Source organism: Humulus lupulus, chromosome X, assembly GCF_963169125.1.
Source record: "Humulus lupulus chromosome X, drHumLupu1.1, whole genome shotgun sequence".
Taxonomy (NCBI): Eukaryota; Viridiplantae; Streptophyta; class Magnoliopsida; order Rosales; family Cannabaceae; genus Humulus; species Humulus lupulus.
The window spans coordinates 225691136-225763224 of NC_084802.1; the positions used below are offsets into that span (position 1 = coordinate 225691136).

The 72089-nt window shown below is 40.7% G+C and overlaps 1 protein-coding gene across 1 annotated transcript; it reads left to right on the forward strand.

Moving 5' to 3' along the window:
• Positions 1–43496: 43496 nt before the first annotated feature.
• On the forward strand, positions 43497–47025 carry LOC133803356 (probable alkaline/neutral invertase F). The gene is made up of 4 exons (XM_062241365.1): positions 43497–43916; positions 45306–45737; positions 45855–46413; positions 46618–47025. Exons 1-4 carry the CDS (start codon positions 43497–43499, stop codon positions 46908–46910), a joined length of 1704 nt encoding a protein of 567 aa, XP_062097349.1. The 3' UTR covers positions 46911–47025.
• Positions 47026–72089: the final 25064 nt, after the last annotated feature.

A 72089-nucleotide genomic window follows, 5' to 3' on the forward strand; every position in this document is an offset into this window, starting at 1 on the left:
TCAGGGTACACCTGACAGACAAGTGCATGGAGAATAAATCATATTAATTCCATGGAAATGTTAATTAAAACTTAATTTATTTGACCAATAACATCAATAAATATGCATTTTTTTTTACTACTAATCAACCACAACCTGTAAAAGTCTGCCAAAAAGGCATAAAATATTCATTGAACTTGAACAGAAATCAAGACTTACCCTCGTGGAAGCGTGGCGGCTGGTTGCCACCAGCGCCACTTCGTTTTCACCGCCGCAATGGGCAACACTTCTGACAGACATCTAGCACAAGGACGCTGCTATTCCTTGCATGAGCTCTATCCCGAGTGGTTAGGCCCTGTCTCCTATTCTCCCAGTGAGGAGAGGTTCCAGCTCTTCACGATGAGGAGGAATGATGCGTTCCTTCGGCCAGTCCTCACGCAAGTATTCGGCCAGTAGTCGGTCATTCTTGTTGCCCTCACTGTAACGAGCGTTGTAGTACTCGGTGACCTCCCTATGCAGATCCGAGCCATCGTCTTCATAATACTCTGGGAAGATGACCAACTGGGGAACCTTTGCTTGAGGGGGGTTGCAAGGGATTTCTTTGCCTTTCCCAGAGAATCCCTCATCTCGAGGAGAGGAGGTCTCGAGGTCAATGACCTCATCAGTAACTGTTGCGCTCGGGGTAAGGGCCGTTGGAGCAGTGGCAGAAGGTGTTGGAGCAGTCGATGAGGGCGTGGGCACCGCTGTTGGGGCTGTTAGGGTGTCAATCTCAGAAGACCCTGACACGCTTTTGTTAGGAAAACTTATACAAGATCTTTATTTATTTTCATGTATATCTAACATTAAACAAATTAATATGAGATAACCTAAAATATGTTTCTAAAACTGAATTCAAAGAGAAACAATGAGTATAATACTTACAGTATACGCAGCGGAATTAAAGAGTCCTTCCTTCAGTTTCTCTAACTCTTGAATCCTTTCTGTCGCAAAGTATTATCAAGAAGCTGAACCGTTCTTCTAATTTCTTCACAGTCTTCCAATGTAACCTTAGAATCACCTAGACTAGTGTGTGTAATTCTCAACACATGAGATGAATACAGAGAGAAGAAGAGAAATTAATCAAGAGGCTTAGAAAAGGACTTGTGTTTAGAGAGAATCTAAAACTATCAGAAAATCTGACTTGTGACTTTATAAACTTATGTTTTGACTTCTCTCTAAGCACTCCTTTTATAGACTCAATTTGGACATTTAATTTAATTAAAAAATCAATAAAATAATAGCCATTTTAAAGCCCTAGGTCGAAATTATCATGGGCTTTAGGCTCGTGAAGTTTCTCATTTGATTATAAGCCCATTGGACAATCAAGGCCTGTATTATTTTCTATTGATTTAATTAATTAAATCCTTTATCAAATTAATTATTTATAATTTGAACCTTGATTTAAACTTATTTATTAATTTAGATACCAATTTATTTTAATTAATAAATCTGCCATAATTTCTCTTTTCTTCTCTAAATTACATAACTCTGTGAAACTATCCGAAATTGACCTGGTCAATTTTGATAATTCTAATTGATGATTAAATCAATTAATTGAGACTATCTAGATAATTTTATCCAAGGTACAATGGGGACCATGGGCCTATGAAATCAAGCTCCAATAAGTTATCATAAATCTAACAAATAAATTTACTAACTTATTAATTCCTCGTGACTCCACTATAGACTCGGAATTGCACTCTTGATTTCATAGAACGTTCTATAACAAATATAGATACACTATTAATTATCCATTGTTACAACCATAATTGTCACTCAATCCTCTATAGATGGTCTACAATGAGATAGGACTAAAATATTGTTTTACCCCTCATTGTATTTTATCCTTAAAACACTTAGTTCCTTGTAAATGATATTTCAGTAAACTAATTTAATTACTGAAATGAGATCTCTATCATTTAACACCTTGAACCAAACTAAAAGGAAACCATCATTTCACTTTTTCATCAGAAGCTATAGATGTTCATATCTATGATTAACACTCCCACTCAATTATACTACCGAGTTCTCAAGATGTAAGTATGGGCTAGTCCGTAGGGTAAGCTGGTAATGAACAAGTCAAAGAACTCAAATAATACAATCAGTTAGAATACTAACCACTCAGAATTGAGATTGACTTGACCTATGGTCAACTATATGATATGACTAGAATAGATAATAACAGTATGTTTACTTATCTTATCAACTGTCAATATCGGTCCAGTCCGATGTAACAAATACATCCAATCTTATCTACTTTGCTAATGTTCTGGAAAGAACATAACACTGTAATGTGTAAGTAGATCATATCATAGATTGGTAAGTCAGTGTAAATCATGTGCACTGACTAATCTTAGGACTAACTTATTTTGAACATATAATCATATTTATATTCCACTGTAATTACGTCACTATAAATAAGATTAGCTATACGCTCGAGATTTAATAGAAGTTTATATAAAACAAATAATCATGAAAATAAAACATGTGAGCAAAGTGATTGACCAAGTCAAAAAATGATTTCTATTCTTTTATTGATAATAAAATGAGATTACAAAGAATTTGGGTTTTAATTAGGGCATAAAACCCCAACAGCTTTGACGTTTTGAACGCACCAAGTCTGCAAGGCCCATACTGTTTGCACAAAGAAAACACCCTGGTTAGTCCCGATAAATGAAAGGAAAACCACAACAGGAAAAAACACGTGCGGAAAAGAAAGATAAAACTCCTTGGGAGCCTACCACATTAGGCTCCTCAAAATGTAGGAAGGTATTAGCAAATTCGCGTACAAGACACCCCATCTCCTGCGTTAAGTTGGTTTCGTACTGACAAAACCAAGAGGCATGCATGGCCATCGACTCATCAAGAGGCACGAAGCCTTGAGGGTGCCTCTTCCTCCTTGGGTTGCAGAGGAACACGTCGATCAGATCCAGGTAATCTTGGTACTCCTTCGCGGACCAGCAATGCTCCAAAACTTGGCCACATTCAATAAGGGAGGGAGAAAATAATATATGATTGGGACTAGTTCCCTACACGCCTAGCAAGTGAAGACTGATAAGAGATTTACCTTGAGGCATGGAAGACAATTCGATCCCCGCTTCCAGCTTCGCCTCAAGCTCTTCGTCTTCTTTTGCCTCTGCAACTGCTTTGATGGCAAGGATGTTCTCTGCGTGCTCCTCGCGAAGACATTGCTGGTATTGTTGTTGTGCCTTGGTCGCCATGTACTCCGTATGTAGCCTCGCCTCAATCTGAGATTTCTTTGAGTCCTGAAACTTGGTTTGGACTACCAAATTTATTCTTTGCCTTGCTTGCAACAACCCATACTATCGAAGATGGGCATCGGTAACGAGGAGGGGGAGTTCTACTTCCTCATCGCGGAGAGAGCCTATCACCCGAAGCCTTTCGTCGAATGAGTCAACAAAAAGGGTACGGCCATACAGACCTGAGTAGGACGACATGAATAGAGATAAATCGCGAGCTAAATACTATCATACTAACTTACGCAAGAGCAATACTTACCCACGATGGTGAAGTCCAGAAGTAGAGTGGGATTGGACCTCATTGGGAAACCGTCCGCCCAAAAGAATTGGTCTTTATAAGCACGAGCGTTGTTCTTGTTACCGCACGTGGATTTATAGCCTCTCCCTGGACTCGTGTGCTTCATTAGGGTATATCGCCTATTCTCCCCCTTCTTTGAGCATTGCTGAAAACTGTAGATATACAATATTTCAGCGAGAGACGGAGTGGGCCAGTTCTTGATTTTGTACAGAATTTAGAGCCTGGCTAGTGACCGATAGCCATTCGGAGACAGTTGGAATGGGGTTATGCTGACAAATTTAAGGAAGTCGACATAGTATTGGTGTAGTGGCAGGGCTACACCCACTTGGAGATGTGAAGCGCTCCCGGCCCAGAGCCCATGAATACTTTTGTGTGCCATCTCATCCTCCCGAGCCAGGAGTACTAATATTTCACTGTCATCTACCCCATAGTTGGTGAGTATTTTAGCGAGGTGCCATAACTTACTCAAAATGTCTTCTACTTCAAATCCTATGGCAGGATATGGGGTGTCTGATGGTGTCGGACAAGCATTGGCCTCTTCCTCCGAGAGGCCAGCTCTGCAAGGCCTCACCGCTTCTGGCTCTGAGCTCTCCCTTACGGCAAGAGCCTGGTTGCTACCATCCACTTATTTCCCCTTCTCGGGGCATTGTTCTGCCTCTCAGGCCATCTGGAGGATTTTGTTGTCAAAGGCATAGAACCCCTGTTGGTGGAGTTGATGAAGCTCCTCGGACATCTGAAAACAAACACCAAGCAGTTAGCGCCTTGACCCGAAGAAAGTTGGGCCAAAACGAGAACCCCTAAGACAACTGCTCGGGGAAGGAGAAAGAAATAGACTAATGACACTGGGGTGTCCTCGGAGCCAAGCACTTGGTACCAAAGACACCACCGAAAAAGATGAACACCACCAGAAAAGATGAACACCATCGGAGATGATTGAGTTGGTGTTTTTGTTGGCCATTTAACTCTAACAAATATTGTAATGGTTTATGTACTTTGTGTAGTTATTAATTGCAATCTTGTAATTCACCTATTCTCAAACATTGAAACCATATACCTAGTAATGCTTTTTATAATGCCCTGAAATCCCTAATGCGGTTTAATGGCCGGATTAGTAGGCCGGGAGGGCCATAACTGTTTAATTATGCCATTAAATGAATATATGCATGTTTATGTGAATTATATTATAATGTGATGTTAAATGCATGCATGTGGGTCCACATTTCATGACAGGGGTATTTTCGTAATTTGGCCTGTTGAGGGCGTAATTGTATATTTGTATGGATGTCGGTGATATATTGTTGAGGCCACACTATAATGTTGATTTGTTCAAGCTATTCGGCATGAGACAATCTTTGAATATTAAGTAGCGGTTTAGTCGTAACGGGATTAAGTTCGAGGCTCGGGGCGAGTCTTGGGATGTTTTAAAGATTAGAGCGTTGCTGGGAATAAAAGGGTAACGGGATATGAATTATTGGTATTTGGTAATATTGAGGATAGTGGGAATTTGAGAGCGTTAATTATGATTAACGAAATAGGTGAAAGATGACGATTTTACCCTTGGGAGACTTTGGAAGCTTTTCTTTGACCTAGGGGCATTAAGGTCATTTGGCTTGGGATATGTATGACTTAGTTGGTTGTAGAAACATTCAAAACTAAAAATAGAGCAAGGTTTCTTCTTCACGTACATCATCTTCCCTCTATCTTCCTTTGAAGCTTTTGGTCCCAAATTGAAGAATCAAGCTAGGAAATCAAAGCTTGGAGGTTATAGACTTAGTTCATCCATTGAGGAGGATTCAAAACCAGCTTGAGGTAAGAAATCATCCATGAATTTTAAGTTATACTCTGTTTTTCTTTTAGTTTTCAGCCTATAGATTTTGATGTGGATAGTTGGAATTAATGGGAGTTTTTGTGTAAGATTAATTGGGTTTTGATGTGGGTGTGATGTAGATGAGGTTTAGGGGTTGAATTGGATGTTTTGGCAAGGTTTGGGATTGGTTTGGAAGGTTGGTTTCAAGGGGAATCGCAAGGAGGGAAAATCAGAGGTGTTGTTGGCCTGAAGTTGGCGCCCCAGTGCTATGCAGGGCAGAGAATGGCCCTCTTTGTTTCTGGGGCAGCGCCTCAGCGCTAGTTTGTAGTGCTTAGGCGCTAGGTCAATTTCAGGGGATGTTATTTTTAGGTCTCGGGATGGTTTTTAAGGCTCGGGGGTTGGTTCCTTTACCCCTTTTGAGTATATTGGGAGTCCCGAGAGTGAGGGATTGATCCCGGGAGTGTGGTTTAGATTGTGAACCATTCATGGATTTACTTTATTAATGGTTTCCAATTGGTTTTGACTAGGTGACCGCTAAGGAATCTAAAGGTTGATCGTTCTCAAGGGTCGTTCTTATATTATTTCTCGCTCGAACCTGAGGTAAGAAAGCTGCACCCTGTGTATATGACATGCATGATTGTTGTTGAGGTATGTTGGTTGATAAATGTGGACATTGATTGCATATTAAATGCTAGCAAATATTGTTTACTTGTATATGGTACTGACCTAAGAGTCAGAAATGGCATAAGCGTCCTGAACGCAGGGCCGAATGAAGATTAGATCTAATCGATATCAGTGTTGAATGACTCTAAGGCATTAACGCTGCATCGACCCTAAGGTCGATGAATCTTATAAGCGCTTGGCTAGTCTAGGACTAGTTACTCAGAGCAAGGGCCTATGGCCTAGGTGACTGCTTGTCACATGGCTAGGGAACAGTGTTCCATAGTTATGACTCTAGAGTCATGAGGAAGGTTATGTTGGTGACTAGTCATCATGCACCTATCCTGTTTAAGCTAGTGAAAGGTTCACTTATCTGTTAAGCCCCGGTGACCCTATCGTTACACGGCTAAAGGAAGTTGTACCCATCTTAGTGACTTTTGCGACTGTCACTTACTTGTTTTGGACTGATAGTCCTGAATGATTATTACGATCATTGTTGATATTATATCATGCTATATTGTGTTTTCTTGTTAGGCCTTGGCTCATGGGTGCTATGTGGTGCAGGTAAAGGGAAAGAAAAGCTCACCCAGCCTTGAGTGGAGAGCTTAGGTGGTGATGTGTACATATGCGGCCGCTTGACCACCACGGCCAAGGAGTTCTCAGAGGAACTAGGGGGTTTACCCTATTTTTGCCGCTTAGGTCAGCGGGTTTGTAAATTTGAAACAGTAATGACCATTTTGAGTTGTAGCGAGTCAAATTTCTGGTTCACCGTTCACCATAACTGTTCTGGGGTAACTAGGGTGTTACAACTTGGTATCAGAGCATGCCAAGGTTAGGGTTCCTATAGATTGGTTGGGCATGTACACACATCACTGAAGTCAAGCTCGACTCATGGTTTGGTAACTATTTATGTAGTTATATGTATAATTGCTTAAATATAGTATATACATGTATGCATGAGACATCATGTTAAACCTGTGCCCTAAAATATTATATCTTTAGCAAATGTGTGATAATTAGTACTGAGATTGCTGGAACATACTTATTAGCATTGTTGTTTGTGAATTATTATGTGATACATGCTAAGTACTAGATGCTATAAACATGTATCTACCTGTATATTGTATGACTGTGAAATATGATAATTGTCTGCTTGTTCTTGGACCGTAAGGCGGCAAGAGGTTTAGTTATTACTACCTGACTGGCCGTATTGATCATTATTTCAGCAAGGTATCAATAATAAGAATGAATCCAAGGCAGACAGATACTTCAGCTGGCTAGAGTGATCAAGGCTAGAATAATAACAGTAAGGGTCAGGAAAATGACCAGTCACAGATTCCACAGCCAGCTCCTGTAAACTGGCAGCAGATAATCAGTGATTTGCAGGCAACAGTGTTGAGACAGGGAGAAGAGCTTTGTCTCCTGAAACAACAGCAAGCACCTGTAGTGGCTAGTATATTAGAGGCACCTCCTATGCCAGTGCCAGCAGCTGGGCAGCTGCCTGAAGTTGGAAATAATTGGGAGCCTCTTTATGAAAGGTTCAGGAACAACAACCTCTAGTATTTGAGGGTAATGCAGATCCTGCCAAGGCAGTGCAAAGGATGAGTATGATTACCACCATCTTAGATTTCATGAGGGTGGCTGGTAACGAGAGGGTGGCCTGTGCCACTTATATGTTTCGGGAGGATGGCCGGATCTGGTGGGAGGTTATTACCCAGACTAGAAATGTAAATGCCCTGAGTTGGGAGGAGTTTCAAACTCTGTTCAATGAGAAATACTACAATGATGCTATCAGGGCAACAAAGGTTGAGGAGTTTATTAGGCTACTTCAGGGAAGTTTGTCCGTCACTGAGTACGCCTTAAAGTTTGATCATTTGGCTAAATTCGCCATGGAGCTGGTGCCCACTGATGGGACCAGGAGAGAGAGGTTTCATCAGGGGCTATAGCCCAGATTAGCCCGTGATGTACGTATCACCACTGTGGCTGGGGTTACTACCTATGCACAGGTGGTTGAGAAGGCACTCATAACTGAGAGTGCAGAGAATAGGATCTGGCATGACAGTGCAGTCAAAAAGGATTTCAGGAGGACAGGTCCTCCATTTGTGGGTTCTGGTAGGGGTGTAAGCCCCAGTGAGCAGAAGAGGAAGGTTCATGATACCTTCCCAGTTCCAGGTCCTGATAGGCGACCCTATGGTATCTCTGTGGATCGTCCAGGTGGTAGTGAAGTCTGGAAGTCTTATCCTGAATGCCCTAGATGCAGAAGGCATCATTTGGGAGAGTGTAGAGCAAGGGCCTGCTTCTCATGTGGAGCAGTGGGTCATCTTAAAAAGGATTGCCCTAAGGCAAGAAAAGAAGAACCCAGGAAAGCGGACAGCTTGGCCCCAGTTCGAGTGTCCGCATTGACACAAGCAGAAGCAGAGGCTTCTCCCTCAGTTATTACAGGTCAGCTTCTTAGTGCTGGAACCCCTTATAATGTATTGATTGATTCTGGTGCTACACATTCTTTTGTTGCTAGTAGTATTATTGAGAGACTGTGTAGACCTTGTGATTTTTATGCTGTGGGGTTGGGAACTTTGTTACCCCCTGGAGAGTTAGTGGTATCCATGAGATGGGTCAGATCTTTGCCAGTGACAGTAGAGGGCAGAGAGTTATCAGTGGATTTGATACAGTTGGTTATGACTGACTTCGACATGATATTGGGTATGGACTGGTTGGCAAAGTATGGGGCAACCATTGATTGCAAAAGAAAGATGGTCACCTTTGAGCCCGAAGGTGAGGATCATTTTGTGTTTGTTGGTACTGTGCATGGACCTCGCGTACCTATGATTTCTGTATTGAGGGCTAGGGATTTATTGCGAGGAGGTTGCATTGGATTCTTAGCCAGTGTGGTTGATACCACCCAGGTCGTGCCAGTGAGACCAAAAGATACCAGACTTGTTTGTGAATTCTTGGACGTGTTTCCAGAAGATTTGACAGGGTTTCCAACACATAGAGAAATTGAGTTCATTATAGGATTGGCACCAGGGACGGAGCCAGTGTCTAGAGCACCTTACAGAATGGCCCCAGCTAAGTTGAAAGAATTAAAGGTATAGTTGCAAGAACTGTTGGATTTGGGGTTTATCAAACCTAGTTTCTCACCTTGGGGTGCGCCAGTTCTGTTTGTAAAGAAGAATGATGGTTCTCTGAGGATGTGTATTGATTACAGAGAACTGAATAAGCTAACAATCAAGAATAAGTATCCTTTGCCAAGGATAGATGATCTGTTTGATCAGTTGCAAGGTAAGAAGGTATTCTCAAGGATCGATCTTCGTTATGTTATCATCAGTTGAGGGTCAAGAAGGGAGACATACTGAAGACTGCTTTTCGTACCACGTATGGGAATTATGCATTCCTAGTTATGTCTTTTGGATTGGCTAATGCCCCTGCTGCTTTTATGGATCTGATGAACAGAGTGTTCAAGGATTATCTGGACCAGTTTGTGATCGTCTTCATCGATGATATTCTGGTATTTTCTCAAACTGAGTCAGAGCATGATCAGCATCTGAGGTTGGTTCTACAGAGACTGGGGGAACACAGACTGTTTGCTAAGTTCAAGAAATGTGAGTTCTGGTTATCTCAGGTATTGTAACGCCCTACTACCTTAGAGCCGTTACTTAGTGAGTTTAAAATAGAAATCGTGCTTTTGACTGACTCTTCGTGGTTTCTAAAACCAAAAGTGTAAATAAACCAGAAATTCAAGGCTATACTCTTTGAAAATGTTTAGTTTCATTGAAAACGTTAAGTATCAAACATCTGGGATCCCAAAATAAGGTTTACAAAATATTTACAACTCAAAAATAGATTTACACCAGGTTAACTATCAAAAGAATGAGTTAATACAAACATATAAAAAATGCCCCCAACCAAAGCAGTCGGGCAGGCCGAACATGTACGCGCCGCCCCCACGCTCTCCATACTCATGGCCGGTTGACTGACTCCTTGCTTTTACCTGCCACACAGAGCACCCGTGAGCCGAAGCCCAGCAAGAAAACCCGAATAGTACATAACATATGCATAGTATATAGCTGACATAATCCACTGATAAATAGGAAAACCATCAGACTAAACAAGCACGGCCATGCCGCCCCAGAGGCCTTACCAAAGCCTGGGGTCTCGGTCCTCACCGTCAGGATAACTCATGTATCCCTTGGGTCCCACCCTGGCTATGAGCACCCCATGTGCTGAGTGTTACTTCCGGCCCCAAGGCCGTACCCGGCCTTTGCCGCTCTCGGCCTTAGCCGTTCATTTCATTATAATTGCACGCATAATACATTTCGAAATAATCATTCAAACATATAATAATTCATTCAAGGTCATACATTTGCAAGTAAAATAATCTAGGGCCATGCCCTGCAGTAACACTGTGGGCCCATGCCCTAATCCCGGGTGTTACGGTTTTCTTACCTTTAAATTCGATGGCCTTGATCAACCTGACTCCTTGAGCACGATCCTACTCGAGCCCTAGCGCTTACCTAAGCAAAATCCATAAGTCAAAGTCATTACCAAACTTCAAGTCCAAAACCTAGCCTCGGGACCAATCCCGAGCCCCCAGGAAGTCCTAGATCCCCAAAACAAAGTGGCGGAATCGAGCCCCGAACCCTAGGTCAAAATCCCTTCACAAAAGCCCAAAAATCCCCTCTGTGAACAGTACAGCGCTACAGCGCTCTAAAGAGGGCGCTGTAGCGCTACAAGCAGAACCACCCCATCAGAAACAGGGGCTAGCGCTACAGCGCCCCCTGACTAGCGCTGTAGCGCTAGTTGCAGACCAGCCAAACCCAAAAATCGCTTCTTGCGATTTTCTTCTACCATTTCAACCCCAAACTTGTCCAAATCTTTCCCAAGCCCAAAAACACACTTAGCAACACCTCACACTCATCCCAAGCATCCCAAGAACTCATACCCCAAGCTCAAGCAACCCAAAACTCAAAATCTAACACAATCAACCCAAAAACCAGAATTTCACTCAAACAACAAAGATAAGGTCTTAGAAATCATACCGTGGATAGAAATTCGACCTTGAGTTGAACCCTAGACCTCATTAGCTTGCACCTTCACAACTTTGACCTGATTTCCCCAAAAATCCCATCCATTAAGCTCAAAAACACAGTTCAAACCAGTCAAGCCCTAAAACAGAAATCCCCAAGAACTTATCTCAAATTTCAGATGTGATCTTGCTAATCCCTTGCCAATCCTCAAGTCTAGCTTAGGGTCCTTGATGCTCAGCCTACCCTAGCTCTCCACTGAGCTTAACTCCAAGAAAAAATGAAGGAAATTGGTTGGGAGAGCCACAAACCGTTCTTTGGAACAAACCCTTCAGCTTTTCTCTCTTTTCCTTTCTCTTCCTTCTTTCTTTCTTTTCAGCCTATAACTCTTTTTCTACAAAATCCACTAAGTATAAAGCCCCCCTTTAACTCATCTCTTACAAGCCTAAAGACCAAAATGCCCTCCCTTAATAATTCTAAACCTTTATGTCCATAAAGGGGCATTTTAGTCATATTACCCAAATTCCCACTAATTCCTCAAGTGTTCTTAATAATTCCCGCTCGCTACCCAATACCTGATTAATCATCAAATATACATTCCTCATCATCAAGATTAACCTCAATATATTTCCCAAATTCTCATTTAAACTCCCCAGGCTTAACCCAAGCCGGGTATAGATTCCCGCTTTGACTTTTCCGCTAACCCGCTCATTCTAGGATCGTCTTGAGTCATAGATCACAGATATCAACATGGTCATGCCCAAAATGGCCAAATTACAAATATGCTCAATCAGGTCTACATGCATACTAATTCACATAGTCATGCATCACAAATAATCAAATAGTCATATAACGTGCATTAAATCATAATCATGCATTAAACTCATTAAAGTCACACACAGAATCCCATTATGCCCTCCAGGTACACTACTCAAGGCCCTTAAGCCTTAATAGCGAATTTGGGTCGTTACAGGTATCCTTTCTTGGGCATATTGTCAGTAAGGAGGGGATTAAGGTAGATCCAGTGAAGATTGAGGCAATCAGAGATTGGCCAAGGCCAAAGAATGCTTCTAAGGTTAGAAGTTTCCTTAGATTGGCAGGTTATTATAGGCATTTCGTGGAAGGGTTCTCAAAGATTGCTACTGCTAAAGGAAGCTGTACCCATCTTAGTGACTTTTACGACTGCTAATTACCTATTTTGGACTGATAGTCCTGAATGATTATTACGATCATTGTTGATACTATATCATGCTATATTGTGTTTTCTTGCTGGGCCTTGGCTCATGGGTGCTATGTGGTGCAGGTAAAGGGAAATAAAAACTCACCCAGCCTTGAGTGGAGAGCTTAGGTGGTGATGTGTACATATGCGGCCGCTTGACCACCACGGCCAAGGAGTTCTCAGAGGAACTAGGGGGTTTACCCTATTTTTGCCGCTTAGGTCGGCGGGTTTGTAAATTTGAAACAGTAATGACCATTTTGAGTTGTAAATAATTTATAAATGTTTGATGGGCCCATGAACAGTTTTATGTACTTAATAAAATATATCCTTTCCTTTTTATTGGTTTTCCACCTTAGCCTGTTAATAACACTTAGAAGCACGATTTTAACCAAAGGACTCGGGTAGCGAGTCAAATTTCTGGTTCACCGTAACTGTTCTGGGGTAACCAGGGCGTTACACTTTTCTTCCTTATTTTTATTTTCATACATGCATTGAGGCCAAAACCAGAACTAGCTCGTTAACAAAGGCAGCATGATAGCCACGATATTAAGAAATTCACAGTCCCAGGTTGATTGAAACTAGGCAAGTCCAACTATTATTATATTGTCTTTTTTAAGTTAAAAAGTTAAAATGTTTTTACTTTAATTTCCTAGATCATTAAACTATTATCATGCCATGTCCCTCACTACATATAAAATAGATTGTAAATGTTTTCAAGTCCATGTTTGAAGTCCAAAAATTAATTGCAAATAGGACAATAGTTATTTTAATAAATTAAGAAACTTCTACATTTCCTTTATTCTGACTTGTACCTTTTGCATGCCCATTGATAAGAATTGTTTACCCTTTCCCTATTAAAAAAATAATTTACCAATTTAGTGTTTAAAAGAAACAAACAGTACTACTTGTTGAGAATCAACAAAATTCAAAGTAGGGGTTTTGGGGAGGGTAGACCTAAGGCTATTTACTCACACGACTGTACCTTATAACAAGAGGCAATGTTATCTCTACTAAAGGTTATTCAAAACTCAAATGGTCTTCAAACTAAGTGTATCTTTCGAAGACATGTCGAACCACAACCATGAAAAGCTTGCTGAGGAGGTCCCTATGCCTAAAAGGAAACAAGATTTTAACTGCCAAAAAAAAAAAGAGGATGCAATGAAGAAGCTCCATGAGATTGGAGAAGTTTGTGAGGCCAAATTGACCAAAGTTTTAACACTGTGCACTGAGCTAATACAGAGCTTAAAGAGGCACAAAAACAGTTAGAGGCCATGTAATCCTACTTGTTTCATCATGGTCACCCATGAAACAACTAAAAATGAGTCTTGTGATTCCACATATATTATAACTTTGTTCATAGTAATGGTTCATTTTTTCAGATTTTAGTAATAATCTATTTGGCCAACCTTTTACTTTGTGTGCTGGCGGTATATAAAAATCCACTTAGTTGTACTATCATGCTACACGTATGAAAGTATAAACCATGTGAGAAATTGAATTCTACTACTGTATAGGTAGATTTGCATGCAAGTGTGATTCTCTTTTTTGTGAAACCATTTTTTTAACTAAATACTTAAATCTAAGTAAGACCACTATAAAGTGTGCTTCACTACCAATGCCTAAGACCACTATTTGTGACTGTATAATATTAAATCATTATTTTAAAAAGTCATCATAGATCACAAATCATGTATTTTAAGATAACAACTTTTTTAATACTACATAAATCCAAATGTGATTATATGCATTGAATTGATAAAAAAAAATTGATTTACATTTGTGTATCATTTTTTATTGTTTTGTTTCATGCAGTTGTGACAATGACTGACGTAGATCCTTTTTACCCGAGTGGCCAGTAATACTCGAAGCCTTAGGGATACAAACAAAGGTTGCAAAGATTACTACAAACGATATAGTTGGAAAAAAATTGCAATCATTGGATCGTGGGAATATTTTTATAGAATGTATGCCAAGTATATGGGCGTCAGTATCTGAAAAGATGTCGTATAGCGTGTGAAAGACATCATCATGGTGAGGAGGTGGGTTTTCTCGAATGAAGGGCTTAGGAGAGAAAATTTTATTGATATGCCTGAAAGACAAAGAACAGCTAGGCTTGTTACAAGAACAGGTTGTCAAGTGGCCTTGAGAGCATTGCGTTCAAGGGACGGGACATGCTTTGTTGCAAAATAATTTGTGACACAACACAACCATGAAACTGCAACCATTTAATAAATGAATTTTTTGAGGTCGAATCGTGTTGTCCCAGATGAAATGGTTGCCCAAGTGAGAACTATGAATAAAGTGGGCATTAAGACTTCTAACATAATGGCACATGTTGCACTACAAGCTGGAGGATATGAAAACATTCCTTATCAATTGAAAGATGTTTACAATGCTGTTGCAAAACAAAGGACATAGAAGGCATGGAAACAGACGCAGAAGGAGCTCTTGGCTATCTCAATTGTGCAATCAGGAAGGGCCTGCATTAGTTTGTAGATTATCAGCGTGATGAAGAAAATAGATTGTCAAATTTATTTTGGGCCGATGGACACTCTAGCTGAGATTACGAAGCTTTCAGGGAAGTACTTGCTTTTGACACCACCTACAAAACTAACAAGTAGAACAAGCCTCTTATTATATTACTTGGTGTTAACAATCACTTTGGCAATTGCGTATTCAGGCTAGGTATATTACTTGATGAAAGTGTCCCAACATATTGTTGGATGTTGACAAAGTTCCTAAAGTGTATGAATAACAAGATGCACTCAGTTGTGATAACAGATGGTGATCTAGCCATGAAGAGTGTTATAGATATGATCCTTCTAGGAGCAATCCATTGTTCGTGTAGTTTGCATAAATGTAACAATGTCTTCAAACATGTCCATGATCATGGTTTCAAGAAAAAATTCACCAAGCTAATGTACAAGTACATGCCTGAAGAGGAATTTGAAATGGGATGGAAAGATCTGATGGACGAGTATGATATACACCAACAAGAATGGTGTGTGAAGACATATAACGATAGACACGCATGGGGAACGAGTCAATGAACTCAGCCTTGAAGAAGTTCCTCCTAGCTTGCTATCCTCTACAAGAATTCTTCTCGTGCATTGATCTGGCTATCATGAAGTTGCACCATACTGAAGCTTAAAAGACCTACATAAGCATGCACACCTCCTCAGCTGCGACTGCAATCAGATCCAGTGAGGCCTTACTTCAAAAATGCAGCTAAAATATACACGAGAGACATATACCTAAAAGTTGTCGAACAGTTAGAAAAAGAGAGTGCATGTGTAGTTTTCAACCGAGATGACCATGGCGACTACCTTCTTCTCAGCCTTGCTAAGTTTCAACATGGCAAAATATGTTATAAGGTCCAATACTACAAGATTAACAACCACTTCAATTGCGATTGCTTACTGTTCGAGACAGACAGTTATCCATGCAAGCATATATGGGCATCCATGAAACACATGAACATAATGAAACTACCCCCCTCGTTAATTTTGAAGTGGTGGACTAATGAAGCGAAGATTACAGTGGTGACTACGATTGTCGAATCAACCTCTAATGACCAAGATGACCTCATACAAATGGCAAGGTACGGCGCTTTCAATTCAGACACCAACATGTTGCATTTTTATGCTTCCAAGCTTGAAAGCTCATTTTCATATGTAAAGAGCGAGATAGAACGCCTCACTGCATACTGCAAGGATGCTTTCAATCAAAGCTCAAATCAAGATGGAACACAATCATCTCGGGGACATCAAGAAAACCCAAACATTGTGAACGATCGAGTCATTGTGAAAACGAAAGGCATGAGAGGTCATCAAGGTGGCCCAAGTGACTCAATCAATAACACAGAACAAGGCAAGAAAGAAACAAAGTTCAGGATATGTAGGGATACGGGACATAATTATCGCTCTTGCCCATTAAAACCAGCCTTGCCACAACAAAAACCGATTGCATCGTCTAGCCGAGGTGCTTCACACTTAAGCCAAAGTGGGTCCATTGAGCATACCCAATCGAGTAGCTTCATGTATGATGATTCAACCCAAGATTCTTTGCACTCCTTCAACTCAGATATGTAGTGTTCATATTTTGATTGCTTATTACTAATGTTCGAAAATTACACATCTAAGACATGCTTTGTTCCAGGTAGATTACATTTGATATATATTGTATTATCCCTATTTCTCCCCAAGTGTACGGATCCACATTCTAAGTTTATGGGCCGCCTTCCAGGGACTTAAAGCCTAGATCAGGCCCAATAGACGAAGACGGAACGAACATTGGCGGCCCAAGTCTCGGTAAAGCCCAAAGGGCATCCTAGAATATAAGCCAAGACCATCACCTTGGAGCGTTGCATACGCCCGAGACCGCGTCCTGGGATGTTTCCCAGGATGCAGTGAAGAGGTCATGGCTCCCAAGTCTGAGATTAGACCAGGGCGACTGTGGTTGAACCCGGGTCCTGGTAAATGAACCGGGACCTTAGTAAATGAAGAGGGATGTTGGTAAATGGACCGGGACCCTAGTAAATGAAGAGGGATGTTGGTAAATGAACCTGGACCCGGTGGCCAGGTTGAGCGTGATAAAGTATCCCTGATACTGACATCACCCCAAGAAGTGTGGAGTTATGTCCCCATAGTTAACCTGCAGAAGAGGTTGCATCGAAAATGTACGCCATCTGTTCAGAACTGTACTGCCACTACACTGACAGATCCTGTCCCCCAAATCTCCCTCGAAGCCCACAACACCCAGACTGACGCAGCATTCTGTCGTGAGCCTTTTTAGTATGGTTATGTCTGGGCAGGCCCAATGGGTCGTGGTTATTGTACTGTTTATATTTCAATCCTTTGTATTATGCCTCCATTAGAGAGCAAATAATATTTACACCCTTATTGGGCCTGGATTTAATCCAGCCCAAGCCCAGTGCACTCACTTGCCTATAAATATGAACAGTGGTGCACTGGGGAAAATGATCGAATTCTCTTCGAAGAAGCAGACACTCTGCTCAAATTCAGAGAGTTCATTACTTAAGCTCAAAAAAGCTATAATACAATTGACTCATGGACTAAGGCTCTTTAACGCCCCAACCACGTAAAACTCCTAGTTCGATAATCTTTATTTATTACTTTCTAAGCTCTCTTTTCTTTGATAATTCTAGTTTCTGAAAAATTTGGTAAACATTTTGGTGCTAACATTTTGGTGCTTTCATTGAGAGCTGAAGAAAGCTTGAGTTGATCTCAAACATCTATAACAATGGTGAACACAAGACACACCACTTTCGACCCTAGTAACCAAGAACAAGGAAATGGAGAGCCACTGCCCAGCCAACCTCTTCCTCAGAACCAACCTGAGGACGCACCTTATCAGATGCCCCAGCTTGACGAGTCACAGAACTATGAAGGTGGGGAAGATTATGAGGAAGATTACTACGAGGAAGAGGAGGGGAATGAAGGGGAATACCATGATCTCGAAGCTGAGGATCCAGCGATCCCAGAAGAAGTAGACCCCGACCAGGTGAACCCGGAGGTGACAAAACTAAGACAACAAGTCCTGGACCAAGAGGCCAAGATTGCTGAACAAAAAGAAGCCACTCGACGGATGCAAGAATCCCTCCTGGCCCTGCAAGCTTTCATTGCCGCCCAAGGGTTGGCGGCCAGTCCTCCAGTTGTTTTGCCTCCAGGAACACAATCGCCTGCTCTACGGGCTAGGAATAATGTGCCCGAAAATGTGAGGCCAATTCCTCCTCCGGGACAAGCTCCCGAACAGGGCCCGACTCAAGAGAAAGGGAAGGCCAAAGCGGCCAACCCCAAGGGAAAAGAAAACCCCCAGAGGAAAACTCCTCCCGTCCAAAAAACAGGGGTCAACCCCCAGCCGCTCCCTAGGAAAAAGAAGGTGCGTCTCGTCCCAGGACATGATCACCCGATCAATCCGCAAGGGATGCGCCCGCAAGGTACTAGACCCCAGGCTACCCCTAGGCAGACTGGACAGGAACGACCTTTCTGCCCAAGTGCCCCCGTGAATAAAGATCACCGAGGATGCCAACATGAACATCGTGTAGACGTGTCGACACGTCCCAGGTAGACCTGCGCGACGGGCTGAATGCTCGAAAGGAGCGGGCCCGCAAGAAAAAGATCTACCCCCGAGTAGGCAATTTGAGAAACAATCTCAACGACAAAAGGAACGAAAGGGTTCCCCTAGATGATAGTACGGCCAGACAGTTCATGGAACAGCTGGCCGCCTTAAAGAAGGTCACAGACCGCCTGGTCCGCAAGCAGGAGGGGGGAGATTCCGACTCCGAAGAAGAGGAAAAGGAACCCTGTACCAAGAACATCCTGGATGTGGTGCTCCTCAAAGGGTTCAAAATGCCAAATCTACCCGCTTACACTGGGAACACCAACCCCAGAGACCATCTATCGTGCTATAATCGATTAATGACCGTAGCCCACGGCTGTGACAACGGCAAGTGCCTCTGCTTTTTGATTACTCTAGATGGACTTGCGGAGGAATGGTGGAAGAGGCTCAAGCCAGGATCCATCCAGTCTTGGTCCGGCCTACAGTAGACATTCCGCAAACAATTTGTGGCCACCATGAGGATGGATATGCAAATCAGCGCCCTCGTTAGCATCAAGCAGCTCCCCACGAAGACTCGGAGGGCCTATATCTAGCGTTTCACAGAGGAAGCCTCAAAAACCAAGGTGGGCGATGGGCAGCGCTTGCTATCCCTACAATCCGGGATCCAGGTCGGGTCTCCCCTCTGGGACAACATGTAGCGTAGTAAGGTGGCCACCCTTAAAGAATTCATAAGGAGGGCACAAGGCTTTATCAACTGGGAGGAGGCCCAGATCCGGGCATTCGGATGGCAGCCAGCTCCCCAGCCAAGTGGCAAAACCTTTCCGGGTACGGGGTGCATTATCCGGCCCCATAGTACATAACTCCCCCAATAGCGCCAGGATCGGTAGGTACGCCTGGAATGACTTTTGTCGCGCCTACGGTCTACGGTCCTGCATCTTCCGGATACGCCCCAGCCCAGTCTACCCCCTTGCCCGGGTACGGGGTGGCGCCAGTTGGATACAGTGCTGCTCCCGGCGGGGCCCAACCATCCCAGATGGGGGGAACGGAGGCAAGTGTGAACCCCTCCCGGGGAAAGAGATCCGGGAAAGGACAAAACTGGTCCGAGCCCTCTAAGAAAGGCAAGAGGGGCTACGAGCCCCAATATTTGGAATACACCAATTTAGTGGATACCAGGGAAAATATATACCTGGCCACAGAAAGGACGGTTCATTACCGGAAGCCCGCCCCCATGTTCAAAGGGGGAAAGAATCGAAGGGATACCAGCAAAAGGTGCGCATGCCATAAGGAGGTGGGCCACACAACAGAAGAATGTCGGTAGCTGAAGGACGAAATTGAAAATTTGATCAAGCTAGGACATCTCCACCAGTGGGTTAGGATGCCCGTGGGTGTTCCGGGACTGCTAGTAGTCCTCAGACAATCCACGATCCCGGGTGCACCTGGAGCATACCCACCTCCCTAAGGAGGATATGTGACGGGCTTGGGAGCACAGGCCACTCAGGGGGCCCCCGCTGTGCAGGCACCCAGACCTGGAATGCTCTACCCTGCCAGGACAGTGCCCCTCGAGTAGATGGTCACGTAGCCACCATCTCGGGCGAGCCCCATCTGGGAGGACCGTCCCGGAATGATCAAAAGCGCTACCTCAGCGAGCTTGACCACGACCAATAGGTATGCACCTTGGTCCAAGCACCAGCTCAATGCCCGAAGTTGATGAACCTCCCCATCACCTTCACGGAAGACGACGCCCGCAACGTCCATTTCCCGCATCATGGTCCTCTGGTCATTGATGCCCAAATAGCTAACAAGATGGTGTCCCGAGTATTGGTGGACGATGGAAGCGCCATCAACATCTTGTTCAAGCCAACCTTCATCGTGATTGGCTTGACTGAGGCAGATCTGGCCTCATGCCTAACCCAGATCTATGGTTTCAATGGAGATTTGATACTCCCGATGGGAAAAATCCAGTTGCCCGTAACACTGGGGAACGAGATCTAAGGCTCGTTCAAATTTTTTACGTTCATAGTGGTGGACTGCCCCACCACGTATAACATCATCTTCGGTCGGCCTGCATTGGTCGAGTTTGGGGCTATCACCTCCATCCGCCACCTCTGCATGAAGTTCCCATGTGACAACGGAGGAGTATGAACAATCCAGGGAGATCAGAAGAGCGCTCGGAAATGTTACCACGTATCTGCTCGACCCATTTATATGGTCCGCGAAGAACCTCTTGAGGAGGAAAACGGTGATCCAGTCCCGCCTCCTCCCCCGGCAAGACGGATTGTCCAGGAAGAAGATGAGCTAGACCTGCGGATAAGGGAGGACCGCTTACTGAAGCCCATGGAGGAGATTGAAGAGGTGTGCATCAGCGACACTGACTCGACCAAGGTAATCCAAGTCGGGAAGAACCTGAATGTAGAGGTCCAGGACGCCATCGTTGCCCGGGTAAGCAAGAACCAGGATGTCCTGGCCTGGTCTCATTCGGATATGACCGGGATCGACCGCAATATTATCTGCCACGCCTTGAATATCAACAAGGATGCGACCCCGGTCCGGCAGAAACGGAGACCCCTAGGGGCAGAAAAGGGCGGAAGCTCTCAAACTGGAAGTTGAAAAGTTATACTCGATTGAATTCATCCGAGAAGCATTATATCTCATGTGGCTAGCCAATCCAGTGTTGGTGCCTAAGCCGAATGGGACTTGGAGAACATGCATCGACTTCACGGATCTCAACAAAGCTTGCCCTAAAGATTGTTTCTCGCTCCCCCGTATCGATCAGATGGTGGACGCAACATCCAGCTATGAAATCTTGAGCTTCATGGATGCCTACTCAGGCTACAACCAGATCTCTATGCATGTAGCGGACCAGGAACATACCAGCTTCCAAACCGACAAGGGGGTGTACTGCTACATCGTCATGCCCTTTGGACTCAAAAATGCCGGAGCCACATATCAGCGGCTCGTCAACAGAATGTTCCAATCCCAGCTAGGAAGGAACATGGAGGTCTACATCGACGACATGCTAGTTAAGTCCAAGACCTCCGAAGGACACGCTGATGATCTGGCCGAAGCCTTCGCGATCATTCGAAGGTATGGGATGAAGTTGAATCCCAAAAAATGCACCTTTGGCATGGGATCCGAGAAGTTCCTAGGGTTCATAGTAAGCTACCGGGGAATAGAGGCCAACCCGGACAAAAACAAAGCACTAATTGACATGCCCTCGCCACGAAAGCACAAAGATATTCAGAGCCTCACGGGGCGGATAGCTGCCTTGAGCCGTTTTGTCTCAAAGGCCACGGACAAGTTCATCCCGTTCTTCAACGTCCTTCGAGGAAGCCAAAGGTTTGAATGGTCGGCTAAATACGAAGAGGCTTTCCAAAGACTAAAAGAACATCTGGCCTGATCACCAATACTAGCAAAATCGGTGGAGGGAGAGCCGTTGTACCTCTATTTGGTCGTGATCGAACACGCCATCAGTGCCGCACTAGTACGGGAAGATGGGAAGGCCCAAGTTCTGGTCTATTATGTAAGCAAAAGATTATTAGGTGACCGATCACCAATACTAGCAAAATGACATTTTGCCTACTAATCGCGTCCCGGAAACTTAGGCCATATTTTCAGGCCCATGCCATAAGAGTTCTGACCAACCATCTCTTGCGACAAGTGTTCCAAAAATCCGAATCATCGAGAAGGCTCTTAAAGTGGGCCATGGAACTGAGTCAGTTCGACATTGCGTATGTCCCTAGAATATCAATCAAGGGGAAGGCCCTGGCCGACTTCATCGTAGAATGCTCCGAGATCACCGAAGAGGACGATCCAGCCGATCCCACGGTACCCTTGTGGAAGGTTTTCGTAGACAGAGAGCAGGAGCCAGAATCATCCTAGTGTCTCCACAGGGACACCAGTTACAAAGCGCCCTACGGATCCAGTTTAAGGCTTCAAACAACGAGGCCGAGCACGAGGCCATGTTGACCGGACTGCGCCTAGCCCGGGAAGTAGGGGCCACAAACCTAGAGATCTATAGCGACTCCCAATTGGTTTTCAGACAAATCTCGGGAGAATACCAAACAAAAGGGGAAAAGATGACAGCTTATGTGACACAGACGCGAGAGATACTTCAAACGTGTTTGCGGACACATTGGAAAAACTAGCTACGGATGCTGAGGCAGAACTTTTCGGGCTGATCTCGATCAGCCATCTCCCTGCACCAAGTATTCAAGCCCCCACGGTCAACGCTATAGACTACTCCACGTCCTGGATGGGACCCATCATCCAATACCTAATAACTGGGGGGTTGCCCACGGACAGGGCAAAACCCAGGAAGCTTCAATACCAGGTCCCTAGATACATCATGATGGAAGGAAAACTCTATCGCAAAGGGCTATCCATGCCATACCTCTGATGCGTATCCGGGACCAAAATTAGTGCAATCATGCAAGAGGTACACGAAGGTTTCTTCGGAGATCATACAGCTGGACTCAGATTGTCCAAGAAAATCCTACGACAAGGATATTTCTGGCCAACCATGAAGAAAGACTGTGTTGATTACGTCCGCAAGTGCGAACAATGCCAAAGGTACGCGAAGATCCCGCGAGCCCCTCCAACGGAAATAACTCTAATGACGAGTCCCTAGCCCTTCGCGGTACGGGGAATCGACCTAGTAGGATCGCTCCCGACCGAAAAAGGTGGTGTGAAGTATGCTATCGTGGTCGTCGACTACTAAACCAAGTGGTTCGAAGCAGAACCCATGAACACCATCACCTCAAAGAAGGCCCTCGACTTTGTCATCAACAACATCGTGTGCCGGTATGGGCTCCCCCACAAGATCGTGTCCGACAACGAGAAGCAATTTGACAGCATCCACTTCACGGACTTCTGTGAAAGGCATGGCATCATCAAAAGCTTCTCTGCAGTCGCCAGACCTCAAGAAAATGGGCAAACAGTGGCCGTCAAAAAGATCTTGAAGGGAACGTTGAAGAAAAAGCTTCAAGCCTACAAGAGCAAATGGCCAGAGGAGTTTCCCCGCGTACTATGGGCATACCGGACCACCGAAAGAATGTCTACTGGACACACTCCTTACTCCATGGTATACAGATGCGAAGCCATCATCCCGGTGGAAACAACTGTCCCATCCCACAGGAGGGACACGTATGATCCCGCTCAGAACCACGCCTTACTCTAGGAATCCTTAGATCTTATTGAAGAGATCTGGGAAGAATCCCAAGTTCAGTTGAAGATGTATCAAGGTAAGATCGCTCAGCATTTTAACTCGAAAGTAAAGAGCCGAAGGTTTGAAACTGGCGATCTAGTCCTAAGGAGAGTCTTCCCTGCAACCCAAGATCCAGGAGTGGGGGTTCTGGGCCCAAATTGGGAAGGACCATACGAAATCCAACATGAAGTATGTCCAGGAATGTACCACTTAAGGCGACTCGACGAGACCGAAGTCCCAAGGGCCTGGAACGCAGAACATCTCCTTAAGTACTATCAGTAGTCAGGAGGGCATGTTTCGGCTTTTAATTTTCCTTGTAAACAACGTACGCCCTAGGGCGATCTCTTGAATAATAAAAATGATGTGTACAAAACATCATAAAGAAATATTGTGAAACAATGAAAGTTCTCGTCCTTCTCCACAAACAAGTGACCCAAGACCAATCTTCGCTCACTCAGGGGGGGGGGGGGGGGGATATCCATTCATACGAGCAAGTACGAGAACAAAAACAAAACAGGAAGCTAAATGCTATTGGTTCGGACCGTACAAATGGATGGAAATGGAAACCCAACTCCTATCGAAAGGACGCAAGGCTAACGCCTAGTCCCAACCAGGACTGACAAGGTCCAGGGGGTACAAGCCCGAAAGGACGCAAGGCTAACGCCTAGTCCCAACCCGGACCGACAAGGTCCGGGTGGTACAAACCCGAAAGGACGCAAGGTTAACGCCTAGTCCCAAACCGGACCAACAGGGTCTGGGAAGTACAAAAAAGTCCTAACGGGAGGACGCAGGGCCAAGGCCTAGTCCCAACCCGGACCAACGCAGTTCGGGGGGTACGAACTAATGGGACGCAAGCGCAAAAACCAGTCCCATCATTGACACGAGATGGTCTGGAAGGTTCGTATCTGAATGGGACGAAAGGCACAAAGCCAAGTCCCATCCCGGACTTGAATGGTCAATTAGTCCCTGATGGCCCAGGCCGTTGGAACCTGAACACCAAAATCAAGACAAACAAACTTGGTAGCAATTGCTAACTCCCTAAGGACCCAGACCATTGGAACCTGGACAGCATGATTAAAGTGAGTTAAAAGAAAAATAAATAAAAAAATACAATGCTCCTAGCCGTTGGAACCAGGACCGAACACTTGACTCTTTCGTATAAAGGGAAAGCTTTTGCCAAAGGAAAATCAGATATATATATATATATAAATATAAATTATCTTAGACGCATCCGCATCCGTAAAAGAGTTACAAAAAGAAATAAAAAAAAGGAGCAAGAACAACACAAAGCAAAAGACCCAGGCTTAGGCCTCCCCATGTCCTGATGCCTCCGGGTTGGCCCCGCCTGCCTCTTCCTCGTCCAAGGGTTCCGCGTCAGCTTTCTCCTTGGCCTCAAACTCGACTCTCTTCGCGGCAGGGTTAGGGTAAAGCAGGAGGCTCATGTTCTTGTCCTGCAGCCAAGCCATGTAGATGGCCTCGTCGAAGGTAGCCTCCAGCAAGCTGTCCGCTTGCTCTTTCTCTTGACGGGTCTCCCCGTGCGTCTTCACCTCCAGCTGAAGCAGATCATCCAATGCCTGAATCTGGGACTCAAGACCAGTGATCCTCTCCCGATCCTGGGTAGACTGGGCTTCGACCGCCTCCAAGGAAGCCTTAACATGGAGAAGCTCCGCCTCCAAACTAGCCACCAGCTTTCTATGCTCAGCTTCTCTCCGGGACGAAGTCTCTTCAAGTTGGAACCGGGTACGAGCAGCCTCTTTGCGGTCCGCTTTGGCCTGAGCCACCTCCTTGGCCAAGGCTTCTTTAGCGGCTTCCCACTGGTTCACTGCCACCTTTAGCTCCAACTGACCCGTCTCTAGTTTCATCGCTATCTCGGCCACCAAGTCGGCATTTCGATGGGCCAGTAAAGCGTCCTGGAATGAATCGAAGTTAGAAAAATCTATAGAACTAAAAATATGAAAAACAAAAGGAGGTGTAAACGGATAACTTACAGCGATGACCTGATGGTGGATAGCTTGGGAGATGAACAGCGCGTCCTAGTTGGCTATGGTGGCGTACCATTTTAACTGGAGGTTGGACATAGTAGCCCCAACCTGCTCCAACAAGTCTGCGGCGAATGGAGCCGTGTCCTGCCCCAATTTGGGATGAAACCCAGTCTCAACAACAAGCCAGTCCATGATCGGCTGGGGAACGCTGAAGGCTGCCGGACTCGGAGAACTCGACCTTGCGACGAATCGTCAAGTCCTAGTAGACCTCTTCCCTCTTCCCCCGACCATTCTCCCATGTTCGGGACACCATTTTTGACCACTCCTCTCGCAAGATCATTTCTCCCTCTTCAGGTAGAGCCGGATTGATGGGGAGCACGAGTGCTTTGAGAAGTTCCCAGGTGGCAAGTTGACTTTCCCCAAAAGAATCCTTGACCAAGAAGGAGTCTTTAGTTTTGGCCCTCTTCGCCCCCTTCGTGGACCCACCCGCAACCGAGTCCGCAACCCTCTTCTCGGATCCTCGACTAGTCAGAGGGTCCTGCTCCAGATCGATTACTGGAGGTCGTGCGAGGATAGGTGGCACAGTTTTGGCATGGACTGACATAGTGGGGAGCCCGATTGGGTCCTCCCCGACTGGGTTCGACTCCGGCACCGAACCCCCGAGAATCGCGTCTAGCACCTTCTGCTTGGGTACACCTTTAGCAGCTTCCTTAGCTGAAGCCCTGGCCTTGACAGCCTGGGCCTCAAGGGCTTGCTTCATCTTCTCCACCGGGTTAGACATGTCAGATTCTTCTTAAATGGATAAACATAAAGAGAATTAGCAAAATACACGAGTCAGGATAAGTGAAAGTAAAAACTAAGCTAAAAGTCCTCCAGGACGAACCCTTTTCTAAAACCCGGACTCGATTCAATTCTCCTAAAGTGAAGGAATGAACTCGGTCTCCCATGTCATCTGGGTCCAGGAAGTTCCCATATTGAAGGAACCCGAACGAGTACATGAGAGTTTCTGGGTCTACAGTGATGGGGGATGAAGGTCTCATTTCTCCATCAGCCCCGAACAGGGGGCCTCGATAAACTAGTCTATCCTTAACTAAGTCCCCAACACGGGGAGCATAAGTCAAAAGCAAAGGTGAATTACCTCACCCTGATACACTAGCACCAGGAGTCCTCGTGTTCGATTGAGCCTCGTCAAAAAGGGCTTCCAGCTCCTCGGAGGTGGCACTCTCCTTTTGTTGAGCATGGTCTCTCTTCCTTTTTGCTGCGTCTGCCAGGGCCGTGGCTTCCACAGCCTTGATGTGTTCGAGGGCCAGTTCCTCCCTCAAGGTTGGATCTTTCTCGCATTGTATCCTCTGGAGGCTAGGGGCCCTGATTGTCTGGTTAGATGCCAACATCCCGACCACACGCAGGTTTTCGGTGTTAACATAGCCCCCAATATCCAGGTCCTCTGCGCTTAGCGTGGAATAGAACTTCCTCCGATCCAGGATCAACTAGGTGAAGGGAGTCTGGGCATAGGGTCTCGTCATCCAGGGCAGTAATTTGAAAGTGGGGAATGAAAATTGAAAAAAAAAATTAAACTAGGAAACAGGAAGCTACTTACCCACTCGCTGGAAGTCCAATGTCAACGTGGGGTTCTTATCCAAAAGAAACCCGGATGTCATAAACTAATACTGTCTGACATCCGGAGGGTGCTTCCATGAGCTGGTGGGGGCAGCATGGTTTCCATGAGGCTTCAATCTGTAGAATCCATCCAAGGTCTTGTCCTTGGCATTAAGCTCTGGCTCCAGCTTGTAGAAGTACAACACCTCTGCAGGAGTCGGGTCCGGGATTTTCTTCGCCACGCAGAAAATACGCCATCCTGCAAGCAGTCGGTATGCTTGAGGTAGGAGCTGGAACGGTGCAATCCCCATGAACTTGAGGAATTACGCGAAGTAATCGTGAAGCGGGAAGTGGCTCCCGCGCAGATGTGGCCCATGCTTCAGGCCCCAAATTCACCCACGGCGGTGTGAGCTTTTTCTTCTTTTCTAGCTAGGTGGTTGTAGAACAGTCCGGGAGTTGATTCCACGCCCAAATGTTTCTCCAGGGTGTACAACATTCGATATTTCCGGAATAGGTTCTTCACCCCGTCCATCTCCCATCTGTTTCCACTGGGAGCCTTATGTCCTAACAGAGTAAAAGAGGTTGTTTGAACATGTTATTCCAATTGGAGGGTGATGCCGGAAGTCATAGCAGATGATCTAAGAATAAAAGGAAGCAAAACAAACCAAGCAGTCAGCACCAAAACCCAAGAAGGTTGGTCAAGGTACGGGGACTCACCTACGAACTGCTTGGAAGAGTCCCCTCCGGATCAGATCCGGGATCACCAAGGATCTGCAAGACCTTGATCGGGAACAAACAGGAAGGGTTCTTGCTAAAGTTTTCCTAAGCCAGCCTATTACCGTTTGTCCAGGGACAGTCCGAACCTGAGAGGATCCGGTACAGCCCAGACAACTTTTTCCTCACCTACTCTAATGCACCCAGAGCCACCCTAAACAGAGGCACTAGCTCTAGCAACCTTATGGTTATAAAAACAGTATGACGATATGATAAACGCGAGGAAATAAAAGCAAAAAGTTAGGAAAACTTACTGGAAAGGACTGGTCGTGAAGAATGGCATATTTTCGGCGACAGTGACGGCAGAATCATGGTTTTGAACAGGTGAAGGTGGCACAAAAGTTCGTCTAGTGGACAAGTCGAGGTCATTCGTTCAGGCAAAGGTGCGGAGATCAGGCACATTGGAAATAAATGATGGCGAAAGCGAAGTAGCTGATGGTGAATGTCGTCGGCGAGCTCGGACATAAAAGGTCCCTTGTGCGATTTTGTTTGGAGAGTGTAAAGATTTTAAATGAGAATCTAAGGGTATTTATAAGAACAAAAAGGTTGTTTTTGATCTAACGGTTTAGCGCGATCCCACCCATCAGACGGTCCTAGATCGTGCAGGGACATTAATTAGCCTACTCGAATGTCGGGTCACGATTACCCAAAGGTGCGATCCGCGCCGCCCCGATCCAACTGCCCAGGGTAAGAACATCTCAAAGGTCATTCCATCCAACGGTCCTCTTTAACGCAGAGATAATAAAAAGGTCGTTCGTGCGGATGGGACGCTTCGGAATTCGCGCTGACGTATGACTGCCAACATAGCAACCAATATAATGTTTTCTAACCCTTCAAATTCGAGTGCCATCAACGTGCCAATCACAAGAGGACACGTATGCACATCATGATGAAGTGGAACGAACGGGAGGCATCCAAACAGCCCTAATGTGAATGAATCAGGGCTCTGGTAAACAAACCCGGATCCTAGTAAATGGATTGGGCTTTTAGGATTCGATCTGGGATGTTGAAACAAGCGCTCATTCCATGAGCTTTTGGCAAGCAATTTCCCACGGCAGCGGACCCGTCGCCTTGGAAATGAATCGGGAAGTATAGAGCTGATCTGGAAAGGCAACAAGCCTCCACTGCGCAAGCACAGATGAAGGCTTGGGGGTAATTGTTATCCTTGTTTCTCCCCAAGTGTACGGATCCACATTCTGAGTTTATAAGCATCCGTCCAGGGACTTAAATCCCAGATCAGGCCCAATAGACGAAGACGGAACGAACATTGACGGCCCAAGTCTCGGTAAAGCCCAAAGGGCATCAAAGAATATAAGCCAGGACCATCACCTTGAAGTGTTGCATATGCCCGAGACCGCGTCCTGGGATGTTTCCCGGGATGCAGTGAAGAGGTCGTGGCTCCCATGTCCAAGATTAGACCGGGGCGGCTGTGGATGAACCCAGGTCCTGGTAAACGAATTGGGACCTTGGTAAATGAAGAGGGATGTTGGTAAACGGACCGGGACCCTGGTAAATGAAGAGGGATGCTAGTAAACGGACCTAGACCCGGTGGCCAGGTTGGGCGTGATAAAGTATCCATGATACTGACATCACCCCAAGAAGTGTGGAACTATGTCCCCATAGTTAACCTGCAGAAGAGGTTGCATTGGGAATGTGCGCCATCGATTCAAAACTGTACTGCCACTACACTGACAAATCATGTCCCCCGAATCTCCCACGAAGCCCACGATACCTAGACTGACGCAGCATTCTGTCGTGAGCCTTTTTAGTATGGTTATGTTCAGACAGGCCCAATGGGCCTTGGTTAATGTACTTTTTATATTTCAATCATTTGTATTACGCCTCCATCAGAGAGAAAATAATATTTACACCCTTATTGGGCCCGGATTAATCCGACCCAAGCCCAGTGCACCGACTTGCCTATAAATATGAACAGTGGTGCACTGGGGAAAATGATCGAATTCTCTTCGAAGAAGCAGACACTCTGCTCAAATTCAGAGAGTTCATTACTTAAGCTCAAAAAAGCTATAATATAATTGACTCGTGGACTAAGTCTCTTTAACGCCCCAACCATGTAAAACTCCTAGTGTGATAATCTTTATTTATTACTTTCTAAGCTCTCTTTTCTTTGATAATTCTAGTTTCTGAAAAACTCAGTAAACATATTGCATATTTGATTTTTAAATCTAATGTCAGTTAGATTAATACAACATTTATTCATTACACAAGTTTGTTGAACCATATACTAGTATAATGACTCGTCAATATCAAGACTACATTTTAATCTTGTGTGGTCCTAATATCCTTCAATCAACGTATGTCCTAATATCAAGGCCTCTTTATAGTGTAGTGTCATTATATCAAGACTCAAGACGAGGTTGTCCTTATTTGATGGAGGTCGTGACTTAGACTTTAATCAATAAAATTTATAGACTCAAAGTATTGCATGTCCCATGCAATAGACAATGGTAGAATCTTAGCTTCCATTTTGTATATTGCATAATGTTGAATGATATTTTTTCTTGGTGTTTTACTCTACTTCTAGTGTGGTATTAAATTTATATTAACAAAGTGATCTCAGTAGCATAAGAGGTTGTATCATATCTCACCTTTATTTCTTATAGATTTCACGTTGTCCATGTCTCATGGAAAATTAAAGTAAATATTCACTACAACAATAAAGCCTATTAGCGGCGTAATTATTAGCGGCAGACTTGGGGTTCCGCCGCTAATAATAAGTGACTATTTTAAAAAATATTAAAAAATGTATTAGCGGCGGACTATACGACTATTAGCGACGGAGGCTCAGCCGCTAATATTCCAAAATAAATGCCCGGGAACAGTTTTTAAAATTTATTAGCGGCGGATAATCACCTTTATTAGAGGCGGACTATCTGCCGCTAATACTATCAGCGGCGGGTAATCACCTTTTATTAGAGGCGGGCTACCCGCCGCTAATAATATTATTGGCGGCGGGAGAAACTAATAGCGGCAGGTCCTGCCGCTAATAATTTTATTGGAACCGCCCATTTCCTCTTAGCGTCTGTTCTCAAACTAATCGCCCATTTTCTCTGTTTTCCTCCGCCCCTTCGCGACTCTCCCTAACGCCGAGCCTCTTCAGTCCCTGACGCCGACTCCATCTCGAATTGCTCTCTCTCCCTAACACCAAGCCTCTCCAGTCCCTCACGTTGGTTCGCCACAAACACGCGAACCCAATTGCCTCTTCTAAGGTGAACCACTTTCTCGCATATATATATATATATAACAATGTATCTATATTCATATTGTGCTCTAAATGTTTTTATACTTCTCTCAGGCAACGATAACTAGTGACCCACGCCGATTGGCCTCCTTCACCACTGACCCATACCTCTCAGGCGTAAGTTTCTTCTATTTATTTCTTTTGGTTGTTAGCTATATTAAATGTTGTAATTCAAAGCCAAAATAAATCCATAAATTATATTCATGTGGATAATAGTGTCTTCTCCTATCTATATATATGTATAATATTATTAGACTTGTTTAGATCCTTCGCAAGAAACAGTTTTTTTCTTTTTTAAATATTAGTTTTCTATTATTATTACTGTTTTGTTTTGGAACTATCAGTATTGAATGTTGTCCATGAATCATGAAAATCACTTAGTATTTAATGTTTATTGAATAATTTTAATATACTTTTTTTAAGACACAATTGGTGTACTAAAAATTTAAGATAACTAATTAGAGTTTGGTATTTTTATACAGAGAATAATTCTAGGTAGCCAAATTGTATTGTAAATACATTGATTATTTGAGGCTTTTAATTTTTTTTAGTACACAAACTTTGAATAGGAGCAACTATTTTTCATGTTAAATAAGTAGGTGCATGATTCATTATGTCGAGTTTTTATTTCATATATTTGTTGGTAGCTTTCATTTATATCAGCAATAATAAATTGCTTTATTTTTTTTTTATGTAACTTATCCAGATCATATTTTATACTTTCATAAACTTAATTCCTAGAATTTAGTTACTCAATGTAATTGATTTTATTATTTTAATTTAAATCAAACAAGTGCATGCATTTTAAGCACTTGCAAAAGTTAGATTAATAAATTGACTAAAATAAATATACTTGTGTAGGTCATTGTTGTAAGTGGTATAGAAACACTTGTTTTATACTAGCTACTTTTGTGCTCTCTGCTTTAATCATCTTCAATGGTGAATAATGGTGTATTTTATACTTATTTGCAATGTAATGCCTAACCAACATATTGCATTTTTTTATACTTAGTTTTATATTATTTTGGTTTGAATTTTTTTCGTGTATCTTTTGGTATTAATTTTTTTTTATCAGGACAGCGACACACCCACGACCCCGACACACACACGACCTTGGCACACCCTCAGCAAGTGTGGATATATTTTTTGTAATTAATATCTTTTGTATTTTCTGAATAATTTATTTTGTATTTGTTTAGTATACAATATTTGAGTTTTGAGTCCTTTAGTTAGTATCCTTGGTATGTAAATATTGACATCTATTATTAAGATTTATGTTTGTTCTTACTTTAATTTTTAATCATGGTATGTAAATAATTATAGGACTGCTTTGGTTAAAACAAAATTTAAGTGATAATTTAAATTAATTTATAAAATATAATAATAGATGATTTAGTATTAAGTAAAATATAGTGTTTTTGTTAATATTGAATAAAGAGGATTTAAACTTGATCAATCAGATTATTAGCACCCATATTTTCTTTATCACCATTTTCTTAATTATTTAATATTAATTAAATTAAGTGCTAGAAAAATATACAAATTCAATTAAAATTAATTTAAATTTTAAAATATTTTTTTAATGTTTGAATCATTTTTAAATTTTAGTAATAAATTTTGAATTATTTTTTATTTTAAAAAAATTTGTAATTATTTTTTAAATTAAAATTGAAACAAACTAATTATATCACGTCTGTGTTCCTCCATTGCCATTATTAGCGGCCACACCAATTTTTTTGAACTACTTACTAATTTTTGTAAAAAAAAAAAGTATTTATTCAAATAAGTGAAAGCTTTTGTAGTACTAACTAACTTTCATTGCAACTTGATATTTTTAATAGGGAAACTAATTTTGTTTAGATTGTGAAATTTTTTGAAACAAATTTAAGATAGTTTATTTAATAAAAAAAGTGAGTATAGAAAAAAAAAACAACAATAAGTGCATATTATCATGTTATTTTGTTCTTTTTTCTCCTTTTTGCTTGAACATATGTTATTATTATTATTATTATAATTTGTAAAAATAGAACAAAAAAATTAATTAGTAGTTAATTTATTTTCTTAGTCTCGGTATGCTTGTGATTGATGGTTATTGACAACAACCATCAATTACAGGGATATCGGCACAAAAATAATAAGTTAAAAATATTATTAATAAAATTTATCTAATTATTTGAAAAAATAAATTAGTCTTAAAGTCAAATAATAATTCATTTATAAAATTATTATTATTATTATTATTATTACAAATTAAAAAATTATGAATAAATAATAATTTATAAATTACATGAATATAGAAATTGATAATTATATTTAATAAAAGTTTAAAAAATTAAGAATAAATAATTATATAAATAATAATTTATTTTTTAATTAATTTATAATAATTTAATTAATTAAATAATAAAAGTTTGATATAATATTATCTAATTAAATAATTTAATTTAATTTGTTTATTGAATAACATTGTTTAATATAAATTACATGAATATAAAAATTGATAATTATATTTAATAAAATTTTAAAAAATTATGAATAAATAATAAATTAGTTTAGGAAAAAAAATTAATTTGTTTATAAATAACATTATCTAATAAAACATCATAAAATAGCATAAGATATTATAATATTGCATAAGATTTCAAAAATGATAACAAATCTCCTTTGTAATCCATTTCTATTCACATTACTAAAACTCACACTCTTATAACACTTTAGATGGCTATTGACAAGACTTGGACAACATTGAGAAATCGTGGTTGTCAAGAATATTGGAATGGTCTGCAAGCTTTTTTGAGGATGGCGTTGGAACATAAAGATTCTGATGGAAGAATTAGGTGCCCGTGTGTGAGATGCAATAATAATAGATTTGAATCTTTGGATGTAGTTCGGGCACACGTATTCGATAGGGGTTTTCATCAAGCTTATGATAAGTGGATTTTTCATGGTGAGGTGGAAGAAATTGTTGCTGATGAGGTGGTTGATGAGAATGAAGACGATGACATGATTCATGTAACGACCCAAATTCGCTAATAAGGCTTAAGGACCTTGATTAGCATGCCTGGAGGGCATAATGGAGATTACGTGTGATTTTAGTGATTAAGATGTATAATTATGATTTAAAGATGTTATATGATTACTTGAGTACTTGAGATGCATGACTATGCGTGTTTGTATGCACGTAGGCCCAGATTAGGGTAGAAGGGCATAATCGTAATTTCGGCCATTAAGGGCATAACTGCTTTGATATATGTGATAATTGTTGAGACCACATTATTATGTGGATATATCTGCGATCTGTGACTCGAGACGATCCTAGTGAGCTAAGTAGCGGAAAAGTCATAGCGGGGATTTATACCCGGCTCGGGGTGAGCTCACGGGTGTAAATGGGAATTTAGTGGATGAGCTGGAGATTATTGTAACATTGAGGAATGCTATTGGTGATTAATTAGGTATCGGGAATTAAGCGGGAAATAATAGAGACATTCGAGGAAGTAGCGGGAATTAGGTAAAATGACTAAAATGCCCTTAAGTGGACTAAAGGATTAGAGTTAATTGGGAGGGCATAAAGTTCATTGGACTCTTAAGGATGGGTATTACTGAGGTTTTAAGTTAGTGGAATTTATAGAATATCAAGGAAGTCTGAAAAAGAAGGGAAAAGGAAGAGGGAAAACAGAGAGAGTTTCTCTAAAGTCGGTTTACACTTTCCTTCATCTGTTCCTTGAGAATTTCTGGAGTAAAGCTTAGAGGAGAGCTGGGATAACTAAACATCAAGGATCTTGACCTAAGACTAAGGAATTGACAGAGGTTTAGCAGGGTTTCACCAACACTTGAGGTAAGGTTCTAGAGTTCATCCATTTTTGTTTCTGGTTTTTAAGTTGTGGTGCTTGAATTGAATTGAATGGAACTTTGGGGAATTCAGGCTTAGGGCTGAGGAGTAGCAAGCCAAGGGAGCCTAGGGATAGCTTGTGGGCGAAATTCTATCAAAGGTATGAATTCTAAGCTTTAGTTCTGATGTTCAGCTGGTTTATGTTGGGTTTTAGAGTTTGGAGGTGGCTATGGTGAATTTTGAGTTTGTGATTGCATGTGCTTGGATTTTAGATGGTTAGGGTGTTTGGGATGAGTGGAGTGTGGTCATGAGGTTGTTTTTAAGTTTGGGTAAGAGTTGGAAGAGGTTTGGTTGAGGTTGGCTCGAGAAAATCGCATAAGGGAAATTTTGGGTGTTGGGCTGTCTGTGACTAGCGCTACAGCGCTAGCCTTTGGGCGCTGTAGCGCTAGGCCATTTTGCTGGAAGGGTTTTGGCTTCTGTCTGTAGCGCTGTAGCGCCCTCCCAAGAGCGCTGCAGCGCTACCCTGCCTTCTGAAGGGGATTTTAGGGTAATTTGCAAGGGTTTTTGACCTAAGGTTTGGGGTTTGGTTCCACCACCTTGTTTGGTGGAACTAGGTCATCCCGGGGGCTCGGGATTGGCCCCGGGGCTAGGTTTTGAACTTGAGGGTTGATGTTGACTTTGGCCATGATTGTGTTTAGGTGAGCGCTAGGGCTCGAGTGGGATCGTGATCAAGGTGTCGAAGGATTAAAGCTATTGAATTGAAAGGTAAGAAAACTGCACCCGAATGTATGGTTGTGAATGGGACTAAGTGCTCCCGAAAGTTGTATTGTGTCATCGTTGGTATTCTGCCAAGGGACACGTATAAGCGGTCTAAGAGTACCGCTCATGAGTTTAGCGCACGGAGCGCGAATTGGCCATTGAGTGCCGGAAATAAAAGGATAACAGAGGGAGCTGCCTGTGAGCGCTAGCCCTGGTTATCGTCTGTGCATTATGTATTTGATGAGATGCTATAAGTGTAATTCATTTGTTGATAGTTGTTCATGCTCTGTTGTTTCTATGTTTTCTTGCTGGGCCTTGGCTCACGGGTGCTTCGTGGTGCAGGTAAGGGCAAGGGCAAGCTGGACCAGGCCTGAGGTGGAGAGCTCCGAGGTGAAATGTACATAGCCAGCCGTTCGATCACCACGGTCGAGAAGTGTGTCAGGACAGAGATTACCTAACAGCTCGCTTTTGCCTTAGTATGGCCAGTTGATGTATCTAAACATTGTAACTTTTGTAAATGGCTTTTAAACTGTCAATTTTGGGATCCCATGTACGTAGACAATGTTTAGTAATGAAAACGTACTTTTGAGACCAAAACACTTTTAACCCTAGTTCATCTACTATTTCAGTAACACGCTTTTACTTTAATGACTTGATTAGCAAGTCTGGCACTTTATAAACACACAGTGTAACGGTCTTGGCTATCCAGGGCGTTACAATTCACGTTGTGGAAGACTTCCTTTTACCGACAACTGAGGAAGTAGAAAGGGATCCCGGTGGGAGTCAGTATTATGACGAGTTATTTGGGGAGATTGAAGCGGAGTTGTATCCTGGATGTGATTGGATTTCATCCCTGAACTTTTTAGCAAAGTTATTGCATCTAAAAGTTAGAGGGAAGATGCCTAACAACATATTTGATGAATTGCTGAAGTTGTTAAAGCTTGCATTTCCTAAGGAAAACAAAATCCCCGGATTGTACTACGAGGCGAAAAAGAGATTGAAAAAATTAGGGTTGGGATACGAGTCCATTTATGTGTGGCAGTATGATTGCTTCTTATTTTACAATGAGCATGCATCTAAAGAGACATGTCCAGTATGCGAAAGTAGTAGATGGATTACTTCCGAAATGACGAAAGGAAAAAAAGTGCCACACAAGGTGATGCGTTACTTTCCGTTGACCCCTCGGTTGAAAAGATTATACAGTTCAAGGATTACAACAAAACACATGATATGGCATCACTCCGGGAAATCAAAAGATGAAGGGGTGATGCGACACCCGGTGGACGGCTCTGTGTGGAAGGACTTTGATGCCAAGCATCCTAATTTTTCAAGGGATCCCAGAAATGTTCGTCTGGGCTTAGCTACTGATGGATTTAATCCATTTGGCAACATGAACCTTGCATACAGCATGTGGCCTGTGGTATTGGAAAACTATAATCTGCCACCTTGGTTGTGCATGAAAGACAATTATTTCATGTTGACCCTCCTTATTCCTGGGCCAAAATCACCCGGTAAGGACATGGATGTATTTCTGAGACCGTTGGTGGATGAGTTGAAGGATCTGTGGGTTAACGGAGTTGATACAAGAGATAGTACGACCAACAGGATGTTCAAGATGCGGGCAGTCCTTTTGTGGACAGTGAACGATTTTCCAGCTCGTAGTAGTTTGTCTGGATGGAGTTGTCAGGGTTACAAAGCTTGTCCTACGTGTAATGAGGACACAACTTCCATCCGAGTGATCGGTAAGACATCTTACGTTGGTCACAGAAGATTCTTGCCAAGTACTCATCGAATGAGAAGAGACAAAGAGTTCGATGGAGAAGTTGAGAGAAGACGTCCTCCGAGACGGTATACTTGTGAGGATATACTAGAACAAGTTAATGCTCTTGCAGCGCAAGTTCCAGGAAAACATGTCCAGTTTGGGGGTGTGAAACGTAAAAGAGGAGTAGATGAAGGTAATTGGAGGAAAAAAAGTATTTTTTACGAGCTTGAGTATTGGTGTACAAACAAATTAAAACACAATATAGATGTCATGCATGTTGAGAAGAATGTGTGTGATAGTCTCCTTGGCACCATCTTAGACAATGATAAATCTAAGGACACCACTAATGCCAGACATGATTTGAAAAAGATGGGTGTGAGAGAATCATTGTGGATTTATGAAGATGAGAATGGGAAGCTGATGAAGCCGCACGCTCCTTATGTGTTAACTCCGGCGCAGAGGCAACAGTTTTGTCAGTTTATAAAAGGAGTTAGATTTCCAGATGGCTTTTGTTCAAATTTGAAGAAGAAAGTTTCCAAGAATGATACAAATATTCTTGGGTTGAAGTCACACGATTGTCATGTGATAATGCAACGATTACTTTCTCTCGGTGTCGCAAGTTTCTTCCAAAATCTATATCGACCACTATTGCAGAATTGTGCAATTTCTTCAGGCAAATATGTTCGAGGAATTTAAATGTTAAAGATATGGAGGAAGCACAAAATGATCTTATTCAGATATTGTGCAAGATGGAGTTGATTTTTCCTCCAGCTTTTTTTGACATAATGATTCATTTGGTATTACATTTTCCAGAAGAAGCAATATTGGGTGGCCCGGTATTTATGAGGTGGATGTATCATTTTGAAAGGTACATGAAAAAATTAAAGAATTATGTGGGAAATAAAGCTCGCCCTGAAGGGTCGATCGCCGAAGGCTATGTTGCAGATGAGGCTTTGACCTTTTGTTCAATGTATTTCAAAGACATTGAAACAAGATTTAACCGTCTTGATCGAAATGAAGATGCAACTTATATCCCACGAAATCTTGCAGTTTTCCAATCTCAATGTCGTCCACTCACAAAGGGAACTTTGAAGACTCTCGATCATAATACTCGAGAAATAGTTGAGTGGTTCATACTTGAGAATTCTCCTGAAATTGAGCCTTATTTAGAGTAAGTTTATTCTCTTATAAATTAGAACATGTGTGGTTATTATCAGTTTTTTATTATCAAGAATCGTAACACTATTCTAATTAACAGCGAACACCTACAAGAGATTAAACAAAAATACCCAGATGGTGATCATGATCGTTTGCATAGGAAAAATTTTCGTTCGTGGTTTCATAAAAATGTAGCTTTGAACTTTGAACAGTGATTTTATTAATGATATATTTTGTGAATCTAATATCATTCTATGTATTTAGATATATGACTTGCACAAGCTTGGGTCTTTGGAAAATGGTGATGAACTATTAGCTTTAGCATCTGGGTCAGATCATTTGTCAACCTTTTACCAAGGTTGTATAGTCAATGGTGTTCGATTTATTGCACACGATCGAGACAAAAAGCGCACCACACAGAATAGTGGAGTGTCTGTTGCCGGAACAGGAGGTTTTAATTATTACGGCACGCTTGAAGAAGTAGTGATACTTTCTTTCACTGGTGCATATTCAGTGGCATTATTTTGGTGCAAATGGTTTAATACAAATCCAAGAATGAAGAAAACAGTCATTGAAAATAATATCACCAGTATAAACGTCAATGGTGAATGGTACAAAGATGAGCCGTACATACTTGCTACTCAAGCTAAGCAAGTTTTCTATCTCGATGATTTACTTAGAGGTCGTGATTGGAAAGTTGTAGAAGATGTGAATCATCGACAGATTTGGGACATTAAGGACAATTCTGATGAGGTTAATGATTTTATTGATGTTGTACATGAAACAAGTTCATCAAATTTTGTGTTGATTGTGGACCTCAGAGAGTTGATTATGCAATCTGATCAACCTGCTACATATGTTGGAGCTGATGAAGATGGTGACGACGAAGCTAATATGTCAGAACATGAGGACGTTGCAGATGCAGAAGATGAATTGGTTGTTGAGCTTTGTGAAGATGAAAATGTGTCTCCAATTACTGATGGAAATGATAGTGATTACTCTGTTTAGTTTTTTCTATTTGTGTAACAGAACTATGTATTTAAATATAATGAAGTTTTTTTTTTTGTAATTATAATATAAGATATTTGAGCTTTGTGAAGATGAAAATGTATCTCCAATTACTGATGGAAATGATAGTGATTACTCTGTTTAGTTTTTTCTATTTGTGTAACAGAACTATATATTTAAATATGATAAAGTTTTTTTTTTGTAATTATTATTATTATGAATTCAATGTGATATACTTCTATTTTAATGCTAATTACTAACTAATAAATTTTAAACTGAAGTATAATGTCAGCTGATATAGCTACTTATCACGGCGGAGATGGTGGGGGTCAAGACCCGCCAGATCCTTCTAGGGTACCATCATCTTGCGAGTCAGGTTAAATATTGCATATCAAAATTATTCTTAGAAATTATATTGTTAGATAAATATAACATCAATACTAATACTGATTATTGTTAATAATTTTTAAAGCCCTGCCGACGAGAAGAAAAGGTCGTGGCCCTGCTAGTAATAATGTTCTTGAAGAACGAAGGAAAAAAGCTGGGAAACCATTGGATCTAGAGCTTGATCCTGTGACCAACAAAGTGGTTGGGCAGGAGGATCAAGCTTTTATTCGCATGTTGGGCACTCTAGTTTCCATTTTGTGTCTGGGGCATTATTTGGATTTTGCTGATATACCTCAACAGTTTAAGGATCAAGTGCTTGATCGTATAAGGGTAAAAAAATTACAAATCTTGTACTTTTCATTATTTAATTCCATTATTTACAAGTTATCTAACATTTTTTTTCTTAATGCAGTATTACTATAATATAGACGGTCATCCACAACGTGAGTCAGTTCTGGCAACTCTCAACAAGGAGATGGGGGAAAGATATCGCAAGAGAAAGAACTATAGACATAGACACTTCAAAAATCATTATGCTGGACCAGAAGATTTGGAGAATGTCCTCTCTAAGCCACCTGACCATTGCACTAAGGAGGCTTGGCAGCTTATTTGTGAAATGTTTTTGAGCGAAAGATTTTTGGCTCGTTCTGCTAAAAATCAAGCAAACAGAAGACAAATGAAGTATGTAACAACACAAGGCACAAAGTCGTTGGCAGCTAAGCGTCACCAATATGTAAGTGAAGATGTTAATTTAATTTTATAAAATAACACATTCTGAAACATTTTGTTTACATTTGTATAGGAGAACCCGGATGTGCATGTTGTTGATACTTGGAGGGATGCTCATATGAGAAAATCGACAAAATCTTTTGTCAATGAGGCAGCTCAACAAGATTATGTAAGTGAATAGTATTTTTTTCTTGTTTCTAATGTTTATAATGTTTCTAATTTTTGTTTATAATGTTATCTTTATACAGGAAAAAATGGCGGCAGAGGTTCAGAGGACACAGCTTGAGAGGCAAAGTCAACAGCAGAGTGAGGCATCTCTAAATGTATCTGGTGTTGATTCGTCCCCGGTCGATCAATACGAGATACTAAGTAAAGTACTCGGGGAGAGATCTGACTACCAAAGAGGAGTGGGTTATAGGGCGAAAGGGAAGGCAAAAAAGACATCCTCTAGCTCTACAGATCAAAGTCAGTCCCAAGCAAATACTGCTGCTACGCCTAATGAAGATATGAGAGTTATGGCTTTGATGATGAAGGCAATTCGTGAGACGTTTGAGACTTCGACAACTGTGCATCCCAGTAAACTGTATGACCCAATGTTTGACAGTTTTATGCAGAGACATTTTCCACCACAATCCGAAGGTGGTTCGTCTTCTCAGAGTAACACTGCCAATCCTGACCTTCATACACCACCACAATAGCAGCACCAGCCTCCTTCACAACAGCAGCATCAGCCTCCTTCACAGCAGTATCAGCCTCCTTCACAGCAGCAGTTCCAGCCTCCTTCACAGTATTCGCCACAGCAGCTGTACCAGCCTCACCCAATGTATCTGCCACATGTGTCGTCACAACAACCTCCTCAGTATCAAAACCAATACACTTTTGGACCTTCTTCCCAGTCTCCTCCACTATATTTTAGTTTTACCGATTTTCCAAGAGGATCGATGCAGCCTCCGCCACCTAATGTTAGATATTGGGAGGTTGGAGGCGGGTCGCAGCCACAGCCACAGCCTCGAGATCTGTTTGGGGACCTCACGCTCGGACGATCATCACAACCACCTTATATTCCTTCACCACCACAGCCACAGCCGTCACCCTCACCGCCACAGCCACTGTCACAGCCGTCGTCCTCACAGCCAAACCAAAATGTTGAAGATGAGGACAATTTCAATATTAATCTTAATGACTTTATTTAGTTACTAGTTTATATATTTGGACTGAATTAATACTTTATTTATTTTTAATGACAATAGTGATATTTACTAGGTTGATAAATATTAAAACTATTTATATTAATTTTAATGTTAGTTATGTTTAAATTAATTAAATGTTTATTTTTGTTAAATTATATTATAAATTATTTTTAAAAATAATTAAATTTAATAAATATTAATTTATTAATTTATTTAAAATTTAATTTAAAAAAATTATAAAAACAACATTAGCGGCGGACTCCGCAGCTAATAATAATGCCTCTGACATGGGTATTAGCGGCGAGTGTGTCAGTCCGCCGATAATAATCATTAATAGCGACAAATTTTTAGGCGCGGCGTATTAGCGGCGGGGTCCCGCTGCTAATACTTATTAGCGGCGGATTTAGACTTTATTAGCGGCGGTGTCCCCTGCCGCTAATACTTGAAATTCTTGTAATGATTAAAAATAATTTGATTTTTTTTGTCATATTCTATTAACATAATTAAGATTTTATACCACTCTTTCAATAATAAATAAAACAAAAATTATATATTACACTTATTGCATGAGACATGCAAAAAATCTGCTGATTTTCTTCCTTAAATCATTGATTTTCAATCAGAATTCACTGGAACCAAAACATGAGTATAGGTACCCATTTGTTAATAGTAGTTCTGAAAACCTATCCAACTATGGCAGTTACACTCTTTCCTGCCAAAACTACTCTGCGATTACATTTTTAGCACTTATTAATTAACGTGAAATACCCAACCACTAGCTCTCTAACATATTAATATAAAATTATGTTATATTGTAGCTAGAAACCTACAGCAAACGATCAACTTTAATAAACAAATGTTAAAGTACACTGTTTACATCTGCCAAAAGCTAACAATCCCCACATATAATAGGTACAATCGTGGAACGTAAAAGTTCCTGTTTTTCCAACAAACGTGACTGAAGCCCCGGCCATATATATATATAACTCATAACAAGTTAAAAATCGATATCCCAAAGGTCTTTCGAGGCAAAGAATATTTATATAGATCGTTTAGAACAAGGAAAAAGGCAACAACAAAAAGCGTTGGCAAATGGCAATGCATGCGTTGCCTACTCTCTCAGGCTAATTACGTAATAAATATTAATTAATATTTAAAACATTGTACATCTATATCTATATGGAGAAGAAAATGTTATTAGTTAAACAAATACAGACAACACAACCTTGATCTAGTTCGGTATTTCCTAAGAAACTTTACAAATTACAATGTAAGAGAGCTATGTTCTTATCTTCCCTTCCTACGTACGTACTATCCCCACTGGCTTTTACCTTGTTAGCAGAGTTTTGTAAAGGCTTATTATACTGCATGCTACAAAATTCAGGAATATATATATATATATACATATAATTCATTAACCAAACTTAATTATATGTATTATTAATTTTCACCTTTTCTTTGTGGAAGACAAAGACCTCTTTTGGCAACTGAAAATGTCTCCACCGAAGGATTATTCTCATCAAAATGGAAGAGTTACGTGTCGTGATCAGACGGTGGTAGATACGAATAGCGAAATTGAAGACTATGATCTTCTACGGTTATTGAATCGAACTAGACCGTTAAATATAGAGAGGAATATATCATTGGTTGAAATTAGGTCTTTCTTCGGGGAAATATCAAATGGCCACTTTCACAGAAATAATATTAATGACAGTCATCATCATCATGTCTCTTCTCCAGTGAGAATTAGGTCTGGTTTTAACACGCCCAGATCCAACGGTTACTATGAGTCACATCCGATTATTGCTGATGCATGGGAAAAGTTGAGGCGATCATTGGTTCACTTCCGTGGTCAACCTGTGGGAACTCTTGCTGCTGTGGACCACTCCGTAGACGAACTTAACTATGATCAGGTTTTTATTACCAATATTACCTTTTGAATATTATATATTGTTGATTCATTAAAACTTTAGAATTTTATTACTACCAGAGATTTCTTCTTTTTTGTTACTAAAATAAATATATGAATTAACAGCATAAAATTATTTAAACTCTCATCCCAACATGCATGGCTGAACTTTTACAATTTTAATTTCGAGAGTAGAAACTTCACCTCTATATATATATATATATATATATATATACTAGATACAATATAATATAATATGCATGTTTACTTAGTTTTATTTATAGAATTTATTAATTATTTTTATTAAATTTATATGAATGTCATATAAATTTTAAATAAATATTATATTTTAATTAAATAATTTATTTATTTTTATTTAAGTTTATATTTGTTCTAGTTTTTGAATTTGGGAAGGACAAGAATAGATCATATATTATATGTTTACTGTAATATTAAATATTATGCTGTAATATTAAATATTATGCGTGGAATTTAAATTTAAGTTTCTTGCTACTTTTAAAAAAAAAAAGCAAATTGTTGCTAATTCAGAGTAGATTATATTATATATTTAATATGATCTTATTCTAATAAGTGGGTTTAAATTTAATTAAATTATATTTAAGTTATAAAACATATGATCTTATTATTTTTAAATAATTATCATTGTAAAATATCTCAAAAATATCATATTTTAATTTGTTTAATTATTTATTATTTTTAAATAATTATTATTGTATAATATTTCAAAAATATCTTTTTTTAATTTTTTATTTATTTTATTTAAGTTTAAGTATTTACAAACTATCGTTAAATATAAGAATATTCTGTTAAATATAAGAATATTCGTTAAACTTAACCTTAAAAAAAATAAAAAACCGTTAAAACCAATAATTTCCGTTATCTACACGAGATATTGTCAAATTAACATTAAGGTTTTATTTTAGCGAGTAATTAGATGGGATATTAATATTAGACTGACTCATGAAAAATAATAAATAAATACATAATTTTTTCAATATACTCTAATAAATACTTAATCAAATAATAAAATTGATCAAATTCAATTTAATATGATCATAATTACAATGTAGTTTAAGAGTTTATAAGAAATATTCATTTTTAATAAAAAAAACTAGTGTAGAAAATGATGTATCATAGACTTTGAGAATATATAAGCCTAATAGCCTAATTGTACTACATATCTCCTCACTAAGAACAAAGCTCAAATTCAAATTCCCTATATAAAAAAATAATAAAAAATAGAAATAGAAAACAAAAAATCATAACTCAAGTTTATGCTACATATATTAATTCTTAGGAAATTAAAAACTTTATTTGACTACAAATTAACACGTTTCGCTAGATATATAATACGTAAATGATGCCCCAGCAGGTGTTCGTTAGAGATTTTGTGCCAAGTGCATTGGCCTTTCTAATGAACGGAGAGGAAGGAGTAGTTAAAAATTTTCTTCTAAAGACACTTAGGCTCCAATCATGGGAGAAAATAGTGGACCAGTTTAAGCTAGGAGAAGGAGTAATGCCAGCAAGTTTCAAAGTGTTACACGACCCTGTAAGAAACTCTGAGACTATATTTGCTGATTTTGGTGAGAGTGCAATAGGAAGAGTGGCCCCTGTTGACTCTGGATTCTGGTGGATTATATTACTTCGTGCTTACACAAAGTCCACCGGAGACTCCTCCTTGGCTGATATGCCGGAGTGCCAAAATGGTATTCGCCTTATTCTAAGCATATGCCTCTCGGAAGGCTTTGACACTTTCCCAACTCTCTTGTGCGCTGATGGATGTTGTATGATTGATCGTAGAATGGTATGTAATGATATAATTCATGTTTTCATCCCTCTTAGATTATTTTCTGTAAATTATACCTAATAATCATCAAATTATAACAATGTTATCTATAACTATTATATTTTTCTTAATTAGGGTATATATGGTTACCCAATAGAAATACAAGCATTGTTTTTCATGGCATTAAGATGTGCCCAGCTTTTGCTTAAGAAAGACGATGTGGGAAAAGAGTTTGTGAAGCTAATAGACGACCGTCTCCAAGCCTTGAGTTATCACATAAGGAGTTACTTTTGGCTAGACCTAAAGCAGCTTAACGATATATATCGGTACAAAACAGAGGAATACTCCCACACCGCCGTCAATAAATTCAATGTAATGCCGGACTCTCTTCCTAACTGGGTTTTTGATTTCATGCCTACACGTGGTGGTTACTTCATCGGGAATGTGAGTCCCGCTAGAATGGATTTTCGCTGGTTTTGCTTAGGTAACTGCGTGGCCATTATTTCGTCTTTGGCTACTCCTCAGCAAGCTTCGGCTATAATGGATCTTATAGAAGCGCGTTGGGAAGAGTTAGTTGGAGAAATGCCACTTAAAATATGCTATCCGGCTATTGAAGGTCATGAATGGCGGATAGTAACTGGGTGTGACCCCAAGAATACTAGATGGAGTTATCACAATGGCGGCTCTTGGCCAGGTATAATTACTAACAACATCAACCATTAGTGTTTTCATATACTAAAAGCGACACTCCATTTGCACGTTTGGCTAATCAAGAACTTGAAAAGTTTTATAGGAAACAAAAGAGTGCATGATCTCCATTTGTTTGTTTTATTGTCTCTAAGAACGGTCGCAGTAAATTCTGTTTATTCTTATCTGACTCTTGAGTCTCAATGTGTAGTGCTTATATGGCTACTAACGGCAGCGTCCATCAAGACTGGTCGTCCTCAGATAGCAAGGCGCGCAATTGAATTAGCTGAACACCGGTTGTCAAAGGACCACTGGCCGGAGTATTATGACGGTAAGGCTGGAAGGTACGTGGGAAAACAAGCCCGAAAGTTCCAAACATGGTCTATTGCAGGCTATTTAGTGGCTAAAATGATGCTTGAAGATCCTTCTCATTTGGGGATGATATCACTCGAGGAAGACAAGCAAATTAAACCCATTAAAAGATCAGCTTCTTGGACCTGTTGATATACTTAATTGTTTAGTAGTAATTGCATGAATAAGTAACTTAAAATATCAATTTGCAAAAAAAATATGCTCAGTTATTCGTTAAAAGTAATTTATCCTACAATATTCAATATTTCTCTAGTTAAGTACGGTAGGATAAACTACTTTGTAAATCATTTTTAAACATAAGTTAATTTGCAAAAGCATACTTGAAAAAAAAAATAGTTTGCAAATAATTCCTTATAGCAATACAATTTATCAATTATAGTCTTCTATTGACTAATAATAAACTTTATTGTTTTGTTGAATGTAGATAATTATTTTTTTTTAAAGAAAAATTATCATTTTAGCCCCAATATCGGTTTAAACTTATTACCAAGATTAACTTCGGGTTTCCAAAAAAAGTTCAAATTAACATTTGTTATTTTAAACGTTAAAATATGGCTCCATGTGATTATTTTTGGTCAAATTTTTCTTGATAAAGATAAAAAAAGTCTTCGCATTTATTATACCCAAAATTTGGAATTGACACGTGGCAACTAGCAAAGCAATGTCGCGTCAAGACAAAGTAGCAAGACACTACAACCACCACCATTCACCAAGAAGGGTGACCATCGTCATTCTCTCAGCACTTAGGCGGAGGACCTCGCCAACACCGATCTACTTCTCCCATTGTGTGATGTCAAATGACCCCAGATGATTAGGCTGATGCCAATCACAAGAAAGAAAGGGCCCTAGCCAATCGCCCTAGCCAATCGCGCTAGCTAATCAAGTGCACACCACAAGTCCCAACTAGTCGCTAGACATCCTAGCTGGTCGCCAGGGATCCTCATTACTTGTTGGTGGTCCTCGCCACCCGAGCCTTCTTTCGCACCAAAGTGCGCCTTGAACCTCTACATGAACAGGATACGTCAAATTACCATTTTTTTGTGAGACAAAAACCTACCTTCATCCGAGTGTATCAAAAATTAGCCTTATCGGGAAACAAGTTGTCACTGTCAGCTATTCCCATCTTCGTGGCTATAAATAGTGCAAATCAAAATGTAACAAGGGTCGGAGGAAAAACAAGTCAGTAATTGTTCATTTTCGGAGAGAGCTCCTACTCTCCATATTGTAACTGCCCCAAGAACAAGTTCAAAATTAGTGTACTTGTTCTTGAGGGTTCAAAGTTCATCACAAATATATACTGACTAAAGTGGATGTAGGTCATCTTTTTGGGGCTAAACCACTATAACTCTTTCTCTATTTCATTTATTACCGTATTTATTTCCTTTTATTTGGTTCACTATTCACAAAAAAGATTCCACTTTGGATTTACATACAAAACAAGTCGTCATTTATTGCTCCGTGCAAGTTGTTGAAGAAACCAGACAACATTTTTGTGCTTTCATTGAGAGTGTGAGTCTCAGAGTGGGATCTCCTCATCTACCACCCAAGGTTGCCTAGCCCCTTGCTGGTCATGGCACCTAGGCGAGGTCCAGCCAAAGAAAACGGCCATGTGGCCCCACCAAATCGTCCTCCTTGGAACGTCGAGGAGGAACCCCATAAGAACCTAGAAAAGGGCAATGGCGACCACATCCCCCAATAGCACGAGGCAGCCAGGGAAGAGGTCGCCACCCTGAGAGAGGAGATGGTGCGACTGCCTGCCATGAATGCTGCTGCGGTAGGCAAGATGGTTGCTCAGCGACGGGACATGAATCAACAATAGAGAGAGGCGACCATTGCCTTCGATATGACAGTCTGCATGGGTGCGAGGGGTTGCCAAGCTTCCTTAGGGCGACCCCATTATTCCATGAACGGAGACGGTGTGCCCTACGCTGCTGATGTCGTGCCCCTGTGCCACTGGTGCTTCGCACCCATGCGCATTTGGTGTCGAGTCCCTGTGCTAGCCACCATGCAAGGCCACTTGAGCCTTGGCTCATGACCTTATGCCGCCAGCCCTAAACCTAGGGCACCACACTTGGTGCCCAAATCTGTAGATCCTAATTTTGTGGATAAATATTCTATTTAATTAAATTTAAAATTATTTGAATTTAAAAGTTTAATTATCATATTTTATTTTTAGAAAAATAAAATATTTTTTAGTTGGTTAAGATTTTATCTTAATTTTAAATAATTATTTGTATTTGATTATTTAATTATTTAAATTCAACTAAATTAAAAAGATGACAAAAATAGTTATTTAATTAAAAGTTGGTTTCTAATTAATTAGTTGGACATAACAAATTCCTAAAGATTAGCAAGAAATCCTAAAAGAGAGGAGAATCATTCTTGGAGCCTTGAAAACAAGTCAAAGACTATTTTTGAAATTTTATTTCTATTTTTTAAAAGGTTGTAAATTTAGAAATACCCAATAGTACTCGGTTTATCATTTATTATTTATTTATTTATTGTGTTTATTTAAATAAATATTTATTAATGCTTGATTGATAATGTTGATGCAGTTTTTCGCCAACAGTATATTGAAGAAATAATATGAAATGAATTCAGAATAACACAAATCTTTTTACGTGGTTCAGTGGTTAAAATCCACCTAGTCCACACGAGTCTATATTATCGTTGTTTCTCTCTCTATTTTGACAGAGTTTCAGTATTACAGAATAATCGTCACTTTTCTTGTCTAATATTCTCAGTATTTATAGAGAAATCCCTTGGATAGGTTTGGGTAACCGCGTGAGTTAATCACGGATTTACATATTTCTTACATTTAATACAAACAATTCTCATTTATATTAGGATATGATTTTATCACAAAATAATTGGTCTCCTAATATCTGGGACATTAAATATGACAGGCTGGTCATAAATAATCGTATAAAAGTACCCGAGTCTTTGGGGATTTGCGAGTATGCAATATATTCGAATTACCACGAGCTGGATTTCTCTCTGAGCTCGAACTTCGGTAGCCATTTGAATATCATGAGCTCGTGCTTCACAACCTTCATGTCTGTAGCTCGGGTTAAACCCAGGACGCCTAACATCACTCGTGCCCAGGTGAAACCAGAGTTGCTTACGTGGATAATAAACAGACATCATTTTCTTGGTTATTTCTCTACATATTTATTTGCCAGCTGTACCCGAGCTGAGTAAAGGACTTGTGCTGAAATTTCCTTGATACATCTTTAGCTGAACCTGGGATTCTTCTCGGATCTCTTCGATAAGGTCCAAAGATTCCTGGAGTAAGGCGTGGTTCTAGGCGGGATCATACGTGTCCCGTCGGTGAGACGGGACAGCCGTTTCCACTAGGATGACTGCTTCACATCCGTACACCATGGAGTTTGGAGTATGCCCTGTAGACGTTCTTTCGGTGGTCCGGTATGCCCATAGTACGCGGGGCAACTCTTCCAGCCACTTGCTTTTGTAGGCTTCAAGCTTTTTCTTTAATGTCCCCTTCAAAATCTTGTTCATGGCCTCTGTTTGCCCATTTGCTTGAGGCCTTGTGTAGAGTCCCAGAATGTTTACTTAGCTAGCTAGATAGTAGTAGTAATAGTAGTAGTTAGTATTAGTTTATAGTATGATAGTTACTGTGGATTTTGGTTCAAGTCGGGACTTAGTTAGAAACTCATAACAACAGTTAGGGATTTTTATATACCTATAGTTTAAGAATATTAATTATAACATAAGGTTTGATTAATATTGTTGGTCTCAAATATATTATTGATTATAACCTAAGGTTTAGATAGAACCATTAAGAGCATGACACTTGTCATAACCATGATTAATAAGGAATTAAGTATTTTTGATGAATAATTTTAATAAAAGAAAGATCTAGAAGCTATAGAACCTTCCAGCAGCTTTAGGATCGTATTATGACTCAGTCAAAGTTGTTTATCCAATTCAAATTAAGCTGATAAAGTGCAATTACGTGTCTAATATATCAACGTATGTCGATATATCGCCTACGAAAGATACGAAAAACACGTCGACTTTGCACGAACGATCAAATGAGCCTCGGGAATATAGTGGGAGGCGATATATCCCCTATAGGGGCGATATATCGACTCCAAAAATGTATTTTTGAAAGCTTGGTTCTTCAATTTTAAAAATAGCCTTAACCTCTTAGACCTACCTTTGAACGATTTTGACTGAGTTTTAGGCGTCTGCTGAACAAAAATTCAAATCATTTCCATTTTATAATCATTTATTTATTCAAATTAAAAGGGGTTAGTTTCACTCCTTTAACTCTATAAATAGGACCTAGTGTTCAGCCATTTTCTTCATTCTTCAAGCATTTGATTAGAGCTCCAAGGTGCTAGTGTTACTATAGAGAGATACACTTGGGTTTGGGATAAAAGTTTTATCATTCTAAGCTTTCTAAACACTTGGGAAGTGAGAATTAGTGTGATTTCGGTGTTGAGGTTTAGACCAATCCATAAGGTCATTCAAGGTATTCCTATTCCTTAAGTGTAGTTCTATATGGTGCTTTAGTTTTCTTTAGTTTTCATTTATTCAGATCCTAACTCTTGTTATTGATTTCTTTGTTTAGATATTTAAGTTCTTGAAACTTAAAGTCCTTCTTGGTAAGTTTATTCTTGATGGTTTAGTACTCTTATTCATCTTCTTCTTTAGATTCTCACCATTTTACTGTTGGTTTATAGGAGTTCTAATCCCGTTCTTGTTCCCAACTATCCCCACTTTTGGTAAGGAAAATAGGATAGATTTTTATGTGCTTATATGTTATGTTATGTTATGTTATGTTTATGTATGATATGTGTACTTTATGATATGTATATGTATAGAATATGTTTTATAGTTCTTGGGCATATGACTTGTTTAGATAACAAGCATATGACTTGTTTAGATAACAAGCCCCAAGAGTGTGTTTTATAATCCTTGGGCATATGATTTGTTTAAATAACAAGCCCCACAAATTTATATGACTTGTTTAGATAACAAGCTCTACAAATTTATGGGCATCTGATTTGCCTAGCTAGCAAGCCCCATGAAGTATGATGGCCATTGTAATAGATGCTTTTATAGTTATATGTTTTATAGTATATGTTTATGATATAGTCTTTTGTATATGATTTATGTTTTATGTTGTTAGTAGATTTTCCTTGCTGGGCATTAGGCTCACTCCTTTATTTTTAGTGTGATGCAGGAAAATAGATACGGAGGCAAAAGGATTCTTGGTAGCTTGGCTTGTGTGTTAAGGATGAATGGACTGAATGAACTGCGAGTCGATCGAGGATGACGTTTATTCTAGTCTTTTGAATATGTTCTTTTGTAATTCCGCATTTTAGTTTTGAACAATTAATTTAAAGTTATGTTTTATTAAACAATGAGTACCCATACCACATTTTATATTTTATTTTATAATTTGCACAATATTTATTTTGGATTTTTAATAAAGTTATGATTATTTCTTATGAATGTTTTCTTCAAAGTATTAGTTATGTCTAGTAGTTTTAACGGTCCAAGGTCTTAGAAATAGGTTGGTCATTACAGTTGGTATCAGAGCAACGGTTCATTTGCATGAAGTTCTCCTTGATACACATGCTCAAGCTCCGAATCTAACCGCCAATGTAAGTGTTTATGTTATAGTTATTATGCCTATGTGATTAGCTAACATTTTAGCCTTATGTTTTCAATTAAGAATGAATGGAGCCTTGACCTATCAGGATATCCAAGCCATTAAGGCCTTGAAAAGAATTAGAGAGCCAAGGAATACAGTCGAAATGCTAGAAATAATCACTCGGAGATTTCTCTTATTCCACAATGAGATAGTTCACCTCCAAACAACTAAGCAAATCATGATGAGAGCTGCGGAGCAATATATTTTAGTGATTAGACTTTTTAAAGATTATCCTACTGTAATTGCAGCTTTAGAAGAAATATGGGAGACTCTAGATGATGAAGATGAATTGACGGTAGTTATGAGATATTATTTTCTCATACTTAGGTTCACTTCTAAGATGGAATCTCAATTCACAAATGAGCAAAAACATAGAATCTTTACGAATCTTCCTCGAGGGCATTTTGAGGCTCAAGATAATGATGATTATGAGGAAATAGGTGGTGATATGTTAGATGAAGGGTCAGATGTAGAAGATCCTGATTTTTAGATTAGTTTATTTCTTTATTTATTTATTTTTGCAATTATGATTGTACATAGTGAAATTTTTTTCCAAATAAATATCATTGTTATTTTTTATGACATGTATGAGTTTGTTTTTCTTTTGCAATCATAATAAATAATAAATTTAATAAATAATGATCAAGTTCGGTGAGGGTGGATACAAATCAATGGATCGGGTTCTATATTGAGAGTTAGGGGGCCATAGTAGTGGGAACGATTTTACTGATCCCAGCCTTCCCTCAATATGGTTAACTTTGGAACAATAATGAGTTTCGAGCCAAAGAATTAAGTCATATAGGATGATTAGAAACACACTTAGAAAATAATAAAGATGGCTTATTTTTCTAAGTATAGAAACACACCCTAATTATAAAGAAGACTTATATAATTCTTCATAAGAAACCATAATTAATAGATCCGAGTTATGTTTGCTTAGATTAAGTTTTGTTTTAGAGCCTATTAGGGTAAGTTCTAACATGTTTTTCTCGACTGTTAGAACTCTGCTGAAGATGTCTCTCAGAAGGTCTGCACGCACCAATGCCAATGCCTCCAGTGTCGCTCAAGAGACTAATGAAGCCCCTCCAGTTCGCAGAAGAGGAGCGCGTTCTACCACTACTGCTGCTAACCAAAGTGCACCGCCGCCACCGATTGACAACACTGCAGAAATTGCCAGACTACGACAGCAAGTGGAGGAAAAACTGCAGCAACAGCGACAACAGGCTCAGCCTCAGACTCAGCCTCCGCCACAGCTGCAACCGCAGCCTCAGCAAATGGCTCAAGCACCCCATCAAGTAAGTCTTTATGGGGGATGGCCAATGGAGAACTATGTGCCATACTCAGCTCAGCACATGGAGCAATCTACGAGCGGTTTCGTAAGCAACACGCTCCAAACTTTGAAGGGACAACTGACCCCTTCGAAGCAGAAGAATGGCTCAGGAATGTAGAGCCGATCCTAGCAAACATGAATCTCAGCAACGCAGACCGCATATCTTGTGTTTCGTCTCTGCTTAAGAAGGATGCTAGAATATGGTGGGACCTAGTACAGTAGACTCATGACATCGCCACCATGACATGGACCAGATTTGTGGAGTTGTTCCACAAGAAGTACTACAACTCGGCAGTCATTGCCACAAGGGTCGAGGAGTTCACTAGTCTGAAGCAGGGCAACTTGACGGTAGCAAAGTATGCTCGACAGTTCGACCGATTAGCGAAGTTTGCACCAGAGTTGGTTCCAACTGACTTTCTGAGGGTTACCAAGTTCGTTAGAGGACTTAGAGCAAAGATTGAGCTAAGGGTTAAGCTAGCAAACCCTGGAACTCCTACTTATGTCGATGTCCTAGAAACGGCGATAGAATTAGAAAGTCTTCAGGAAAATGTTAGTAAGGAAGAGGCCAGTAAGCCTAAGCCTAAACAGCAGAGTCAACCTCAGAATGGTCGAAATAACAACCATAACAACCATCAGTATAGCAACAATAATGGTCAGAAGAGATGGCATCCTAACAACAAGCAGTCCAACAACAATAAAAGAGCACGGACAAACAATGGAGGTAGTAGGTTAGGTTATGTAGAATACCTGCAGTGCTCTAAGTGCCAAAAGAAACATCCTGGTGAGTGTCGTGCAAACACCAAGGGATGCTTCAACTATGGTCAGGAAGGTCACCAAAAGAGGCAGTGTCCCCAGCTCAAGCAAGAGGAGAACAAGGACAACAAGATGGTTCCTGCCAGAGTCTTTGCCTTGACCCGGGGAGAAGCTGACGCTAGCAATAAAGTGGTCACAGGTCAGATTCCTATCCTCAATAATGTATGTTCAGTATTATTTGATTTGGGAGCCACTCACTCGTATATCTCGTTAGGAATGATAGAGAAATTAGACAAACCTTGTGAAAGATTTTGAACTAGGTTTGTAACAGAATTACCTTCGGGTGAAATAGTCCTATCATCACGAATAGTATGAGGCGTACCGATCAAAATTGAGGACATAGAACTAGAAGGAGAGCTGATAGAGCTAGAGATCAAAGACTTCGATGTGATATTGGGAATGGATTGGCTAGCGAGGCATGGCACAACCATCGACTGCAGACGTAAGTAAGTAACGTTCGAGACTCCTGACGGTCAGAGACTATGCTATATGGGAAAAGTTTCAGGGCTACGCACACCACTTATTTCATCTCTCAAAGCTGAGAGGATGATAGAAAAAGGATGTCACACATTCTTAGCCAGCATCACAGATGTGGTAAAGGAAACACCATTAAAGGTTGGAGACGTCCGCATTGTAAAGGAATTCCTAGAAGTATTTCCTGATGACTTACTAGGGTTGCCGCTGACTCGGGAAATTGACTTCACAATCGAACTAGTACCGGGCACCGAGCCTATCTCAAAGGCACCATACTGGATGGTACCTACTGAACTCAAGGAGTTAAAGATGCAGCTACAAGAACTCTTAGACTTGGGTTTCATTAGACCGAGCCATTCTCCATGGGGAGCACCGGTTCTATTTGTGAAGAAAAAGGACGGAAGCATGCGGATGTGTATAGATTACCGCGAGCTGAATAAGGTGACAATCAAGAATAAATACCTGCTACCCTGAATTGACGACTTGTTTGATCAACTACGAGGAGCAACCGTGTTTTCAAAGATTGATCTACGGTCCGGGTATCAGCAGCTCAAAGTATGGGAAAAGGATATTCCTAAGACGACTTTTAGAATTCGTTATGGACATTACGAGTTTTTAGTTATGTCTTTTGGTCTTACCAACGCTCCAACCACATTTATCGATTTAATGAATAGGGTCTTTAAGGATTACTTGGATAAATTTTTCGTAGTGTTCATCGACGATATCTTGGTGTACTCAAAGGACGAAGTCGAGCACGAGGAGCATTTAAGAATGACAATGCTGTGACTGAAAGAGCATCAACTTTATGCCAATTTCAAGATGTGCGAATTTTAGCTTTCACAAGTAGCGTTCCTCGGCCACATAATATCCAAGGACGGAGTTGCAGTAGACCCATCTAAGGTAGAGGATGTGAAGGATTGGCCAATACCTAAGACCGTGTCAGAGGTAAGAAGTTTTCTGAGGCTAGCAGGTTATTATCGGAGGTTTGAAGAATTCTCTAAGATAGCCACTCCACTTACCAACCTGACTCAGAAGCAGCAAAGATTCAACTGGACTGATAAGTGTGAAGAGAGCTTCCAGTTGCTTAAGGATAATCTATGATCAGCACTAGTACTTTGTGTAAAGACAGCCAACAAAAAATTCATAGTTTATTGTGATTCGTTGAAGCAAGGTTTGGGTTGTGTGCTGATGTAGAATGACAAGGTAATAGCCTACACCTCAAGGCAACTAAAGGAGTACGAGCAACACTATCCAACACATGATATGGAGTTGGCAGCGGTCTTTGCATTGACAATTTGGCGCCATTATCTTTATGGAGAACGGTTTGAGATTTACATAGACCACAAAAGCTTAAAGTATTTCTTTATGCAAAATGAGCTCAACATGAGGCATCGTAGGTGGTTAGAACTAGTGAAGGATTATGACTGTGAAATCCTATACCACCCGGGAAAGGCAAACGTAGTTGCTGATGCGCTAAGTAGAAAGAGTTATGGAAGTCTAGCAGCGTTAGCTGGAATAGAAAAGTCGCTACAGCAGGAGCTGATCAATGCCAGAATAGAAGTAGTCATTGGTAAACTGGCTAATTTTTCCATCCAGTTAAGTCTGTTAGAAGAGATACGGATTGGGCAAGGGCATGATGACACATTAGTATCACATATGGATGCAGTTAAAGAAGGCAAGGCCACAGATTCCTCAATATCAGGACAGGGGTTCTTGAGATATAAGGATCGGGTATGCGTGCTGAATAATCAAGGGATTAAGATGAAGATTTTAGAAGAAGCACATAGTACCCCATACTCAGTTCACCCAGGGTCGACTAAGATGACTCACGACCTTAAGGTGTTATATTGGTGGCCAGGAATGAAGAAAGATATAGCGAAGTATGTGTCTAAATGCTTGGTATGCCAGCAAGTGAAAGCAGAACATCAGTGGCTTGCAGGCTTATTGCAACTGCTTAGTATTCCTGAATGGAAATGGGATGACATAGCCATGGATTTCATGACAGGATTGCCACGAAAAAATAAGCAGCATGACTCGGCTTGGGTAGTAGTAGATAGACTAACCAAGTCAGCTCATTTCCTGCCTGTCAAGACTACGTACACAGCAGATCAGTATGCAAACATTTATGTTCAAGAAATAGTAAGACTGCATGGAATCCCTAAGACCATAGTATCTGATAGAGGATTGGTGTTTACATCGAGATTTTGGGGAAGCTTGCTGCAAGCCATGGGTACCAAGTTAAGTCTTAGTACGACATTTCATCCTCAGACCGATGGTCAATCCGAGCGTACCATACATATTTTAGAAGATATGTTGCGCGCTTGAGTACTTGATTTTGGTAGATCATGGAGTAAGTATTTGCCATTGATAGAATTCTCCTACAACAATAGCTACCAGTCAACAATCGGGATGGCGCCCTATGAGCTACTTTATGGAAGAAGGTGTCGATTGCCGTTACATTGGGATGAGGTAGGAGAAAGGAAACTTCTTGGTCCCGAAGCTATTAGAGAAGCTCAGAAAGCAGTAGCGTTGATTAGAAAACGTATGCTCGCTGCTCAAAGCCGTCAGAAAAGTTATGCGGATGCCAAGCGGCGTGATGTGGAATTCAAAGTCGGAGATCAAGTCTTCTTAAAGATATCTCCTATGAAAGGTGTGAAGCGGTTTAGGAAGAAAGGCAAGCTTAGTCCCCGGTTTATAGGTCCTTCTGAGATATTGGACAAAGTGGAAATAGTTGCATATAGATTAGCCATACCGCCAGCTCTAGCAGATAGCCACAATGTGTTCCACATCTCGATGTTGCGTAGATATGTGTTGAACCCATCTCACGTCCTCAAGTACGATACGATAGCACTCCAGAAAGACTTGAGTTATGATGAACGACCAGTTAGTATCCTAGATAGAGGGATGAAGGAATTACGGTCCAAGAGTATTATGATAGTCAAGGTCCTATGGAGTAATAGTTCTGAATGAGAGGCAACGTGGGAGTTGGAGGAGGACATGTTAGCCCGGTATCCGAAATTGTTTGGTAAGTAAATTTTGGGGACGAAATTCTTTTAAGTAGGGGAGAATTGTAGAGTCCCAGAATATTTACTTAGCTAGCTAGATAGTAGTAGTTAGTATTAGTTTATAGTATGATAGTTGCCGTGGATTTTGGTTCAAGTTGGGACTTAGTTGGAAACTCATAACAATAGTTAGGGATTTTTATAAGTTTAACCTATAGTTTAAGAATATTAATTATAACATAAGGTTTGATTAATATTGCTGGTCTCAGATATATTATTGATTATAATCTAAGGTTTAGATAGAACCATTAAGAGCATGACACTTATCATAACCATGATTATTAAGGAATTAAGTATTTTTGATGAATAGTTTTAATAAAAGAAAGATCTAGAAGCTCTAAAACCTTCCAGCAGCTTTAGGATCGTATTATGACTCAGTCAAGGTTGTTTATCCAATTCAAATTAAGCTGATAAAGTGAAATTATGTATCTAATATATCAACGTATGCCAATATATCGCAGCTATAGAGGCCGATATATCGCCTACGGAAGATACGAAAAACACGTCGACTTTGCACGAACGATCAAACAAGCCTCGGGAATACCGAGGGAGGCGATATATCGCCTTAAAGGGGAAATATATCGGCTCCAACAATGTATTTTTGAAAGTTTGGTTCTTTAATTTTAAAAATAGCCTTAACCTCTTAGATTTGCCTTTGAACGATTTTGACCGAGTTTTGGGCGTGTGTTGAACGAAAATTCAAATCACTTCCATTTTATAATCATTTATTTATTCAAATTAAAAGGGGTTAGTTTCACTCCTTTAACTCTATAAATAGGACCTAGTGCTCAACCATTTTCTTCATTCTTCAAGCATTTGATCAGAGCTCCAAGGTGCTAGTGTTACTATAGAGAGATACACTTGGGTTTGGGATAAAAGCTTTATCATTCTAAGCTTTCTAGACACTTGGGAAGTGAGAATTAGTGTGATTTCGGTGTTGAGGTTTAGACCACTCCTTAAAGTCATTCAAGGTATTCCTATTCCTTAAGTTCAGTTCTATATGGTGCTTTAGTTTTCTTTAGTTTTCATTTATTCAGATCCTAACTCTTGTTATTGATTTCTTTGTTTAGGTATTTAAGTTCTTGAAACTTAAAGTCCTTCTTGGTAAGTTTATTCTTGATGGTTTAGTACTCTTATTCATCTTCTTCTTTAGATTCTCACCATTTTACTGTTGGTTTATAGGAGTTCTAATCCCGTTCTTGTTCCCAACTATCCCCGCTTTTGGTAAGGAAAATAGGATAGATTTTTATGTGCTTATATGTTATGTTATGTTATGTTATGTTATGTTATGTTTATGTATGATATGTATATGTATAGAATATGTTTTATAGTTCTTGGGCATATGACTTGTTTAGATAACAAGCATATAACTTGTTTAGATAACAAGCCCCAATAGTGTGTTTTATAATCCTTGGGAATATGATTTGTTTAGATAACAAGCCCCACAAATTTATATGACTTGTTTAGATAACAAGCTCTACAAATTTATGGGCATGTGATTTGCCTAGCTAGCAAGCCCCAAGAAGTATGATGGTCATTGTAATAGATGCTTTTATAGTTATATGTTTTATAGTATATATTTATGATATAGTCTTTTGTTTATGATTTATGTTTTATGTTGTTAGTAGATTTTCCTTGCTGGGCATTAGGCTCACTCCTTTATTTTTAGTGTGATGCAGGAAAATAGATACGGAGGCAAAAGGATTCTTGGTAGCTTGGCTTGTGTGTTAAGGATGAATGGACTGAATGAACTGCGAGTCGATCGAGGATGACGTTTATTCTAGTCTTTTGAATATGTTCTTTTGTAATTCCGCATTTTAGTTTTGAACAATTAATTTAAAGTTATGTTTTATTATACAATGGGTACCCATACCACATTTTATATTTTATTTTGTAATTTGCACAATATTTATTTTGGAGTTTTAATAAAGTTATGAATATTTTCTTCAAGGTAGTAGCTATGTCTAGTAGTTTTAATGGTCCAAGGTCTTAGAAATAGTTGGGTCATTACACCTTGCGACTGCGGATAAGCTTTTGATGATGTCATGTCTTTCACAGAAGTCAGTGAAGTGGACGCTATCAAATTGTTTCCCGTTGTCAGACACGATTTTGTGAGGGAGGCCATATCGACACACAATGTTGTTGATGACGAAGTCCAGAGCCTTTTTTGAGGTGGTGGCGTTCATTGGTTCCACCTCGACCCACTTGGTGTAATAGTTGACGGCTACGATGGCGTACTTCACACCACCATTCCCGGTCGGGAGTGACCCTACTAGGTCAATTTCCCACACTGCGAAAGGTCAGGGACTGGTCATTAGGGTTATTTCTGTTGGAGGGGCTCGCAGAATCTTTGCATACCTTTGGCATTGTTCGCACTTGCGGACATAATCAACACAATCCTTCTTCATCGTTGGCCAGAAATATCTCTGCCTTACGATTTTCCTTGACAAGCTGAGTCCAGCTGTGTGATCTCCGTAGAAACCTTCGTGCACTTTGTGCATGATTGCACTCATTTCGGTCCCGGACACGCATCGTAGGTATGGCATGAATAACCCTTTGCGATAGAGTTTGCCTTCCACCATGACGTATCTGGGGGCCTGGTACTGAAGCTTCCTGGCAGCTACCCAGTCCGCGAGCAACCCCCCGGTAGTTAGGTAGTGGATGATAGAACCCATCCAGGATGTGGAATAGTCTATGGCGTTGATTGTGGGAGCTTGAATACTTGGTGCAGGAAGATGGTTGATCGGGACCAACCCAAAGAGCTCTGCCTCAGCATCCGTGGCCAACTTCGCCAATGTGTCTGCAAACACATTTCGTTCCCTAGGGATCTGGGGGATGGAATATTTCTTGAAAGACTGGAGTAGCTCCCGGGCTTGCGTCACATAAGCAGCCATCTTTTCTCCCTTCGTTTGGTATTCCCCCGAGATTTTCCTAACAACTAGTTGGGAGTCATTATAGACTTCTAGACTTGCTGCTCCTACCTCCCAGGCCAGACGTAATCCGGTCAACATGGCCTTGTGCTCGGACTCGTTGTTCGATGCATCGAAATGGAACCGTAGAGCGCTTTGTAACTGGTGTCGTTGTGGTGATATTATGATGATCCTGGCCCAGGCCCCATTTTCGTTCGAGGCCTCGTCTATGAAGACCTTCCATAGGGGTGCTACAGGATTGACGGGATCATCATCTTCAGTGATCCCAATGTATTCCATGATGAAGTCGGCCAGTGCCTTCCCCTTGATTGATATCTTGGGGACATATGCAATCTCGAACTGACTCAGTTCCATGGCCCACTTCAGGAGTCTCCCTGATGATTCAAGCTTTTGTAACACTTGTCCTAGGGGATGGTTTGTTAGTACTTTTATGGCGTGGGCCTGAAAGTAAGGCCTAAGCTTTTGGGATGCGATTAGTAAGAAAAATGTCAATTTCTCTATTAGCAGGTACCTAGGCTCTACACCCAATAACCTTTTGCTTAAGTAATAAACCAGGAGCTGAGCCTTTCCTTCTTCCCACACGAGTGTGGAACTGATGGTGTGTTCGAACACGGCCAAATAAAGGTCCAACGGCTCCCCATCCACTGGCTTTGCCAAGATTAGTGCTTGGGCCAAATGTTCTTTCAGCTTTTGGAAGGCCTTTTCACACTCGGCCGACCATTCGAACCTTTGGCTTTCATGAAAGATGTTGAAGAACGGGATGCACTTGTCTGTGGACTTTGAGACAAAACGGCTCAGGGCTGCTATTCGTCCCATCAAGCTTTGCACGTCTTTTTGCTTCCGTGGTGAAGGCATATCAATCAGTGCTTTGATCTTGTTCGAGTTGGCTTCTATCCCTTGGGAGCTTACTATGAAGCCCAAGAACTTCCCGGATATCACACCGAAAGTGCACTTCTTGGGGTTCAGCTTCATCCCATACTTTCGAATGATGGCAAACACCTCTGCCAAATCGTCAACGTGTCCTCCAGAGGTCTTAGATTTGACTAGCATGTCATTTATGTAGACCTCCATATTCCTTCCCAGTTGGGCCTGGAACATTTTGTTGACGAGCCTTTGATATGTGGCTTCGGCGTTCTTGAGCCCGAAGGGTATGACAATGTAGCAGTACACCCCCTTGTCTGTCTGGAAGCTGGTGTGTTCCTGGTCTGCTACGTGCATTGAAATCAGGTTATAGCTGGAGTATGCGTCCATGAAGCTTAACATATCATACACGGACGTTGCATCTACCATTTGGTCAATCTGGGGCAGAGAGAAGCAATCTTTGGGGTAGGCTTTGTTGAGGGCCGTGAAGTTGATGCAAGTTTTCCACGTCCTATTTGGCTTTGGCACCAACACTGGATTGGCCAGCCAGACGAGATACAAGGCTTCCCAAATGAAGTTGATCGAAGATAACTTGTCAACTTCTAACTTGAGGGAGGGCCTCTGTCCTCTCCTCCCCTAGAGGTCTTTATTTCTGCCGGACCAGAGTCGCGCCCTCGTCGATGTTCTGGGCATGGCATATGATGTTACGGTCGATCCCGGTCATATCCGAGTGTCACTACAAGAAAATGGGATCTTTACCTACCAATTGTAAGTGTAGGTAAAACTAGCCTAATGGTGGGTAATATAGTTTACCTACCAATATTGAATTGGTAGAGACTGCTCGGTAAAGGTTAGTAGGGAAAGAGTCTTTACCTACACTTATTAATACTAATAGGTAAAAGAATCAGTGGACCCCACTAAGTTATAAATCAATTGATGAGTCATCAGATGACGTGTTTGATGAAGTGGCACCCTACATGTCTGCTGACATGGTTTCCATAGTTTTACGTGTCTGATGATGTGGCATACATCAATACCGCATCTTGGCATCTTGTGGTTGCTCCACGTGTCAAACAATAATTTGTCCACGTGTCGTTTGATAATTAGTACATATGTCATCATTTGATATAGTCCACGTGGCATCATTTTATTAGTCCACATGGCATCATTTTATTGGTCTACGTGGCACAATATTATTCGACCACGTGGTGTCATTTTATTAGCCCACATAGCATTATTTTATTGGTCTGTTACACAATTTATAATTTGGTCAAATTTAATGGTTATGTGTAGGTAAAAGATAATAACAGTTATTTATAAATGTTCTCTATTAGAAATAAACTAGAAAAAAACCATACAATAATAAAATGTTTAATGTTAAAAATCTTTATAATGTTCAATACTAAAATAAGTCATAAAGTTATCCTTTTAAGGTTACCCCTACCAAAATAAAAAAAAACTTCATAAAGTTCTTTCCTTAGTAAATTAATGTAAATAAACTAAGAATCACCTTGTGACTCCCGAACTGAAAAAGATGGCGACTCTCTTAAATTTGCATCTGAAGCTTGGTCTGTTGGAGGTGGTGGAGGTGGTGCCATCAAATTTTTATGACGAAGTATATCCACAACCACACTAAGTTGTTCGTTAGTAGCATTAAGGCGGGAAGTTGTATCATTAAGTCATTCAACTAACTCTTCATAAGTTCGTTGATTACCCACAATATTTTCACGATGTGAAGTAGAAGTTGTGATACTAGAAGACCACCCCCACCCTCACAAGTATACCAAATCACGTCCAAGTACACGCTCCATAATCTCTTTATCAGACAATTCTTCTGGAGGGCGTTGACCCCTTAACTCAATCATTTTATCCTAATAATATATTTAATTAATTATTAGTAAGAAATATAATAAATAAAAATTTAAATTACTTACATATAATGACCCGAGCTCTGTTCCAGTCCATCCTTTCTCAGTATCATAATGCTTTAGACGCCATGTCTCAATTTGACCGGTAGGAGAAGTTAACACCATTCCACATCGAATGTGATGTCGTGGTGTGGAGACTGAACCATTTTTCGACTCCCATTTCCTTTTTGATCGATTGGTAGTATTCTTTAATGCTATTTCCTGAAGAAATAAATCCAAATAAAATTTATTAGAAAAAATTATACAACCTTTTCTTTTGAACAACACAACTATCTATTTATCACAAACTTTATTGAATAGTTTAACACTAAAATCGGTAAACCAAAGACAAAACAAAATACTAGAAAGAGTAGATGTTGTTTCTGTAGGGCCAAATATTAGAAAGAGTAGATGATGTACAGACTAGAAAGAGCAAATGATGTACAGACTGCCAATATAACTTACATAACATAAATTATATAACAAAAGAGAATATTCACAAGCCAATTCTATGATCTCTGTAGGGCCAAATAGAGCAGAAGAAAGCTACTGCACAACAACACAAATATATTAACATATAAGAAGAAAAAAAACTACAATCTAAACTACAATTCGATGGCCCATTTGGTAAACTAAAAAAATTATTAACATATTAAGAAAAAAAACTACAATCTAAAATTAATAAGTCATATTACACATAATAGGCCTTAGCCCGACACTCGCCCGGATGACGTCTTATGCACCTCGTGCACTCAGGATAGGCCCTCCATGAATCACCACCTCCCTGACGGCCACCCTGAGTACCCCGACCTCTCCTATCAGGACCAGGAGCGGTCGAAGCATCAGGGGTCTTCCTCTTCAAATCACTGGGGCCTCTGCCCCTGCCAGAACCAGAATATGGAGGCACCGCCCTGCGGCCCTCCCGCCTTGCTGCACTCTCCCTCCATATCTTATTCTCCGCTTCCTCAGCGCTAAGAGCCTTCTCTACAGTCTGGGCATAAGTTGTCCCTCCAGGAACTATTGTAATCCTCACATCTCGGGCTATCATAGCATTAAGCCCTCTGATAAATCTGTCTTTCCTAGCTGCATCAGTAGGCACAAGATCTGGTGCGAACTTTGTAAGTTTGTCAAATTTCAGGGCATATTCTGTGACTGTCATGCTGCCCTGAACCAACCCCACAAACTCATTTATTTTCGCTGCCCTGATGGCAACATTGTAGTACTTCTGACTGAATAAGTCCTTGAATCCTTCCCAAGTCAAAGCAATAACATCTATAGTTTGTGATGCCACTTCCCACCAGATACGGGCATCCTCTCTCAACATATATGTGGCACAGGCCACTCTGTCATGTCCCTCTACCCTCATGAAATCCAGGATAGTAGTAATCATGGTCATCCACTGTTCGGACTTCAGTGGATCAGGTCCTCCCTCAAAGATCGAGGGCTGCTGCTTCCTGAACCGCTCATACAACGGCTCACATCTGTTCCCAACCCTATTGGTTGTACCACTAGTACCACTACAGGTGGCACAATAGGGGCAGCACTCCCTGATGGAGCCTGCTGTCGCAAAATTCGTATCTGTTCATCCTAGCTCTATAGTCGTGCTTGCATGTTTGCCATAAGCTGCTGCCAGTTCTCAGAGACTAGCGGAGGGGTCTAACCCTAGTCTTCATCTCTAGTCTCAGACCTGGTGCCAGCTAGTCGCATAGATTTTCTTGGACGTATAATTATCCAAGTCAATCTGTAATCAATGACTCGGTGGTCAGACTATGATGACAGGGTAATATCCTTCCATGATCCATCATCGGAACTCAAACGTTCACAAACAATCAAAATATAGCAATTTATCCAAGTATTCATCCATTTATTCATTCACATGCATAGCAATGCTAATAAGCACGCCCCAATATCATCACACAATAGTCAAGGGCCAAGCCCTATCAATACCTCATTTTCCCTATTAATCAAGTAAATAACAACATGCATATTCCATTCTATTCATTTAAGCATATAATCATGTATACACAATTACCAAACCCTGAGTCGAGCTTTTCGCGACGAATGTACATGTCCAGCCAGTCTTCAGGAACCCTTAAGCCTAGGACGCTCTGATACCAAGTTGTAACGCCCTGGATAGCCAAGACTGTTACACTGTGTGTTTATAAAGGCGCAAGACTTGCTAATCAAGTCATTTAGTTAGAAACGTGTTATTGAAACTACAGTTGAACTAGGGTTAAAAGATTTTGGTCTCAAAAGTTACATTTCTTATAATCAAACATTTTCTTTACATCAGATCCCAGAAGTAGTAAAGTTAAAAGATAGTTTACAAAATTTCAGGATTAAAATACAGTTACTAGCCACTCTAAGGCAAAACAGACAATTAGGCTTTTTTAGTCCTGTACCACTCCTCGGCCGTGGTAGCCGATCAGCTGACTATGTACATTACGCCCCAAAGCTCTCCATCTTAGGACTGGTCCACTTTGCCCTTGCCTTTACCTGCACCACATAGCACCCGTGAGCCAAGGCCCAACAAGAAAACACAACAACAGAGCATAATCATCAAGCAAACAACCAGTAACTCATGCAGTATAAACATATACTCAACAGTCCAAACATCCACGTTATTCAAGTATTCAGCATACCAAGTACATCATTTTATATTAATAATCAATTACACATGATAACCAGGGTTAACACCCATAGGTCGTACCCTCTATTTATCCCACTGACTCCAGCCCGCTTAAACCGAGCTTAGTGAATGTTAAACTGTCCTCAGCTACCAGTGGTCGAGTCGCGCCCTGTGCGCAAATATTATTTACGGCACTCTTAGGCCGTTTATCACATGTCCCATGGCATAATACCATCTATGACATCATACAGATATAGGGAGCTCTTAGTCCCAACACAATCACATAACCGAGTGCAGTTTTCTTACCTTTAGATTCATATAGCTTTGTTCAATTCAACCCTCAAGCACGATCTCGTCTGAGCCCTAGCGTACACCTAGTCACGGACACAAGTTAGAACCAACTCCAAACTTCAATTCCAAAACCTAGCCTCGGGACCAATCCCGAGCCCTCGGGAAGCCCTAATTCCACCAAACGGGGTGGTGGAATCAAACCCCGAGCCCCCGGGCAAAAACCCTAAGAAATAACCCAAAAATCCCTTTCTGGGAACAGGGTAGTGCTAAGCACCCTAAAGTGGGTGCTACAGTGCTACAACTAGAGGCAAAAATGCCCCAGACCACAAGGCCTAGCGCGTAGCGCCCAAAGGCTAGTGCTACGGCACTAGTCACAGCACAGCTAACCCTGTTTTTCCTTCCTTCGATTTTCCCCGAGCCAAACCTTTCCAAAACTCTTCCAAACATCAAAACAAGCCTACCAACATCTTCAACTCATCCCAAACAACCTAACCATAAGAAATCCAATCACATGCACCCCAAAACACAAAATTCACCATGGTTGAACTTAGAGCTCAAGAACTCAACAGAAATCAACTGAAATCACGGAACTTAAAGCTAGGATTTCTTACCTTTGATGGATGAATTTGACCTAGGTTATCTCCACACTTCCTTAGCCTTCACCTCCTCAAACCCTTAGGCTTAATTCCCTAGAATTCCCACAAAAACTCAACTTAGAAAACCAATTCAACACCAAAACCAAGAACTAAATAACAACCTCAAAACCTTACCTCAAATGATGAGTAACCTCTGCCAATTCCCCAAGCCAAATCAAGGATCCTAGTGTTGAGTCCTAGCCTAAGCCTTCTTTGAATTTTAGCTCCAAATTTCCAGAGAATTGGTGAAGAAATGCCCAAACCGTGCAAGAGAAAAGACTCCTGCTTTTTCCCTTCTTTCCTTTTCCTTCTTTTCTTTCTTTTCTTTTCTTTACTTCAGACTTCCAACACTTTCTACACAATCCACTAAGGCATAAAGCAATATGACCCTTATCTCTGATTCTAAACACCAAAATACCATATTGCCCTCCCACTTATAACTAAGCTTTTAAACATCTTAAGGGCATTTTGGTCATTACACCCAATTCCCGCTAATTCCTCGAATGTCTCTAATATTTACCGCCCACTCCCCGACCCCTAACTAATCACCAATTATATTCCTCAATATCAAAATAGGCTCTAATATATTCCCTAAATTCCCAGAAATACCCCCAGGCTCACCCCGAACCGGGTATAAATCCCCGCCGTGACTTTTTTGCTAACCCGCTCACTAGAATCGCCTCGAGTCACAGATTACAAATATATCCACATAATAATGTGGTCTCAATAATTTATCACAGTTATTTACATTTATGCCCTCAATAGGCTAAAATTACGAATATACCCTTCTAACCTAATCAGGGCCTACGTGCATACTAATACACATAGTCATGCTTCACAGATATCCAAATAATCATATAACATGCGTTTAATCATTTAATTCACATATAATCCAGTTATGCCATCCCAGCACACTAATTAAGGCCCTTAAGCCTTATTAGTAAATTTGGGTTGTTACAACTATCCCCTCCTAATAAGAATTTCGTCCTCGAAATTTACCTGAACAACTCAAGATACCCAAAGGCTGAAGCAACCCTGCTGGCCGCTGATGCTCAGCTTTCACTTGCTGACAGGTTAAACATATAGCTACGTACTCTACCACATCCTTCTTCATCCCGGGCCACCAATATAACGTCCATAGATCCTGGTACATCTTTGTGGTACCCGGATGAAGTGAGTACGGCATCGTATGTGACTCATCCAATATCTCTCATCTGATCCCCTCATCAGCTGGAACACAAATCTGTCCCTGATACCGAAGCAAACCAACCTCAGAAATAGAATAATCCTTAGCTACTCCCGCTAAGACATTCTCTCTAACCTCCTATAATTGAGCGTCTACCAATTAACCTTCTTTAATCCGCTCTAGCAGGGTCGACTGCAGAGTAATATTGGCCAACCGGCCCACCACCAATTCTATCCCCGCTCTGACCATCTCATCAGCTAACTCTCTCGAGATCTGGGTGGAACTATATAAATGACCTGGGCCTCTCCGACTCAATGCATTCGCCACTACATTGGCTTTCCCCGGATGGTAAAGAATATCACAATCGTAGTCTTTCACCTACTCTAGCCAACATCTTTGCCTCATGTTCAGGTCCTTCTGTGTGAAGAAGTACTTCAAGCTCTTGTGATCGATGTATATCTCGCACTTCTCCCCATATAGGTAATGCCGCCAAACCTTCAATGCGAATACCACCGCTGCTAACTCCAAATCATGGGTAGGATACCGCTGCTCATACCCCTTCAGCTACTGTGATGCATAAGCTATGACCTTCTCGTTCTGCATCAACACACAGCCTAAACCCAAACTCGACGCATTGCAGTGAAAAATAAACTTCCCTTCCCCCGAAGGAAGACTCAACACAGGCGCAGTAATAAGTCGTCGCTTCAACTCTTGGAAACTATTCTCACACTTGTCTGACTAGATAAACTTCAAATTCTTCCGTGTCAATTCTGCATCGGTGCCGCTATCTTCGAGAAACCTTCCACAAATCGTCTGTAGTAACCCACTAGACCAAGAAAACTCCACACCTCTGAGGCATTCCTTGGCCTAGGCCAATCTCTAACTGCCTCCACCTTAGATGGATCCACCTTAATCCCATCTGCACCAACAATATGTCCAAGGAATGTCACTTCTGGTAACAAAAATTCACATTTCTTAAACTTGGCATACAACTAATGCTCCCTCAACCTCTGTAGAACCTATCGAAGATGAAACTCGTGCTCTGCCTCTGAACTGGAGTACACTAAGATTTCGTCGATGAAGACAATAACGAACTGATCCAGAAAGTCCTTGAACACCCTGTTCATTAAGTCCATAAAGGCTGCTGGGGCATTGGTCAAACCAAATGACATGACCAGAAACTCATAGTGCCCATACCTCATTCGGAAGGCCGTCTTCGGTACGTCCTCGTCCTTGATCCTCAGCTGGTGATAACCAGATCGAAGATCAATCTTCGAGAACACCGTCTTACCTTGCAGCTGATCGAACAAGTTGTCAATCCTTGGTAAGGGATACTTATTCTTGATAGTTAACTTGTTCAGTTCCCTGTAGTCTATACACATCCTTAATGTCCCGTCCTTCTTCTTCACAAATAAAACTGGAGCACCCCATGGCGAGTAGCTAGGCCTGATGAACCCCAAATCCAGAAGCTCTTGTAGCTGTATCTTCAATTCCTTCAATTCTGCCGGTGCCATCCTCAATTAATGGCATCACGAACACATCATAATCTTTCCCAGGAGATTTAGGACCTGGAATTAATAAAGACATGAGATAGTTTGTTCCATTAGGAAAAGCCCAAGGTGGCATATTGTACAGAATTAATATCACCGGCCACAAACTATAGGTTGATGTCATATTAGAGAAAGGGTTAAACCCATCTGATGCCAACCCCATTCGTACACTCCTGGAATCAGCTACAAAGTCAAGATAAACATTGTCGAAATGCTTCCAAGCATCCCCATCAGTAGGATGACGTAAAATCCCAGCTTCATTTTTTTGTACCTCTTTATGCCATCGCATATCTTTAGAAGTGTGCTTCGAACTAAACATTTGCTTAAGTCGTGCCTTGATTGGGAACCATCTAAGTCGTTTATGTGGGATTTGATTTCGTACATAACGACTAGACTTACATACAGGACATGACACTGCATTTGCATTCTCACCATAAAACAATGCACAATCGTATTGACAAACATCAATTTGCTCATTGCCTAAGCCCACCTCACAAAGAAGCTTCCTCGTCTGGTAATAATTCCCTAGGCACTGATTACCCTCGAGCAATATCTCTCTCAAACACTCCAAAAGACCATCAAATGATTTATCTGTCCATTTGTTAAGCACTTTGAGATTCATCAACTTCACCATCGCGCTTAAGACAGAGAAACCTTTACAATTATTGTACAAAGGCTTATGAAGTGACTCAAACAATGCATCATACTTGTCATCCACATTAAGTGGAGATTCATCATTGAAGTCACTAGTTGGACCAATGTCAAAATACTTACTACCAATAGCATCATGAAGTCTTGCAGCCAAATCATCACGCTGATCCGAATCTTCAACATTATCCTCGGTATCGAATAATCCTTCATCTTCTACTTCCTCTACTTGCTCACCATGGTGATACCACCTTGTGTAAGTACTAAGAAATCCATGAGTGATCAAGTGCAACTTTATCACATGCATGTATTGTGATTTCTTATTCACGCATCGACAACAAGGGCATAGAACCATCCCATTAGAGTCCATGGAGTGTCTTGCAACACTAATGAATTCATTCATTCTAGCAACATATTTTGCTGAAAGTTTATTGGGTATATTTATCCAATGACGATCCATGAACCAACAAAATGGTGTCCCGTGTTGTAGTTGGTAAAGTTGATGATGAACCAAAATTCTAGAAAGAAGACAGAGGAGAACAAGAGCAAGAAAAAGAATAAGAAAGGATGGTAAATATTAAAGATTTTTCTCGTTTGTATATTATTATAAATGAAATAGGAAAATAAGAAAGAAGAGAGAGTGGGAGATTGATTTGGGGGAAGTGAAATGAAAAAGGAAAGGCTAAAAAGGATGAGGAAAATAATGAAAATTCTGGCGTGGTAGCCTTTCATTTGAGGATTCTGTAACAACAACAGAGATAATACAAAAAATAGACTAAACCAGTAAAACTACATTTAAATAGACTCAGAAACAAAGAAAACTAAATAAAAGGTTCAGCTACTTGGGGCAGCTAAACTGAGAATCATGGAAGTTGCTGCTAGACAAGCACCTCTCATGGAAGTTGCTGCTAGACAAGCACCTCTCATGGAAGTTGCATTTTTTTTGGAGGTTCAATTTAGTAACATGGGATTTGATCTATCTGACAAGGATTCATGAATGCATCTTTATTATTAATTCTTTCTTTTTTTTTTAAAAAATAATAATATTGAATTGAAAGAACTATTATCATTATATAGAAACATATAAATATATGTATGTATATATATGTGGTGCAAACATTCTTGTACATATTCAAAGGTTACTACTACTGCCCAGGAGGAGGAAACTGACCCCATTACTTTCTAGTTTTGTTTGGTTCCTTAAAGATTCTTTCCACCCCAGTCAACCAGGGGCTTTAATTTTTCTTCTTCCACATGGATTATTAATATTTCACAAAGCAAATAAACCATAACAGTTTGTCTCTGAACT

Coding starts and splice junctions, on each gene's coding strand:
- LOC133803356 (XM_062241365.1), top strand. CDS start 43,497: ATGTCTCCACCGAAGGATTATTCTCATCAAAATGGAAGAGTTACGTGT. Junction 43,917..45,305: donor ACGAACTTAACTATGATCAG/GTTTTTATTACC, acceptor ATGCCCCAGCAG/GTGTTCGTTAGAGATTTTGT. Junction 46,414..46,617: donor CAATGGCGGCTCTTGGCCAG/GTATAATTACTA, acceptor CTCAATGTGTAG/TGCTTATATGGCTACTAACG.